Genomic DNA, 66,577 nt, shown 5'->3' with positions numbered 1-66,577 from the left:
GGGGTTTACTTGTTTAACCTCTGTAACTTCACCTTTCTTATCTGAATGAAAAACTGCAATACAATGGCAACCTTGTGGGGACTCGTGAGAACAAAATGAGCTAATACTGCTTACCTTATGCATCACTGGGGAGAGCGAGGGTGACACCCATGCTGGTCTAAAAATCACCAGAAAAAGGAGACTGGCTTGGAGGTTTTACGGTGCTTAGGAGGCGGGGCCGAGGCAAGGGCTCCCACACACATGTATGTGCAGGGGATTCCACGTTTGGACTTCTCACTCATGCCACAAAGGGGGAGCATCCTTATCTTTCTTATCGGGTTACCAGATGCGGGCAGAAAGGAAGGAGGTTAGGGTGAGGCTTAAAAGCTGTCAGCAACCAAGCATCAAACAGTGGAGTCAGATACTTAGAAAATGTTTCCCTAAATCTCCCTTAACTGGGCCCCAGAAATGCCCAAGTCACTCCAGCACCACCCATGCAAGAGTAAGTGTGATAGAAGGCGAGCCAGAGTAGAAAGAGACTTACGCAAATGGGGTCTAGATCCCTTAGCAAAAAGGTGAAATGCTGTGAATCCCCCGGCAGGGGCCCTGAGAGCGCGTATACCAGTAGGGAGCCCTGAAAATCGTGGTGAGTCCTTTGATGGGTGAGCATTGGAGTTGTTTTAAAATGTGTTGGGCTGGGTTTATGCCGATCTACTTAAGTTCTGGTTTTCCTTGTGATGAGTATATGACGGAACAACGAGTCAAGGTTAGGAATGCTGTTGATCATGGAACAAGTGTCTCACAGGAACACGTTCAATCCCTGCTGAAGCCAATCATGTCTCCTCCCTCTGCTCTAAACCTATAAGTCACCTTCTTCTTCCCTGTCCTTGGGCATAGTTGCTCTACTTCCTGATGTCCTCACCCGGCAATCATCCCTCACTTCACCGTATCTAACTACTACATCATGCTTCCCAATGAGCCTGTTTTCCGTGACTCTCTCTCCCTGTGGTTTGTTTCTATTGGGCCCACAATTCCTACGTAATTACACAAGCTGTCCACATACAGACTTCCCTATTGTCGCTCTGCTCCCACGGAATACTTACCCATGGATGACCCTCCCTTCCAGTCCTGCCTTTCTCCTGGGCTCATTTGAACAAGTAGCCCAGCCTCTCTCAATAACATTTGTGGCATAGCACCCCACACATAACAGGAGACTGGGTTGGACCTACGACAGTAGTAATTATTGTTGCAGCTTCCCTTTATCGTTTACTGCACGCCTCGTGTGGGCATGAGGAGCATTTGAGTTGAGGCACGTGTGCCTCTTTGTGAACATGTGCTCAGTTCATCTTCCCAAGAACACCCTGATATCCCTTGATGATGGTAGTTATTCCACAATGCATGTATGGCAAACCATCACATTGTGCACTTTATATACAATTTAATTTGTCACTTGCACCTCGATAAACCTGGGCAGGGAGGGAAGGACAGAAACGAAGAGTTGGATAGAGGAGAAAAGGCAAACTTGCAAACATTCAAAACACAATCAGTGCCTGGAAGATAAGGGCACTTACCTATTTAACCAATGTGCACAGGGGATCTGAGACTCAGGGAGGTTAAGTTACCAACGATCGCACAGCTAAAGAGGTCCTGCCAGGCCGTGAACCCAGATCCAGCTCAGAAGTCCAGGCTCCAAATCCCCATGCTATATTGCTTCAGTGAGAGCCTGCTTCTAGAATTTAGATCTTTTCAAACTGTGTTGCAGTCTCACGCATCATCTGTCACTATGAATCCTCCTAACCTCTCCTTCCCTTGCGATTGCCTCTTTGCCACTGATGTTTTCCTAGATGTTCCCAATTCTTTGCTGAATGTGGGAAAGTTGAAATTAATTTTTCAAGGTGTAATTTTAATACACATTCCAATATAGTAAATTACTATTATGAAAAGTGTACTACTTGGAAACTTCAAGAAGCCCTCTAGAGTAACTTGTAATTATAATGAGTCGTGTTGATGCAGTATACGTTTTTACTCTGTATAATTTAACAAGTGTGTGATGACTATCTAATTATAGCCTATAGTTCACAAAGTAATAGTTTACAATCATATTTCCTTGGTAGAGGTTATACTTCCACATGAGATTCTTGCTTTATGTCTGCCTACAAGAGGCGTATTACTACCAAATGTGCATACAAATAAAGCCTTATCACAAAGATTGACTTTAGAAGCATAATCTGTTTCAGAAATACATTTCTAAAAATTTGCACAAAACTTACATTCCTTAAACCAACCAAGCCAAACAAATTCATCAAAATACTCTTGTCCTTTCAAATGTTGTAAGAACTGTTCTGACAATACTCATGAGCGAAAATCTGTTATTCAAGAATGAAACAGGAAAAAAAAAGTAAGCAGATTTTTCTACCTCTGCAAAACACACTGAGGACTTTCTTTTTTTTTTTTTTTTTTTAATTTTTTTAACGTTTATTTATTTTTGAGACAGAGAGAGACAGAGCATGAACAGGGGAGGGGCAGAGAGAGAGGGAGACACAGAATCCGAAACAGGCTCCAGGCTCTGAGCTGTCAGCACAGAGCCCGACGTGGGGCTCGAACTCACGGACCGTGAGATCATGACCTGAGCCGAAGTCGGATGCTTAACCGACTGAGCCACCCAGGCACCCCACTGAGGACTTTCTTGTATCATTGCATCCTTCAAGAGCTGAGTTGAAGAACAGAGATAGAAAGGAAACCTAATGGCTCTACCTTCAAACTATATCCTGAGTCAGTCCGCTTCCCTCCACCTCTATGGACAACCTCTTAGTCCAAACCACCATCATCTCTCACCTGGATTACTGAAATAGCCTCCTAGCTGGCCTTCCTGCTTCTGCCCTTGCCCCACTTCTGTCTCTTGACAACAGACAGCCGGAACGACCGTTACAGCCACAATCGGCCCAGGTCTCCTCTGCTCAGAGCCCTCCAACAGCTAGCTCTCTTTTCCCTGAGAAGAAAAGCTGAAGTTGCCACAAATGACCAATAAAGCCTTGCCCACTCTGGCCCCAAGTGCCTCCGTGACTCATCCCCTACTCCTCTTCCTCTGCTCCTGCCAGATTGGCCTTTTGCACTTTCTCAAAGACAGGAAGCACACTACTGTCTCAGGACCTGGGACCACCTGCCCCTCTCCCTGGAGAATCACGTAGTTAACTCCCTCACCTCCTCCAAGTTCTTTGCTCATACATCACCTTCTCAAGGAGGCCTTTCTGGACCATCCAAACTTAATAGCAACCCTCTCCTCCAGTCAAATCTCAAATTCTCCAACCTGCTTCACTCTGTTTTATTTTTTTGCCAATTACTTGAACCACCTTTCCCTGTCCTCTAGAGTTTTACTTGTTTCCTGTGTTTATTGGCTGTCTCCCCCATTGTGGAATTCAAGGAGCAGGGTCCTTATTGTCTTTTATTCATTGATGTATCAGTAGAAACTAGAATTGTACCGAGCATGAGGTAGCCAGTCAAATATTTGGTGAATGAATGAATGAGTGCTAAAATTACTCAGGTTTTTGTCACTGTATTTCACTCTTTTTAAAAAAAAAAATTAATGTTTATTTATTTTTGAGAGAGACAGAGACAGAATGCGAGTGGGTTAGGGGCAGAGAGAGAGAGGGAGACACAGAATCCAAAGCAGAGTCCAGGCTCTGAGCTGTCAACACAGAGCCTGACGCGAGGCTCAAACCCATGAGCTGTGAGATCATGACCTGAGCCGAAGTCAGACGCTCAACCGACTGAGCCACCCAGGCACCCCTGTATGTCACTCTTTCTCTGCTTCACCAAAATGGCCACGATGCCAGCCTCCTTGAAATCTTGGATAATTTAAAATGCCATGCATTAAGAAATAGCCTAAAAGTGCTTTTTAAAATTACAGCCATATTCTTCAGGGTTCTGACATTAATACTGAAATATTCATCATGACATCTTTAAAGGTTCTCTGCCTTACTAAATCCTAAACATAATTTATCATATTAGGGACAAAATTAATTGAATTATTCTCTATTCTTGAATCAAGAATACAACTGATTTGCTGTTTTTCCTCATTTTGACGTGCTGTCATATGTAAGCAGAGCTTTGATTTTGTGATGAACTTTTAAAAGCTATTGTTAAACTGCTCTGTGTGACATTTTTTCAGGCAGAACTACCATGAATTCAGCAAGCAGCCATGTCGTCATCAGTATCTGATCCTCGTTAAATATAATTGTTAAAGTATAATGAGTCTTCCACTCTCAGAATGATAATCCGTCTAGAATAAGAATTTCCTCAAATGATATGAGATCAATGAAAATTAAGGCTACTGGGTTTTTTTTTTCTATCAACAAATATTGACCATGTGTCTGCTGTGATAGATCTATTGCTAGACCCTGGGGGCCCAGAGATGAACAAAAACTAGTCCTTGTCTCAGAACAGTTCAGTCTAGGGGAAGAAACTAACAGATAAATGCCTAGCAATTCCATGACATGCTAAGAGCTATAGCAGAGTCATTGAACAGTGCTATGAAAACATGGAAGAGAGCGTGGCTTGAAAAAAATTCCTGTATTATCACTATAGATCTTTGGTTTTTGTTTTTTTTTTTCATATAAAAATGTTCATTAAGCACCTGCTAGATTCCAGGCATTGTGCTTGTCCCTGGGGATGGAGACGCGAATAAGAGGCTGTCTTCTGAGAGGTGCTATTGATGATGATGCTATTTATGCTGATCCTGCATGCGTGGCTAAAAACATTGATTCCTGGAAAAATGAACTATTTCCTGGAACTGGTAGCAGCCATGTCTGAATGCCATGGTGGACTGGCCAAATAAAGCACCCAAGACTTGTAACTACCCTTGGTCTTAACCTCTTCTTTGTCTGATCCTTGCATAATGTAACAAGGTTTGTATGAAAGGGCTGAATGCTTCATAAATGCTTCAATATCGTCATGTTATTATGGTAAGAGGGAAAAAGGAAAGAAACGCCAAGAAATATTTTCAGCCATCTTCTATGAGCATTTAGAAATTGAGAATTTGACTGAGCATATCTGTGAACTGCATCACTTTAAGTCAACGCAGCAGCCAAAAAGGTAGGTTCGCATCACATTAGAGTTGGTTACGCGGCCCAGGTGCCATGATGTAACGCTGTATTTTATGTGGACATAAATTTGTTCTTATAACCATTAACATAGTTGAAAAATCACTAATAAAATTAACTCCACTACAGTACTATACACGAGATACTATTTATATAATAAGTAATTCCGTCACCAAATGACCCTGTGGGTTGGGAACCATGATTATCCCCATTTTACAAGTGAAGAAAGGTGCAGTGAGGCTTGCTAGTGTGAGGTCACTGCTAATAAGTGGCAGAGCCAGAATTTGGATCCAGGTGGTTGGGCTCCAGATGATGGCAGCTGCAACGTTGTATTGCCACACAAGATGTGCAGATTAGCCATTATTAGCCACGTTCATTATTTAACTCCTAACATGTTTCAGGAGGGTCTGCTTGTTTGCCCTTCGACATGTGTGAGGGGAAGAATACTCCAAGTTATGGTCCTGGTTTGGAAAAACTGTGCCTTTTCGATGTTTGTTATCTACCCTCCCAAAGCCTTAAAATAACTTTCAAGAGTGACTCAGATTGTGTGTAACCAAAATCTTGCTAATGATGAAACATCAAAACCTCGGAGGTTTTAACTACCAATCACCTAATGGAAGGCACACCTTGCTAATTATATCTCTTAATGTGGAGCCAGTAGTCTAGGCTAGGGCACATTACTTTGCAGGGCATCGGGATTGAAGGTCGTGTGAACTCCACACTCTTCTGGACCTAGAACTTAAATGTTGGGTGATAACGTTTTGAAGAAAATTGCTTAATATTTTATAGTGAGGGGACTTTGTGAGCAAAAATCTTCAAGAAAGGTTGATGTGATTTTCAAAAGCAACTTCGATGTTTGGAATTTGGATTGCTGCTCTCTTCTTCTTTCGCACATCAGTGGGTAAGACTTAATTAGTTCCTTGAAAATAAGGAGTATAGTCACATCCAGAATGTGATTGATACGGGTTTCGGAATATTGGCTCTGTTTATATTTTGATTTATTTGTCATAGAAATATCTAAGGGAAATGAATCAATTTAGTAATACTAAATCTGATAAGTATATAGGAAGTATCTACTTCCAATAAAATAAAAGTTGCTGGATGGCTTGTACTGGGCTCCCAGCTCTATACTTACTAGCCTATGGCCTTGGTGAAGCAACTTATCTGTTAAAGTCTTGATTCCTTCACTTCTAAGATAAGTGTGTAGCAATAAATGAGAAAATACATTCATATTTCTGGTTTCAGTATCTGAATCACTGTAGATCCTCAATGAATGTATGAATGAATGAATGAATGAATGACTAATGGTGATTGGAACTTCCATGTTGATTTTTTCTATTTGGGTCATGCTTTTGTGAAGAGATTTTGGCCTGTGAACATTTCTTACACATTAACTCAATATTCATGGACTTGTGCTCTTTATATTGTGGACTCTTCAGGCATCTCCTATGTAGTAGCTGTTGTTTATCTCTGTTTTTACATCCCTGGTTCAGTGTTCTTCCTATAAGCACAACAAAAGTTAGTTGAGATGTTTTAACCAAAATAGAATCAAAGAATTTCGGTGTTTTTACTCCCTGCCCTCCAGATCTTTTCTGTGGGATAAAAGTGGATGGATCTATTGTTGGTTTTAGTATATTCCTGGAACTGTGCTCTATTTTCTGTAATGTTCCTGCCCCCGACAGTCCTTACTGAATACTGAAAGCAGCTAGACTGATCAGTTCCAGAACAGAATCGAGTGAAGTCTTGCCTGGTCTATTGTTCTTATACCGTCACCTTTTTTTTTCTCAGGTGGTCTCTCCTCCTTCCAGACTTCAGGCCTCTTTGTCCTCTCTCAAAGTCCTCTCTGAACAAGGATGCTAATATGTTTTATTTTAATCAACAAATACAATCACCTACTATGTGCCAGGCACTGTGTTGAACCCTGGAGACACAGTTGTGATTAATAAGACTTCCCTATACCCATCGGAAATACTTACTTTTCAGTAGGGAGTGATTTCTGTTTGAAGGTTTATTGAATTAAACACAAATTCCCTGGCAGGTACCAGAGAACTAAATGCAAATGGACTCTGTTACAAATTTAATAGATGCCAGTGCAGGTAATAATACAAATGTGATGGAGACTCAAATTTTTAATGATAGCGGCTCTATAATGAATATAAGTGTGCAGTAGAAATATATATATATATATATATATATATATATACACACACATATATACTACTCCACACATATATATATAACTATGCATAACTATTATATATATATAATCTAATTTTAATATAACCATGATTTTATTTTTTTAAGTTTTTTGGCAGCCAGCCAACTCTCTCCTCAGTTTAATGCCATGGCCAATCATAATCACTCCTTGGTATACACATTGGACTTCTTGGCTACTTTTGCTTCACTTGGCTTAACCACAACACTGGTTAAATCCAACACATCACCTCTGTGCAGCTGACTGTGCCTGGAGAAGAACACACACCATGCTGACTGCCTCACTGCAAAGTCATGGTTATCAGACAGAAGGTGACCCTAAGGCTGCCAAGCCATCCTGCTGTTCTTCCCTCATCCATTCATTTGCCTGGGCTCCTGGGTTCTTTCATTTTTCTCCCCTCTTCTCAAATCTCCAACACCTCCCTGCTTACCAACACTCAGCTGATGGCCTGGTTTCCCATTTCAATAAGAAAATGGAAACAAAGAGAAGAGACCTTTGCGGAGCTCCCAGTACCACATTTATCCAACTTACCTGCATACACCTGCCTGTAGGTTCTGCCTTCTCTCTTTCACAAGAGATGAGCTGTTCTTGCTGCAACAAAGGCCAACCCTTCCTCCTGTATATTAGACACTCTCTCCTCTCACCTGCCCAAGGAGTGCACTCAACCACACTCTCTTCTATGTCTCCTGCTTTACCAATTTTCTTCCTGTCTTCTGGAACATTCCCAGCAGCACAAACATGTGTTATTTCATCCATCTTTTTGTTTTTTTAATTAAAATGTATTTTTAAATGTTTATTCAATTTTGAGAGAGAGAGAGACAGAGACAGAGCGCAAGCAAGGGAGGAGCAGAGAGAGAGGGAGACACAGAATCTGAAGCAGGTTCCAGGCTCTGAGCTGTCAGCACAGAGCCTGATGCAGGGCTTGAACCCATAAACTGTGAGATCATGACCTGGGCCAAAGTCAGACACTTAACCAACTGAGCCACCCAGGTACCCCATCCATCTTTAAAACTCCACTTCTGAGTTGTGTGTATGGGGTTTCTTTTTCTCCTCCCCTACTTTCTTGAATTCAGTCCAATCAGGCTTTCACCCCAGAAACTACCCTTGTCACTGTCACCAGTTACTCCTATGTTGACAAGCCAGTGGTCAATTCTCCATCCTCATCTACTTAGACTTTGCAGTATTTGGTACTCTTGATTGCTCTCTCCCCTGGAAGTACATTTTTAAGTTGGCATCTAGGATTCCACGTTCTTCTGGGTTTCCTCCTACTTCTTGTAGGCCTTTTTGTCAGTGTTCTGTGCTTATCCCCACTCGTCTTCCTGATGTTTCAATGATGGAGTGTCCTAGGACTCTGTCCTTAGGTCATCCCTCTTCTTTACCTACCATCACTCCCTTGGTGATCTCCTCCATATTCATGACGTCAAACACCAACTTTATGTTTATGACTGCCAAGTTCCTATGTGCAACTGAACTTCTCCCTGGAATTGCAGTCTCATATATCTACCTACTTCTGTGGCATCTCCACTTATGTATCTAATTCGTATAAAAGCTGCATATCCAGAGCTGAGCTCTTTTTTTTTTAAGTTTTTTTACATTCGTTTATTTTTTTTGAGAAAGGCAGAGGGAGAGAGAGAATCCCAACCAGGCCCTGAACTTCAGTGCAGAGCCTGACATGGGGTTCAAACTCCCGAACCGTGAGATTATGACCTGAGCCAAAATCAACAGTAGGCCACTGAACCTACTGAGCCACCCAGGTGTCCCCAGAGCTGAGCTCTTGATTCTACTCCCAAATCTGTCTAGAATTCTAGCGTCTCCCCAAGTAATGGCAACTCCAGCCTTCCAGGAACTTCGCCTGGACATCATCCTCTACTTTTCTATTACACCTTCCTGCCAATTAATCAGTAAATTGATCCTCCTTCACAATTTATCCAAAACCTGACAACTTCTCACCACTTCCCCTGCTGCCACCTTGACTTTGGACACCATTGTCTCTTGTCTAATTTGCTACAGTCGCCTCCCAGATGATCTCTGTGCCTCCCCCCTTGTCCTGCTTCAGTATATTCCTAAAACAAAATAAACCTAAGTCAGTCTGCATCACTTTTCTGCTCATGGCCCTCCGATGGCTATGCCCCTCACCTTGGAGTAAATGCCAGAGTCCTTCCAATGATCTGCCAAGCGCTGCATGCTTTAGCCCTCTGTTACCTTCCTAATACCATCCCTTGTCCATCATCCCTTGTTCAACCTCCTGGGGCCAGATATGTCCCAGAACTCAGACTTTTTTTTTTTCTAACTTTAAGTATACTGTAAAATACAAAACCCTGAGAGGAATCTTGGGTAGCACAACCACATGGATATTTTTGTAGTAAAATCTATGAACATTCATATTAATTAGGATGACGAATATGTATAGCCTCAGGTCAGTTTTTGCTACCAAATGAGTTTTCTGCAAACTGAAAAACGAATGAAAAAATCAAAATCCCACTTCTTTCCCCCAGAGGATTTTAGATTTTGCAATTGCAGAGTAAGGTGTTACGGACCTGTCACTTCCCACTCTTCCGTCAGCTCTGATCAGGGTGGCCGTGTCATAAGTCCTCTGTCACACTAAGCCATGCTCCTTCCCCCAGAGGCTTGTGTGTTCTCTTCCCTCAGCCCTCTTCCAGAAATCCCCACAGTTTGCTCCTCACCCCCTTCAGCTATAGATTCAAATGCCACCTGTTTTAGTGAGATCCTCCCTGGCCACCCTATTTGAATAGCAACCCCTTCCTCACCTGAACACACACACATCTTCATTTTATTTACTTATTCTTATTCATTGTCCCCACACACCCACTGGGCTATACTCCACCAGGGCTAGGCTTATTTTTTCCACGGTTGATTCCCTAATGCTGAGAACTATATCTGGCACATAATAGACACTCAAATAAATATTTCTTGAATAAATTAATGAGTCCATTTTCAAGATATTTCTTGTCATTGGGAAAGGCTGCTCACGGTATGAAAAATTACTCATTTAGAAAGTGAAAGTTAAGAAAACATGAACTAATATACCAACTTATATGATTTCTTAACCAATTAAACCTAATGTGCTGTAGTAAAGAACGTTGAAGTCAAAGAGTAAATAAAACACTTCAGTTGCAGAATATATCAAAATACAATGACCCAAGAACTGAAAGCACTAGAAAAAGAACAAGTAACATTGAAGGAAGAATTTCATGAATAAAAATAAAAGTAAAGGTTAACACATTAGAAGAACGGGAGTAAAGCAATACAATTGATAAATGTATATTGTGATTGCCTAATAAAACTAAAAAATAGAAAACTGTGATGACAGATTTAAATAAAGAGAAATAACCACAGGTGTGGAAGACATTGAAATGATTATACTTTGTATAAATTCAGGCCAAGAGAATTGAACTTCTAGATGGAAAACTTCTCTTTACACCAGAATAAACCCCAGATCAATGAACATTTAAAGTAAAAGAGTGAAACAAGAAAAATATAAACGAAAACAAAGTGAAATTGTCAATGATCTTGAAGTAAGGAAGGCTTTTCTAAACAAGATGAAACCCCAAAGCCATAAAGAAAAAGACTGATTATTTTGTTGAGTAAAATGTGAAATTTCTATAAAACAAAAACAAAAACAGCAAACTAGAATATTTTTTCTCAATGTCTGATTGAAAAGGACCAAATCTCTCTACTATTTGAAGAGTTTTTACAAATAAATAAGAAAAAAGCAAACTTTAGAAAAATGTACATCAGAAACAAAGATGTCACCCACAGAACATGTGCAAAGGGCCAGAAATGCACAAGATATTCAGGTATTTAGGTAATTCAAGGAATACAAATGAAAATGACAAAAGGTTTTCCTTCCGGTGGCACCTATAAAAATGTAAACCTGCATACCCTTCTGTTGCAGATGGTAGTGTTGTTCCCCACTCTTTACTCCCCCTCCCCGGAAGAGGATGCTACAGCCTCACCTTTGGCTACATGACCTGCAGAGAGCAGTGCCAAGCTCGAATGCCTGTATGAAGAGCCTTTGCATGGTTCAACCATGGTTCTGCCCTTTCCCTCTGCCCCAAGAGCAACATGTTCCAGACAGGGTCTCTTTTGGCTTAGATCCTGGAAGGAAGAAGACTGGCAAATCAGAGCCACAGCCAACCGGAAACTACTGCAGCCAAAATAGAACATGAACGAGAACTAAACCTTCATGTTGGGAAGCCGAGGAGATTTGGAGGCTATTTGTTACAACATAACCTAACAGAAGCTAATTAATGCACCTCCCAATTCTACTTAGTGATAGAGTGAGCTGCATCATGGTTCTTCCCACCCCCCCCCCCACCACCAACTTAATAACAATGACGCATTGGTTAGGGTGGTCACTTTTTGTAAGTCTTCATTTCCTCACATATGTGACACTTAGGGCTCAGTCTGTTTTTGCCCTTTTAATTATTATTAATTAAATTATTATTAATTAAACATAATTTGGAGTAGTCTTTTTTCTTTTGTGACTTAGAGTTACCATTATTAATTATTAAAAATTTAAGACCATAGATAAGGGTAAACAAGAAAATAAAAACCACGCATCCTCAGGGCGCCTGGGTGGCTCAGTCAGTTAAGTGTCCGACTCACGTATCTCATGGTACGTGAGTTCAAGCCCTGCGTTGGGCTCTGTGGTGACAGTTCAGAGCCTGGAGCCTGTTTTGGATTCTGTGTCTCCCTCTCCTTCTGCCCCTCACCCACTTGCGCTGTCTCTCTCTCTCTCTCTCTCTCTCTCTCTCTCTCTCAAAAAATAAATAAAACCCATGCTTTCTCACCATTATTAATATTTTGATGCACTTCCTTTAAATTTTCTTTTTCCCCATGCATTTTAAATAAAACCATGCATAGTTCTGCAGCCTGCCTTTTCAGCACAACACACTAACATAATCACTGTCATTACAAATTTCATTACAAATCTCTGTAAGCATTTTCAATGGCTGCATAATACCGTTAACACTACCATTCTAAAACTATATTCTTTGTCATATGGGCCATTTAAGTTATTGGCCCAGTATCAACTTACTGATTTTGGAGCAAACATGTTATTTTTAAAGAACTATTAATCTTTCCATTTTTTCCCTAAATGGCTTTGATACTTTATAATCTTGATCAGTCTCCTTCATCATATCTAGTTTCTTCTAACTTTATATTCTTTTTATGGGTATTTCCTTATGGAAAAAGGCATAGTGACCAATAACCCTGGTAAGTTACAAACATAAGAAACATACAGTTTTTACGAGTCTTTATTTCAAAATCCAAACTCCTTTCCATAGACTGAATAATGTAGTGGAGAATTTGGGTGTATGGGGGAGGGGGAGACATGGCGTGCAAAAAGCAAGGGCAGCTGGACATTCTAGAAAAAAACAGAAGGTTGTATTAGAAAGGCACGATCCAAATGTGAACTCATTGATCCAAATTAGAACTGGACATATGTGTGCTTCAACAGAAAAAAAACAGAATGGATTCCAGGCATGAGAAATATTGACTGAGGAGCTATAGTAGAGATATATTGAAGAAGGCACATGTTTACACTTACAACAAGAGAAAACAAAGGCAACCAGAGAATCCAGGAAAATGAAAATGCTACCAGAAAAGCATGATCCAAATATGAAGCAAACCAAAATGACACTGATCTCGAGCAATTCATGTCTAAGAAAAGATAATTCATGTGAATATTCCCCTTTTGAAGCAAATGGGTAACCATACAACAAAGTGCAGATAAGCAAATGTAATTATAGCATGCTAGCTGGCTCTGAAAGGAAAAATATTTATCCAGTCATAATCGTATAAATTCTGTTTATTGGCTTTCAATTTTTTGGAGCCAGCCTACCCACAAAACATAAAAGACTTAATTATGATCATAGAACAAAGTCTGAATGTTATCAACTTTGACAATATGAAGTCAAAGTGCTGCTGGCGGACCTTGGAAGATGGAAGGGAAGAGAGGTAACATGGCTTAAAACTTCGTCTTGCAAAGGTAGAGAGTCAGGTTATAAGGAGTATGAGGTATCGATCAAGAAATAGAAGATTACTGGGGCACCTGGGTGGCTCAGTTAAGCTTCCAACTCTTAATTTCGGCTCAGGTCATGATCTCACTCTTCGTGAGTTCAAGTCCACGTTGGGCTCTGCGCTGACAGCAGACTGTCAGTGCCTGAGTGACAGCAGACTGAGACTGCCTGAGATTCTCTGTCTCCCTCTCTCTCTGCTCCTCCCCCACTCGTTCGCTCTGTCTCGCAAAAATAAACATTAAAAAAAAGAAATAGATTATTACTATTTCAGTTCACAGTGGAAGCCAGTTAATGAGCTAAAAACAGTGTTATTGACTATAGAGGAGGAGGAGTTGAGACAGCGTGGAGAGCAGGACTTGTAGGAGCTGTTGTCCCCCAGCAGTTTCAGGCCAGCCCTTGCTTGATCAGCGCTGGGACGTGCAACCACAGTTCAGCCTGTCTGGCCGCTCCCAGAGAAGCTCTGTCAATAGAGACACTAGAGGGACACTGAGGTTCCAGGAGGGAGGAAGATGGTGTTCCTTCTTCTCTGCTCCTGGTTCCTGTCTGTTTTTCCAGAAATGACAAATAATCATCCGGTAGCAGCAGGTGGCTCCAGCTGGCAGTTGTTCGGAAACACCCAGAAGCAGGCACACGGTGCCTACTCAAAGACGCCAGTGCTAGCCAGCCAGCACCCCTCTTCACGGGCCAAACCCCAGCTCTGGAGACAGCACCCCTCCCCGCCAGGGTCTAGCAGCCCTTCCTTCAAGCTTCTACATCTGAATGACTTTTTGGTTTGGTCCTTTTGGTTTGGTTCTTTTTGATTCTTCCACCAGCCTTCCACTCGCAGCTGCTCTCTGCAGTTGCCACCTGTGAGCAACTACATGGGCCCCTTTGTGCCTTCAGTTCTCCAACACTTGATTGATAGCAATTCATTGTATTAAACTCTCACAGTTAAAATAACCGGTATGATTTGTTTCTTGCCCTGATCCTGACTGATCCCAAGAATAGGTGGGTTAAATCCTCATTTATTATTGCAGCAAGTTAATAGATCATGTGTGACTAATGTTAATAAATCAAACCTTGGCAGTGTTAGCGCATTATATAGAGATGTGGGGGTAACCACGAGAATAACGGCAGACATGTTTAAAAGTAGCCACCTCTAGGGAGAGGGCTGCGTTTGGGAGTGAGCACGGATGTTACTCATCTGTACAATTTCTTTTTAATGTATAAACACTTGATTTAAAAAAAAAATTAATGCCTTATCCTCTCTCTTCATGTTTAGCGGGTAATCTCATTGTTAGGGAATGGAGAAAATGCAAAATCTCCTAAGATTTTAAAGTAAAATCTGGTGGACTTAAGAGTGAAAGAATTATTCAGCATTTTTTGGTGAGAAAAGGAAATGCTCAAATTCAAGACTTCAAACAGTTGTAGCCAATACTAATGAATAACCATATATTGAATAAATGCCAACCAATTTAATAAATCATAATAACACACTGAATGCATAATTCAATGCTAAATTGAATAAATAATTATTGTTATAATTGAACAAGTTAAACTATGCCTCCATAAAACAGTATGAAATAAAGTTATTTGCTTTGGGCTGTCAAAAGAAAACGAAAAAGAAAGGCCATGGTGAAAAGATCAATCAGAGTCGGTGGATGACAGAAACATTAAGACTCAGTTTGCCCAAAGCGTCTCATTTTAGACATGAGTGAGGCGAGCTCCAGAAAAGACTTGGTTAAAACTGAATGAAACTTTGCTGTTATCTATACTCCCAGAAGACCGACGTTGGACTCCTACAGTGTGTCAGGCATAGTGCTAGGTCCTGGGGACTCCAGGGTCCATTTCATCCAAAACTTTCAGTCTGATAAGAAAAGACAGAAATTCAGGGAACACACAGTATCCCTCTTATGTCCAGGCCCATTGACAAGGGCTGTCCCGTGTGATAGTTCGTTTAGGCTTCCCAACAAGGCTGTAAGGTAAGTGGTATTATCTCCACGTCACAGAGGAGGAAACTGAGACTCTAAAGAGGCAAAATAATTGCCCAAAGCCAGGAACGTCTGATCCCACAGCCCCTGTGCTCTCATCCGCAACATTGTGATCTACAAGGTCATGGTCATGATATTGGGAGGGTGGTGGGGGAAGGAGAGAGGAGAGCATTTTTTGAAGAGAATTTCCCCCTAAGTCAGACTTGTTTAACTTAAAGACCAGTTTCAATTAAGCCTCATGGTAGGAAACAACCTCTCTCTGGGCCTGGTTCCTACAATACTGACCCTCAATCTTTCTGCCGCAGGAAAAGAAGTTTGCTATGAAAGGGTGGGGTGCTTTAAAGATGGTTTCCCATGGACTGGGACTTTGTCAAGACAGTTGGCAGGTCTACCCTGGTCTCCAGAAGAGATAAACACTCGCTTTCTGCTCTACACGAGACATAATCCCAAAGCTTATCAGGTAAGATAACTTGCTGCCTTCACACATAGGTTATTCCAAGATATAAGATGTAGCTATAGGTTCAGTAGCCTACTCTGGGATAAACTATTGACTTAAAGGCAAATATTTCTTTTTAATATTGTAAGCTAGATTTTTTTTTCTCATCATACTTGCCCTAGTATTTAAGAATAAAGATTGGTCTGAGTATGTCGTTTCATAGGAGGTAAATTTGATATTTCATTTGATTCATATATTAATTGGGAGCTTTCCACATCTAAGACTGTAAATAGGCAACAGGCTCCTCATGTATTAAATTGAATAAATAAGACAGTGTCCTAAATTTATTATATTAGGGGAAAGGGGGTATATAAATAATTACCTCTGTTGCAGCACAAATTATGATCTGTTACATAAGATACAAACAAAGAATCTGGGAGCAGTGAGGAAAGGCTTACCTTCTTCCCCTTGAGGGTGGGACAAGAGCCAGAAGGGCTTTGAGGAAGACGTGTTTTGAGGTGTGTCCTGAAAGGTGGGAAGGGTTTGCATAAGCAGAGGCAGACAGAGAAATGGCAAAAAAAAAAAAAAAAAAAAAAAAAAAAAGGCGTGGACAAATACATAAAGGAGAGAACATCTGATGAATGACAATACGTTGAGTTAGACTGAAAGGAAGTCCTCAAAATATGGAGTTAGTTAGAAAAGTAGTTTAGAGACAAATTGTGTAACTCCTTCCTGGGTATTTTGGATTTCATCCTGTGAGTCAGGGGGTCCCACTGGTAGTTTCTGAAGAGTCATCTGGCTGCAGTGCACCATCTTGACTGGAGCCGGGCGAGCCTGCAGGTGATTTCCTGACTGTTTGGTACTATGCCCCCCAACATGGTAGCCGTGAGCTACGTGTGGCATTAAAACGGAATAAAATTAAAAATTCAGTTTTTCAGTTGCACCAGCCACATATCAAGTGCTAATAGTCCCATGTGGCTAGTGGCTACCATTTTGGACAGTGCAAACACAGGATATTTCCACCATCACAGAAAGCGCTATTCGCGATTAACTAGAAAACTACCGCGCGGTTCGGAATGGACTCGGGGAACTAGCCTGAGCCACGGAATGAACATGAGTATGATAATAGAAAATTGACATGATAAACATCATAAACTGCCTGGAGATTTTACACATGAGTTATGGGAAGAATAATGACCCTTTTAACAAGAAAACTTGATTGGGGATGCCAGAGAATTGAGTTACATGTTGGACGAGTGAGGTTCGTGTAGGCTACTGGAGATTTTCGTCTTGCAACTCTGTGGGAGTCTAGACCTGGAAAAATAGGATCCAAAGTCTTTTACCCAGTGGTGAGAGTGGAAACCCAAGAATGATGTTATCTTAGGGGCAGAGAAAAAACAAAGCATGATACTAGACCCAGGTGGAGCGCAAGCCAGAGAAAAAGCACTCCCCAGTGCGATGACATTTCCAGTTCTTACCTTCACCTATAAAACCTTGAGGCTTACTTTCCATCAGACCCAGCCAAGACAGCCTTCTGCTCTGCCTTCTTACAAACGGGATCTGATTTGTAGCTGTCTACGTACCAGACACATACACAGGGACACACGACTCTTCACTGACATGTGCCATTTGCGCTGTAGATGACGGCTCTATCTAAAACAAAGAAGAAAAATGCTTATTTTGGGTATGGAGAAACTTACAAAGCAACTGTACCTAAAAATTTGATTTTTATAACTATCAAGAAGCGAAGAGAGGAATATCGTTCAGCCTTTAAAAGAAATGAAATTATGGTAGATGCTACAACATGGATGAACCTTAGGAACATTTTGTTAAGTTAAATCAGCTAGACAGGAAAGGACAAACATGGTGTAATTCCAGTTATATGAAACACCTATTTGAATAGTCACATTCATAGAGATGGAAAGCAGAATAATAGTTACCAGGGGCTAGGGGAGGTGATAATGGAGAGTTACTGTTTAATGGGGGCAGGATTTCAGTTTAGGATGATAGATAATTCCTCGAGAGGGATGGTGTTGATGGTTGCACAACAGTGTGAGTGACTTCACGTTACTGAATTGTATACTTGAAAATGGTTAAAATGGTAATTTTTACATTACATATACTTTACCACAGTTTTTTTAATGTAAAGAGAATCTATGTTGAATAAAAATGTTTTGGAGCACCTTCACTGTTTAGGACTTCCAGGGTGTATGTGTGCATTCAGGACTAACTATACCCCTAGTCTTGACTTTCAGTCCTCATAGGACTCATGGGTCCTTTCACTTTCTGCACAGTGGCCATGCACCTGAACTTTTGTAGAGAACGGGCACTAAAACAGGTGATGAAGGTCAGTCTTTAGGACAGTCTGGGCCCTAAAGGCAATGAAGAGAATATCAGACACTGAGCACTTTCCTAATAAAGGGACCATAAAAACAATGTTACTCATATCTTTACCACTCCCTTCCATTTGGAAAAACCCATGTGACAAACCAGATCTGTACTTGAATTTTGCAATGGATGGAAGCCTAAGGGTTTGTTGTTAGAGTGTTTTATAACAACAGTGAGGATATAGGATGAGTCAGGATGCGGTACTAAAAACCAGAATTGACCCATATGCTACACTGTGCAAATCTGACTTCGTTTATGAGGAAGCAGAGGTAAACTGTGCAATGGTTTAATGTACTCTTTTCTCAGATAGAGGAATTGTTAAAGCTGAACATGGTGCAATAAACTTGACTCTTCTGAGAGTCATAGGTCTTCACAGCTACATTTCTGCAAGAATAAAACCAACTTACTGTTCCCCAGAGTGGCTCATGCAGTCGCTGCTGGTGATGCACATTTGACATAATCATGGTAGTTTCTGTGCCTGCAGCTTTTCTCCAGGCTAGAACATATCTAACCAGAGACTACTTTTGACGTACTAGAAACGAGATCATCCAGTCATGCTTTGTAGGATGGGTTGATCTCATTCCAGTTAGGTTCTAACTCCTCAAAGATAAGAACGTTCCAAGTAAAGGCCTGAGCACCCAGCTAAACACTGAGACTTTAACTAGCCCTTTCTCTGGATGACCTGTTCTGTCCCAACACCCTTTCAAGGTTCTGTCCTTGTGATGGCAGAATCTGAGTTGTCTTCTTTGAGTTGATTCCATGATGTTGTTTCAAGTTTCACATTTTCTAAGTTAGTATGCCACTTCATAGGGGTGTGCCAGATGGCATACAAAGTGAAAAATAGTGTTTTTTTCTACCTTTTCTATTTTATTAAATTATTCCAGGGCTTTTGTGACAGTGGAGGATGGTCGGACCTCACAATCCTTGTCAGATTGCTACCTTGAAGCTATCACAAGGTCCCGCTTCCCGCGAGTCTCGTGATGGGGAAAGATTAAACAAACTTTCTCTACCAAATCCCTTTTCCCAAATAAGACTCTTTTGAGGGGGAGCATAGAAGTAGAAACACAGTTGGTGTTTAAGGGACTTCAGCTGGAATTGGAATGAGCATTTGGATTCTTTTAGCTATATAGATGGACAAAGGTTTCTGCACTAGAATTCCATTATTTAGCAGAACAGTGTTTCTGGGAAGGCCCAGGTACACTTGATTTTATTATCTGCCGCAGCAAATCCCACATCTGCCCTGGGCCCTGTCAGTAAAGAACAGTAGGATCAGATCCTCACTGGAGAGCTCAGTGGTGAAGCACATGACTTCAGAGAAAGACCATGAGGGTTTCAGCCCCCACTCCAGGACTCAGCCCCCCCTCCAGGTGCTTCGGGACAAGTGACTTCTCATCATGTTCTTTCCTAATCTGTAAAGTTAGTGCCTACCTCACAGTGTTGTGAAAGCTAAATGAGCTACTCTACAAAGTACTTAGAACAATTCCCAGCATGTAGGCACATCTAAGTGTAGCTCTATTACAATTGCCATGTAAACTAATTTAGGATTCTCATAATTGTTTGCTCACCATCTTGGGAGATACTTTAGCCGGCAAGTTATATGATTAATTGCACGTTACTATTAATCACAGGTAGCTGGTAATAGGCTCTTTGTTTGAATTTCATAGGTATCTAAATGTGTTGCTTTCCAGTGTTAGGATTCACCATTGTCAAATTTGCAGTTTGCTGATTAGACTATTCACTTTTTCTCAAAATAGAATTTTGCGCATTTCTTCTATTGTGCCTTTTCATTTTTCTCTTAATAATGAAATTACTTAAATTCATCATATCACTTAAATTGAGTTTGGTTATAAAAAGAATCCAACAAAACACAAGAAGTACAAAAGAGCATTTAATGTAATTACATAAAATTATCGTTAGCTGTTATATTGCACATGGTGCGATCCTGACCCCTATTCCTCATTCTTAAAGTGGGTGAACAATCTGTTTTTGCCACCTTTTAACATGCTTTTAAGCCTCAAGTAACACGCTACTCATGAATCACGTCGGCAACAGAGAAGTGCTGTACAAAAGTAAGGCTGACAGAAGTCCTGACTGAAACTGACCCAACACAGTCCTAAAGCCCTGACCTAAACAGTGCCTTAAAACCACACACTTGCCCTTCCTGGTGATTAAGTTTGTATTTTGTATTTTATAACACATTAATAACTTCTTAGTATTTTGCAGTGTGTCACAGTAACTATTTCTTTGGTTAAAATGTTTTCAATAAGGTTGTTAACAATCCAATTTAGTGGAAGACTTTTGAGCAGACAGAATAATTCTACTAAATATCAAATAATTTTAAATTCTTTTTTTTTTAACCTTCATCTCTTTTCGCTTGAAATAGGAGATCAGTGCAGTTAATTATCGAACTATCGAAGCCTCACACTTTGGGACAGACAAGATGACCCATATCAACATACCCGGATGGAAATCAGATGGAAAATGGCAGCAAGACATGTGCAATGTATGATGTGAATAAACTCTTCCTTCTACTAGATAAAAGCTCTATGTTTAATGGGAATGTACTTCACATACATTAATGCCCATTCATGGAAATCCCTCCATTCAGTTACTCACATTGCCCTTGTCCCAAGGCCCCAAGTGAATTATCCATTTCCCATTTATGCTCACTTATTATGAATTGTGTAGATTATAAGGGGAGCATATTCTTTTAATAATTATTCTTTGATAAATTCTCACTTTTGACAAAAGATTAAATGATGCGATAAATTTCTCACTTAAGGGTGAAAATTTTCCAGGTTCACTCCAAGAAATTAATTTTCCTCTCTGATACTCAAGATTAATAGAGTGCTAACATAGTAAGCAATTATTTATAAGGCCATATAGTATAGTAGAGTCAGGCCGCCTGAATTCATACCATGGTTCTACTTACTATGATCCTGGGCAAGTTTAATTAATCTATTTGTGCTTCCGATTCCGTATCTGTAACTGGGGATGAAATCAGTTCATATATGTAAAAGGGTTAGGACAGGACCTAGCATGTAATAGGTTTTCAGTACCTGGTAGTGTTATTTCTTATTATGGAATCCCTTGTTCGGTCACTTTGGTTTTCTTCAATTCTTATCTCTCCGAGACGTATAATAAATCTTTGCCCCAGGTGCTGCTCAAAGTGGAAGATGTGAACTGCATTAACGTAGACTGGATTAACGGTTCACTGGAATATATCCATGCGGTAAACAACCTCCGCGTTGTCGGTGCCGAGGTGGCATATCTTACTGATGTTCTCATGGTAAGAAAAGTTGAGTGTTAAATTTTTTTTTAATATTTGTTTGTTTTTGAGAGAGAGAGAGAGAGTCAGAGCGTGAGTGGGGGAGGGGCAGAGAGAGGGGGAGACACAGAATCCGAAGCAGCCTCCAGGCTCTGAGCACAGAGCCCGATGCGGGACCCAGACTCACGTTAAGATCATGACCTGAGCCAAAGTTGGACGTTTAACCAACTGAGACACCCAGGTGCCCCAAAAGTTGATTTTTTCAAAAATTATGTGTAATTGGTTTCGCATCATAACACCAAGAATTTGGGTCAGTTGTATGGCTTTTATATTAGCTTACACGAATTCTGAACAGGTGGGATACTATAAGCATTCCTGTATGGTGACTGGAAAAGGGAAATTACTTCTTGGGAAAGAAGCGCCTGTGGTTCTACAAAGCGCCACTTGGTGGCAGTGTCCCTTCACAGGCTCCTCACCAAATGCTTCTCCACTCCCACCCCCAAGGTCGCCTCCTGGGTCAACTTGCAGGACCCTCTTATGCTGGGTAGTTTTCGTTGCATTGTAAACCTATCTTTGATGATTAGAAACTGTTCCCCTCTTATGAATGTTATTTGTTTAGAATGTGAAATACATTTTCCTACAGAAATTGGGTTCTACGGCAGTGAATTAGTTAGGTCTGTAGTCCAGTCCAGGCACAATGACCTATACGTTTTCTAAAAGAATCAAATAGACTTTGCTATTTATGAGGGATATACCCTGAGACATTTATAAATCTCCGAATGCCCTACCATAATGGAAAGTAATTTCCCACCATAAAATGCAGTGAAGGAAAATCTAAAGATTTATGACCCTTTCAGACTCTTAAGGAGGGTTCATTCATTCACTCAACAAAGATTTTTCTCTGCACTTGCTGTGGGCTGGGCACTGTTCTAGTCCCCAAAGGTACACGGCAAGCGAGACTGTGTTCCTGCTCTGACAAAGCATGGGGACGGTGCTGTGAATGAGTCCAAGGCAACGGGGTGGAGAGAGACTGGAGCCACAGCTAACCTAGATGGGAGGCCATGGGAGGTGATATTGGGACCCCGAGCGCAGTGAGGGGTCAGGGAGCCAAGTGCTCACCTGCACCCCCACACTGCTCGGCAGCTCTTCCTGCTGTCAAAGGAGACCAGGGCACAAAAAGGTACTTAGAATGGGTCCTTGTACCCAAAGGATGAAATCAGATTCATCTCCTCTTTGAGAAAAAGTCGTCCTAAACTTTCGTGAATTGTTTTGTTGACCCTGAGGCCTGAGCTGTGGACTTTTCTAGGGCCTGGACAAAAAGTAGGAGTGGCTCGTAGGAGAGGAAATGTTTGTTGGACTGAAGGGGAAAGCATTTGCTGAGCTAAATGTGCAGGAAATTGATGGAGACAGAGGAGGGAAAGACTGAGGGCGAGGAGGGCTGATCTCAGATACCAGAGCTGGAGAGGAGCCCAGGAAAGAAAGCAGAGATTTCAAAGGACGGCAGCAGTGGAAGGTAGGCTGCCTAAGGACCAGGAGACATCCTGGGCAGCCATTCACGTAGGAACCAGAGAGAAAATACTCTTTATAAAGCAGCACAGATTATTGTCATTACAGTCATTATTTTCCATCACTGCAAAAATAAAAAGTGGAACATTTGATCAAATGACACATTTATCCAAGTGAAGGCGATTGCTTGATATTCACTATTATCATGAAGTGAACTTGAAGCTTAGATAAAACTAAAAATGCGTGCTCCTTTGTTCCCCTTTGAGAGTGTGTGTGTGTGTGTGTAACTCTTAGGGACATAGCCATTTTGTGAATATTCTTAAAAACTCCTCTTTGAAGACCAAAGTCATCCCAGACATTTGATCAAGTCGCCTTCAACTGGAGGAGACAGACACAGGTAGGGTAGGTAACAGCCTGGGTCTGACTGCATTTGGCCTGTATTAGGAGGATGCTGGAAGGGTTGGGTCTCAGGAAGAAGGGACATGGGTTGAGAGCCACAGATGCCATTTCCGGGCTGTTCTTTTCCGGAGGGCCTTGAGGCTGCTTAGCACAGCGGGAGGAACCTGACAGAAGCCATTCCTCCAGGCCTGCCTGGTGCTTGCTCCTGCAGCCAGATGAGGCAGTGGGTGGATGTGGGGGGTCACGTTGTCACCTGACTGGTCCCCAGGCTGTGTGTGAGAAGGACAATTATGCCGAGCATATATGTCAAGAACACGTAAGCCGCTCCACGTGGTCTTTTAAAAATACTTGTTCTGTTTTCCTTTAAAATCCCTACCAGAAAAAGTTTGGATATTCTCCTTCAAAAGTGCACTTGATTGGCCACAGCGTGGGAGCACATCTGGCTGGGGAAGCTGGGTCAAGGGTACCAGGCCTTGGAAGAATAACTGGTAAGCTTGCGCTGGAGTTGGGCCTTGAATTTGTTTGCACACAAAATCAAGTATCTGACGCACCGAGTGAAGTAGCAGAAGCGAATGTAAGGTAGGAGAAAATGGGACGCAACTAAAGTAAAACAGAAAAGTGTTTTCAAAGTATGAGCGTGCAGATCCACGTTCAGGAGTGTTCACGGCAGCATTATCTGGGGCAGCAAAGTCATGGCAACTGTGACCGCCCAGCTGTGGAGGGTGGCTGACGCATTCTGACACACACACCATGCTTTGCAACGCTGCACCACTAGCTAATACAGAGGATGAGTTAGAGCCCGGCTGATGGTCCTGGAATGGCGTCTGTGACGCATCTGGGTCGCCGCTCACAATGGGTGCTGCCTCTGTGGGACTCGTTGAAGGCCTGTGCCCAGGCTGTTCCGGTTGCTAAAATGTTGGATTTTACTCCTGGATACACCGTTCAGTCTAAAAACAAATCGCAGAGGCAAGTGTGGATGATGAATTAGTATGAATTAGTTTATACTGTGGATTCGGTTTTTTGAGGATGATAATCAATCATATCCGTTCCCTGCACTCTGACTTCCAAGATGGATGGAGATGGAAATATCATCTCCGACATCAACGGGTTGGGCTGGCCTCTGTCTCCTCTGCCTTCCCAACCAACAACGCTCTGTGGGCACGCGCCATGTCTCCCTGTCTGCTTTTCACCTCTCCGTGCCCTGGCCCTGGACCCGGTTCAGGCTCTCTTCATCTCTTGCCTGGATTTGGCCGCTCGCGGCTGTCCCCCAGTCCAGTCCCCCACAAGTGCTGCCAAGTCATCATGTTTCCAAATACAGGCCGTGTCACTCACTGCTGGAACTTTCCATTGCCCAAAGCCTCTTAGCTGGTGATAGAAATAGTTCATGTTTCATTGGGGCCTTTCATAGTTCTGTGCCCTAGCGCATGCTATTGCCTAAACAGCCACTATTCATCCTTCAAGATTCATTTCAAAAGCACCTTCCTCAGGCTGAGCTAATTCTCTGTGCTTACCATACCCTTTGAAATATGCCTCTATTATATCTGGAAATGCAACTATTGTATTGCATGGTCTTACAATTATTCATGCACCTGTCATTTTTGATAGACTCTGAACTACCTAGAAAGTCTCCCTCACCCGCACCCTACCCGGGCACATACAAGGCGCACATTTCCTGTCGGTTAAAACAATATGCATACATACATACACACACATACATACATATGCTTTAAATTCAAATTTGAACATTACGTATTTTTTCCTAAAACTAGTTAAGAACTCCAAATTGGGTACAAAGGGTTTTGCCTCTGCAGCTCTTAGTACAGCAGGTTTTTTTCCCACTGAACGCTTCCTCTTACTCCTAGTTCCCAAATCCCAGCCCTAGCACCAGCCCACTGCCACCCTTCTTTCTGGGGATAATAAACTGTATTTTTATTCTGAAGTCATTGGGTAGCAAAAATCCCCCTTCGCTCTAAGTTTTCAAGCCTGGGGAAAGAAGAAATGGGCACAGTGTGTGAAGTCAGAAGTTCATGGGGCCTACCCAACCTTGGGCATGTCAGCCATAAATGAAAAGGAAGAATATTGCTGTTCATGTATTGAAAATCACACTGGGTTACAATAAATTTATGAAGATTTTGCCTTTCTCAATTTTGATTCCAAAAATCAGAAACTGTCTAACTCCAATTTTTTTCCTGCCAAGTGAATTACCCTGTTGAGTAAATAGAAAACACTACATTTTTTTAAATGTTTATTTCTTTTTGGGAGAGAGAGCACAAGTGGGGGAGGGCCAGAGAGAGGGGCGCACAGAGGATTGGGCTCCTTGCTGACAACAGCAAGCCTGATGTGGGGCTCAAACTCACACACCGTGAGATCATGACCTGAGCTAAAGTTGGACACACAACCAACTGAGCCCCCCAGGCACCCCAGGAAACGATGCATTTTTAAATGTCTCTAAAGTCCAAAGATTGCTATAATTTGGATGCTCCGATCTATATTCCTTCCGAGTGATTAATTTTTGAACAATCATGTTCCTTGAGTGACCAAAGAACTGAACTTCAAGAAAGATACTAGCTTATAATAAAACCAGTTAAAAGCAAAATTAAACGATAGATTTTTTTAAGAGAGAGTAAGCATGAGCAGGGGAGGGGCAGAGAGGGAGAGAGAGAACCTCAAGCAGGCTCCACGCTGTCAGCGCAGAGCCCGAAGCAGGGCTTGATCCCATGAACCGAGAGATCATGACCTGAGCCAAAATCAAGAGTCTGACGCGTAACCTACCAAGTCACCCGCGTGTCCCTAAATGATAGATTTTAAGACACCTGTAAGTTGAACCTTCTGTTGCCTTTCCTCCAGAGACACGCTAGAACCAAAAATCCAGGATCCCCTCTTCCCTGCTATTTGCCTGTCCTCCGATCGATAGAGTCTGAAGTGTGTCTGCTATATCTGGATACATCTCTACAGGGCTCTTGACTCCATCAGAAGTTTGTAACTAACCAGTAATTGTACACTAAACACACAGACAGCCAGACAGACTTCCTAAAGTTGAAGGGTGATTATGAGGCAGGTAAATGCTTTTGTGTCCCAGGAGTGTGGTATGCAAACATTCACTTCCCACTCATGCCACATGTCCACAGGGGGCTGTGCTCTGGGTCCTCTCCAATCTAGGATCCAGTCTCCACTTCACAGCAAAAAGATTTTGCTAAAATATAGATAGACCTCTCCTGTTGCAAACTTGTGAGAGCTTCCCATTGCCAACCAGATCACGTCCAAACCCGTTCCCATGGTTCAGGTTACATCCGGCTCCTGCTTATAATGCTGTCTTCATCTTTCACCCACTTCTAAAGCTCTGCACACCAGCCTCAAAATCCGGTTCACTATACAGTTTCCCAAATGTGCTTAACTGCCTCACCTGGAGGCCATGGAGAGTCTCTTTCTTACCCCCGGAGGTCTGCTGACCCCTCTTTACCCTGGCAGGCTCTTCTGGGCCCTCAGACCTCTGCTTGTATTTCCCATCTCCAGCAGAAGCATGCCCCAATTTCCCAAGACTGGTTTACATGTCACTTCCCTGTGCTTGCAAAAGACCAATGCTCACCTCTGTCTCTGCACTGAGCGGATTGGGGTGCCTTCCTCACCAGATGGAAAAATCCTTGAGGACAAGGCTAGGCCTTATTCCTTGCATCCAAGTGCTAAACCTGGCACGTATTAAGTGCTCGATAAATAATTGTCAGATGTGTAAATGAGTAGGTATGTGAATGGCCATAACATCTTAGGGACCTCTAGATATCTTTCCTTTATCTTTATTAGACATTTGACCAGGAGATGGTGGGCTGAGGGTATAGACACCTGGGCTCTTAGTCTATTTTGCCTCCAGTGTATGGTGACCTTGTCAAGTCACTGCACTTTCCTGGACGTCAAGCTTTTCATTTGTGATATAATGAAGTGAAACTAAGTGAGCCATAGCTGAAAACTAGGATTCTGTTACTTTAAGTGTGTGGCTTTGTAGATTCGTGTTTACACATTGAAGAGCTCTTATCTTTTATTTTTGTTTTTACGTACAGATGTTGCTTTTGAGATCATCCGCAATCCATAAGTTTAATTATGAATATGGCAGTCTGTGTACAGACCCAGAATAGCCTCTTTGATTTTTCTGACTTTATTGGCTATTTTGCCATTGACTAGATACAGCCCTTCTTGTATATAGGGATCTGATATTGTAATATATAGACACCTGCATTTATATACTCAATTTGTATGTCTATACTTAGCCTTGGGTGGTGTTTGACCTATATAAATCTTATAGGAATGACTACCTTGCCTTTATCATCTGTACTTCCAAAATAACACTATCAGTATCCTCTTGTATAGAACATGTTTTGGCTTAAAAGACATTATGCTTTTTCCCAGGGTTGGACCCAGCTGGGCCATATTTCCACAACACTCCGAATGAAGTTAGGCTGGACCCTTCAGATGCCAACTTTGTTGATGTTATTCATACAAATGCAGTTCGCTTACTCTTTGAGTTTGGTAAGTTTTTAACACAAACAGAAACTACACTGAAGCGTGGAAGAGAATTTTAGAAGCACTTATCCTGCTTTTAACGATTTCAGGTGCTGGGACTATTAATGCTTGTGGTCACCTTGACTTTTACCCAAATGGAGGGAAGCACATGCCAGGATGTGAAGACTTAATTACACCTTTGTTTAGTTTTGATTTCAATGCTTATAAGGAAGGTAAATACTTTCTAAACTATGAAGCTGGCTATTATATATTCAGCTCCCTCGTTGGACAGGATCCACACCCTTTTGCACATAATATACTATAAAAATACACTTTCGTGCAAAACACAGTCACATGTATGAAGCTCCCACCGGTTGTGAGATCTGCAAGATCGGTGTCTGTGTCTTAGTTATCTTCACATCCCCAGGTCCTATCAGAATATCGCACATATTGTAGGCACTCAGTATAAACAAGGAGGATGTGCTCATTCATTCAACAACTATGTATTGAGAGTGTGCCTACTATGTGCCAGGCATTATTCCAGGAGCAGCAGATGTAGGAGTGAATACAAAAGACAAAAACCCCTCCCTGATGGAGCTAATATTCTAATTTGCTAGAAAAACAAATAACAGAGTAAGGAGACAAAGCAAAGCATAGAATAGAATATGAGGTGTGGGTGATGGTAGAGGTTGAGTGGGGAGAAGAGATTCTTGATAGGGTGGCCAGGGAGTCCTTACTGACAAGATGGCCTAAAGGAGTTAGCCATGTGGATACCCAGGAGAAAGGCATTCGAGGCCAATGGGTAGGAGGCAGCAAGTGCAAAGGGCCTGCGGTAGGGGCCTGCCTGGGAAGTTCATGGCAGTGAGGAGCCTACTATGATTGGCGTAAATTGAAAGAGGAGAATAGCAGGCATGAGGTTAGAAAAGGAACAGGGGCAGAGGGAGATAATGCAGGGCTTTATAAACCGTTGTAAAGGTTTCAGCTTTTACTCAATTGAGTTGGGAGCCATGGGAGGATTTTGAGCAGAGGAGAGATACGGTTTGACTTACTTTTTAACAGAATCACTATAGATCCACAATTTAAATTAACCACAAATTAAACAAATAGTATTTAGCCCTTTATAATAATTTCCAATAACAATAATACCTATAGAGCTCTTGGTAATAAGGCACCAAAAATTATTATTTGGGAATTCCATTATTCTCTATATCTACATATTACCATCACGTAAATAATGAAACATATCACACAATAATATATAAAATACACAATAGTAGAATGTATGATGATGTGATAATAAATGGATTACCCTAAATCTCACTATCTGATTCCATGTGGTCAGAATATCTAGATGATTTAATTATTTCAACTTCCAGTTGGCTGGTGTAGTGGAAAGAGACACAGACATGACACTGAGAGTAGCTTGAATTTCCTCTTCTCTAGAGACAACTTTCAAAGTTTTAATATCTGTTCAGAAAAATAAACGTGATTAGAAGTCTGTTTGCAATGCCTTCTGAAGGAAAGAAACAAGTAGTGAATTACAGATACTCAAAATGAGAAAGCCAATTCCATCTAGAAGAGAGAAGCAAAATTCATTGAAATAAGGCCTATTATAAAAATTATTTGTCTTCTTATTTTCCATATTATGACTTAAAACCCTTTCTATTAGGATAAAATATAGATCATAATATTTCTTTATGTAAGTGTATACATACACAGGACATTTGAAATTCTGTAAAGAATTCATTCAAGTAAAATACATTGATCACAAGCTATCATTTTAAGACATCATAAAATTCCCTACAACTTTAAGTATGTGTATCATTCATGTTATGATTTAGAAAAGTTTGAAGATATTAAGATATTCTATTTTACATTTGTTACTAAGAAATCATTTACTTTTAAAATTTGTATTTTCCTGTATGCTGGTGAACCATCTTGTCTAAATCACAATTATGAACATAAATCTGAACACAAAAAGGCCTGATGTAAGAGAAGTCCTTGTTAAAAAATATATGTATATAATGCCAATTATTGATCCCTGCTTTCTGAAATTACCCTGTCTCAATTATCTATTGCATGATAAACCATAATGGCTTCAAAGAACAATGGTTTTATTGCCCATTGTTCTGAGGGTCAAGATTCAGGCAGAGCTCTGCAGAGACTTTGCTTTGTGATGCAAGTCATGTGATTGCATCCAGTTGGGGGCTGCACTAGGTGGGAAGGTCCAACATGGTCTTCCATTATCTGGGGTCTTTGTACGGGTTTGTCTCAAGTGGTCCTCTTATCCTTCAGGGCCTTTCTTCCCAGCCAATTAACCAGGATTGCTTAACATAAAAACTGGGTTCTAAGAAAGCAAAAGTGGATTCTAGAAAGCCTCTTAAGACTGAGAACCTGAACTTGCACAGGTCAATTTCTCCATGTTTCTGTTGGTCAAAGCAAATCACAAGATTAGCTAGTAATCCAGGGTGGGGAGAGTGTGTGAAAAAAAAAAAATGGCTCCTTGTTCTTGAAAGGAAGAATGGTAACCTGATACTGCAAAGGGGTGAGGACCTAAAAAAAGAGTGACTCATTGGAGGCCTCTATTGTAGTATAATGATCTACCACACATACTAAAACAAAATCTAACTTCTCAAAGGTCAGCCAAGCTGTGTAGAAGAATGGTCCATGCCAGACATGTTGCTGTACAAGATAAAGAGCATAAATGACTAGAATACTATGATAACTTCAGAATGCACAAATGTATTTAGGTATGCCTCACTATTGCAACAATCTTAACTATTAGTGGCGATAATGTCATGCCTGACAATGACAAAACTAATTTGTCCTTAGCATTCTTTATAATACCTCTTACCTGTCATACCTGGAAGGTCAGCTGAAGCTGTGCACTGGTTAATGTTGCTGTTGCTGGCTGTTTTGTGATTGAACAGGAGGGAGTTCAGCCTTCCTGCAGAAACAGAGAGAGAGAGGCAGAGAAGTAATGGGTCTAAGGTAGAGACGCTGTGTGCGCAAGAATACTTAAAGCTCTAAGTCAAAGATCCGGGAGGCATTGAAGATATTAGTATCCAAACACAGAGTCATCTGTGGTTGCATTTGTTTATCTACCCTGCTTGAATGTCCCTTGAGATTCACACAAAGAATTCTTTGATACAAAGAAAATGATACGTAACATTGATAAATATTGTGCAATATACAAGCCTGCATACAAGATCTGGCTCTCTAGACTTCCCAAGTCAATAATCTGGTTTTTTAAAGTTACTTTTCTAAGAAATGGTTCACACGATCAGCTATCAGTTCATCAGTTTACTGCTATCTATTAATTGGAAATTGTCTTCACAGAAGTGGCTTCCTTCTTTGATTGCAACCATGCCCGAAGTCATCGCTTTTATATTGAAAGCATCCTCAATCCTGATGCATTTATTGCTTATCCTTGTAGATCCTACAGATCTTTTAAAGCGGTAAGTAAAGCATTTTATAGTGCAACTTAATTAGCAAGTCAGTTTTTGAAGCACGATCAGCCAACTAAAAATTAGTGCTTTGAGTATGTGGCAAAAAATGCATCCACCATTTGGGGAAATAATAGGTTCTTTCTCTGTGCAGAGTACTGAACAGTAGCTGGGTTGCTAAAGGGCTTAAATAACTAAACCAACCATTTGTATTCTGGTTGTTTCAGCTCTTTTGAAGATTATATCCAGTTTTGCGTTTGGGGCCATTTGTTATGCGGTAATTAGATGCTACTGCGTAACAGACATAAGTTCAGGGCAAAAATTTTTCTGTGTATATATTTTAAATGTCATCTTCAAAGATGCCCTGAGAAGGCTGAACCAATCAATAGCTACAACGAAATATGTTACTATTTACTTGGAACGTGAAAATTATTTTATTAAAATTTAATTATTTATACAGAGCAGAACTAAGGCACAGATAGCTCACAGGAGCTCCACACAGATCAATAAGGGGACAAAATACCAAATCTGATTTTGCTCGAGTCATAAAGTGCACAGTGCCAGATCTGAGCTAAATGTATTTTTCATTTGGTTATCACTATGAGAAGGAGAAAGAAAATCTATTTTGTAGTGAAAAGTGGAAAAGATTTTCCTTCTGATGCTTTAGAGACCTAAACTCCCTGTTTTATCAGGGTAGAAAAATGTGGGGTTTCCAGCTGAAGTTTATGGTAAGTAATAGCACTTTGTGAATAAGTGCGGTGTTTAGACAGGAATAAGCATTTCCCTGCTCTTACCGAGCGAGGTGACTGGATGCCCTCAGGCCACCTTCTCTGTCTCCCCAGCCGGTTCTTGCTCATGGCATGCCCATGAACTGCCATGCTCAGGAAGCTTGCCAGCCAAACACTGGCATTTCCCCAGGAACCTCGTTCCACCCCACCTCCTCAACCTTCCGGCCCCAGATGCTGCTCTGAGTGGCTGAAGGGATCTTGGCATTGACTATATGAAGGCAGGTGGAAGAGGCCCTCGGCGTCACAGTATATTCAGAGATAATGGCGTGCAATCTGTGGGATTGGAGAAATTTAGGCTCTTGTGCCACATGGGTGCTAATTATGGCTACAAACTAGAGAACAGGGAGTCAATGTCCTTGACCTGTTTTATTGTGCTTCTAACCAGTCATAAAAAGGAAGTGAAATGAAATGAAATAAAATAAATAGAACAGAATAAAATAGAGTAAAATAAAATAGAATAAAACGAAAGAAATTAAAATAAAATTGAATAAAATAAATAGAATAGAATAGAATAGAATAGAATAGAATAGAATAGAATAGAATAAATAGGAATTCTAGTACAAGGCTATGTGGTTCACAGTCTTGCTCCATCACTTATTAGACACACAACATTGGATGAATTAAATTTAACTTCTGTGCACTTCAGTTTCTTCATCTGTTAAACAGGGAGACAAAAAGCACCATAATAATAAAGGGAACTTGTAAGGATTAATTGAGTTAAATGCACATAAAGTGCTTAAAAAAGTGCCTGACACGTGGTAAGCTCTTAATAAATAGGAGCTCATTTATTATTGTTAGAATGTTTCTTCATTAAAATAGAGTTTTACATGGGATATTTTACTATCATCTTAACCTAAATGTCCATGGTTTATAAATCTGAACGTTCGAATCCTAAAATAACAAATAAAAAATTTGAAACACCGCTATGCAGATTTTTTTCAAGTTAACATTTTGTCAGTTTTGCTTTAGATTTCAAAATGTACAGATAAAATTGAACTACCTAACATTCCCTTCACGCCGTGTCTCAAGTGTTTGAAGTGAATCCGATATTATATCAAATAAATAGTATTATACTGTATCTTTCTGGATTTGCTTTTTTTGTTAAATTTTATAAATTTGAGATCGAGGGTCACCTGGGTGGCTCAGTCGATTGGGCACCTGGCTTCAGATCAGGCCGTGATCTCATGGTTCATGAGTTGGAGCCCTGCACTGGGCTCACTGTTGTCAGCACAGAGCCCACCTGGGATCCTCTGTCCCCTTGTCTCTCTGCCCCTCACCCTTGTGTACATGATGCCTGTGTGCGCTCTCTCTCTCTCTCTCTCTGTCTCAAAAATAAATAAACATTAAAAATTGTTTAAAATAAAATAAAATAAATTTGAGATCTACACTGATATATGTAGATCTAATGTATTTATTTCAGAGAAATCAACCACAGTTTGTTTATTCATTCCCCTACTAAGGGGCATTTTGGTTGTTTTCAGTTTTTGTTATTAAAAGCAACTTGTAGGGGCGCCTGGGTGGCGCAGTCGGTTAAGCGTCCGACTTCAGCCAGGTCACGATCTCGCGGTCTGTGAGTTCGAGCCCCGCGTCAGGCTCTGGGCTCATGGCTCAGAGCCTGGAGCCTGTTTCCGATTCTGTGTCTCCCTCTCTCTCTCTGCCCCTCCCCCGTTCATGCTCTGTCTCTCTCTGTCCCAAAAATAAATAAACATTGAAAAAAAATAAAAAATAAAAAAATAAAAGCAACTTGTAGTAAGCACTTCTGTATGTCTGCTAGTGTGTGTGTGTAGAAGTCTCTTTACGGAAGGTAACACAAGTGAAATTGTCAAAGCATATGTGCATTCCTGTCTTTATTAGACATTGTCTGTCAATTTATATTCCCCACAGGAGCAAATGAGAATCCCACACTCCATGTCTTCACCATACTTCATATCGCCAATTTTTTTTAATTTTTGCAAATCTGCTGAGTATGAGATTGTATGTTGATTTCATTAGCACGTCCCTGACACCTAGTAAGACTGAGCATAGTTATTGACTATTTGACTTCCCTCTTCTATGGCTTGTCTGTTCATATCACTTATTTATGTTTCTAATAGGCCATTTTTTTTCCCTCTGTTACTTTTGTTTTCCTTGGTTTTGTTTTTGCAAACGGGATGGCCTATTAGGCAACTTAGTCATTTTTTTTCAGATGTTTATTTTTGAGAGAGAAAGGGCATGTGCGTGAGGGGGAGGAGCAGAGAGAGGGGGACAGAGGATCTGAAGCAGGCTCCGTGCTGACAGCAGAGAGCCCCGTGTGGGGCTCGAACTCACAAACTGTGAGATCATGACTTAAGCTGAAGTTTGACGCTTAATCGACTGAGCCACCCTGGCATCCCAACAGCTCATTTTGAAATGCATATGCTTTATTTAAGTTTCAAAGATTTATCATAGTTTAATAATATATTAGGAGTTTATTGAAGGTCAACATTTCTAATTACATTTCTAACTACCTCTTATTTTCTGTCACCAGGGAAATTGCTTCCATTGTCCCAAAGAAGGCTGCCCAACAATGGGTCATTTTGCTGATAGATTTCACCTCAAAAATATGCAGCCTAATAGATCGTATTATTTTTTAAACACAGGCACTCTTTCCCCATTTGCCCGTAAGTATTGTAGCTCAGTTTTATTGTAATGCTTCAAGGTACTTATCTTTAAAAATTCAACAGTTTTTACTGAGTGTCTACTAAATAACTGGGCGCTGGGCCAGACTCCGAGGATGCAGTGAGGAGACCAGTGGGGAGTTTCAATCCCGAATAATAAACACGGTGGGAGACACTCAAGGGAGGAACTTCCACAACCACGTCAAGGGAGCTTTCTGAGGGAAGGTGATTTCTAAGCTGACTCCTGAAAGATGAGTAAGAGAGAGAAGGAAATGGGAGCGTTCCAGTAGGAAGGAAGTACACATTTCAGTGCCATGAGGTGAGAGAGAACTAAATCAGAAAGAAGATTCCCCCAACAGGACTGGAGAGACCAGGAGGACAGTAATATGAGATGAGGCAAGAGAAATAAATTAAGTCAGGTAATGAAATCGTGTGCCATGTGGGGAGTTTGGGTTTCATCTACGAACTAATGGAAAGCCACCGAAGGTGTTAAGATGATTGGATTGGTTTCTTAAAAGATGATTCTCGTTGCTGCATGGATTAGAGGGACACAAGATGGAAGCAGAATGACCTGTTAGAACGAGTGTTGCCTCACCACCGTGTGAAGGGATGGATGTGTTCACTAACCGGAGAGTGGTGATCATTTCACACGATATGTATTTCATTCTATGTATATCACACTGGACACTTACACAGTGCTATATGTCAGTTACGTCTCCGTAAAGCTGGACAGAAAGGTAGGAGAAGCCGAGAGAGTACAGAGATAGTTGGGAGGCAGAAGCAAAATGGAACTTGGTGAATGGATTTGAGGGTTGCAGAAAGTCAAGAAGTCAAGGATGATTCTGACTAGCTGGATGAAGGTTTTGAGAGGCCCCGGGATGTGGGAGCGTGTGCGCCCGGCAGGCAGTCAGAGGTATGGGACACGGAAGATGCATCACCAAAAAGGCTAAAAGGTCAGATGAGAGGGGGGCCCAAAGGGCTCATGGGGTGAAGCCCCACTGCTGTCACTGGGAACATGGGGCGAGTGGTCTCAGTGGAGACGTGACAGTGAGATGGGCTGAGGAGGGAAGGACAACTCTGGCAACCGTGAACGCAGGAACTGAAAGTTCTCTCTTGTAGGTTTTTTTCCCCTTTCAGACATTTTCAAACAATTTTTGGAAGAATTGCATTTTTTTCAACGTGTTGTTAAACATACAACCATTTCAGGATTCACAATGAAAGATCTGTTTCGTTCTAGATTTTTTAAAAAGTCACCCTTGGCCACTTGCAAGGGATTTATTCTGCTGGCCGGCTTTGTACTGCCCCAGACCTGCGTTAACCCGGCATTCTGAGCGCAGAGCCCTGCAGGAGAGGAAGGGAGGCTCACTTTGCTTCTCAATATAAAAGCACAGACCCTCTTGCCCAATAGGCATTCTAGATTTGTTCTGGAGCAGTTGCCAGACCATGGCCAATAAAAACCTGGCTGTGCAAAGCATACATGCTGCAGAATACAAATGTAATAGACGAAAGGAAACACCCATATCCGTTTTAAAAAGACATAAAAATGCCTCGAAAATTAAAGAATTTTCTTGAAAGAATGTCATTCCACTATTTACTTTTGTAAAATGAAAATATGCACATTTATATGTATTTTAAAGGCAGTGTTTCACCCAATTCACTCAAGTTATATAAAGTTGTCTTTTTTTCGTGAACATGAACAGCCTCATTCAAGGCTGAGAGTTGAGTTCACATCCATGTGCTCTGAAGGTCATGCTTTTCTCATGTTTTCACCTCTCCATTTTCTCTCTCTCTTTTTTAAATCTCCAGGTTGGAGTCACAAATTATCTGTCAGACTCGACGGAAACAATGTCACCCAAGGGAGCGTGTTTCTCCGTGTAGGTGGAACCACTGGGAAAACAGGGGCATTGGTGATAGCCAGGTAGGCCACGGCCAAGGGCAAGGAAGCGGCAGGTGGCACAGCACTGAGCATTTGGTCAGACTGGCTCGTTCGGCAGCTCGGTCTTTTCCTAGAGCAGAACACCACATGGCTGGCAGGACACATTTGCCTTTTCTCTCCACTTCATGTTTTCCAGGCATAGAATAGAAATCATGGTATCCATGGCTCCAACTACAAACAGAAAATATTAGAAAATGATGGCAGATGCAGACAATAAAGCAAGTGGATTATAAACAAGATATATTGTTAATTCAGTCCACTAATATCATATAGATTTGAGCATATGTTTTTGCTTGAGTAGATTCAACTTACTTTTGGAATAAGACATTTATACATAAATTGCCAGATTGCTAAGCTGAGTAGTACCCACAGATATAGGACATGTGTTGGAATAGTCAAAGGCGGGACTAATTCGGTAGAGACGTTCACTGTGTACCTTTGGCTGAAGTCCCCTTTTACCCGGAGTTTTCCTAAATCTTCCCTTTGGTCAGCCTTAGCATTTTTGCGTAACATATTTCACGTTTGTCGTTTAATTCTGTAATCCATTTCTGAATTAACATTATGCACGCTAATTAGATGCTACCTTTTGGTAAACCAATCAGTGGATTCGATTTTTGCCTCTACGCTTTCCATCATCTTCAAATAGTGGGCAGAGGTATGAAGAACACGGATTTTGTGGTTACTTGTCAGTCGAAGGATGCAACAGATTAATCGCTCTGGCAATCTGTGCACGTCATCTTGCTTCAGTGCTGCTGCTTGTACATATGGGTTCGGTTGGTGGTCGTCTGGATCCTGGCCAATGCACAGGCTCCAGCCCACCCTTCGAACCCTGTCTCCCACCATTTGACTTTGTGCATCTTCAGCTCAGCCACATTACCCTGATTGCACTCCCCAGCATTGACTAGATCCCACCCTTTCTTCCCTTCCTGACTTCACCCATGCTGTTCCTTTCTTCCAAATACCCTTCCCTGTCTTAGCGTATCTCATTTCTGCCTGTTCTTCATGTCTGCATTAAGCAGTCCTCTGAGAGCAGTTCAATACAATCACGTGCCTGTGGCTCTGAGGCCCAACGAATATTGCCTAACACTGGACAGTTTGAGCTCTGCAGAGAGGCACCTGACCCGGGGCAGGTAGGGACAGATAGGTGTTCTTGCCCCCTTAAAAACGCATAAGAATATTTGGACATCTCTGCATTTCTTTTGCAAAAATCTAAAGAAACTACTTGTCATCTTGTGGCATAGCCACCCGATCCTCTTTTAAGGATAATTCAGCATTTCTGATTCACAGTAGATGTCTCACCTTGAAACGCAGTCAGTTAAATGCATTTGCATGCTACCTATTCCTATGTTTCAGTCAAGTGCCAAGAGTCTGGCCCCTCCCTGTGGATTATATTTTAGTCATTGGGGCTTCTAATGACACTGTTATGAAGGAATGGATGGTAGGTTCACACTGAGTGAAGGTAGTTCAGGGGACAACAGGAAGATTATCCTTAAGAATTCGGAAGAAAAGCTGCCTCCTGATAATTAAAGCAATTAATTTTACGTGAAATGGAGTAAGACAGGCCCTAGGAATAGCACCATTCATTCATTTACTCAACAAACAAACATTTGAATGCCCACTGTGTGCCAGGAATTGTTCTGATTGCTAAGGAAAGAGCCATAGGTCCTATTCTTGTGGAACCTACCTTCCAGTTAGAGGAGATAGGCATTACGATGAAATTAACAAAGGAAGAGGGAAACAACAGGAATGAGGAAATCTCATCTGGTCTAATTTGGGCTTGGATTAGGTATGCCCTATGCCTCAAAATAATCCACCTCTCTCTCTTTTATTGCCGTGTTCACCAAAACATCTTTTGATGACTAGTTTGGTTACCTGATTCTTTTTATCCAGATAAAGAAGTTACCAGGGAAAGAGTTGGAATACTAGTAAAGAGAAAGCACTTCCCCACTGTGAACTGGATAGATCAGTTTTCTGTGAATTTAGCTCCTCCTTGACAGTTTGATCATTTCCTGGGGTCAATAAAATCTGGTTCCTGATACTGTAAAGCCAAGACCAGACCTTTCATTGTAGAGACCCCATCAGGATAATGCTTCTCCAGGCATCCCCCAACATGAACTAGTCAAGCCTCCCTTTTACCTCACCCTTGTTTCAAGCTTCATAACCATGCTATTCTACGATGCTTATCAATATGAACGAAAAGAATAAATCTCCTACAAGCAAATGCCAGCAAATGCAACTTTCTCTTTCATGGTACCACAAATGTTCTTTCACTGCACCGTCAAGAATACCCAAGGCAAGCTTTTGAGTCTAATTTTTCTGTTTACAGTGGAACACTTAAGCCAGGCATGACTTACACAAAATTAATTGACGCAGACGTTAATGTTGGAAATGTTACCAATATCGAGTTCTTTTGGAAGGAACTTTTGTTTGGACACTCTCAGAATAAGTTGGGAGCAGAAATGGTGATAGATATATCTGGAAAATATGGATATGAGTAAGTATTACTTTTTCCTTTTTTAAAATTTTTAATGGTATCGAAAACCTACATATAATTTGCAACCAGCCTACAAATTTGTATATCTTGAAATTTTATAATTAAAAAAAGTAAATTATTTAAGAAACCAATATTGTATTTGCAAAAGTGTTTACAAAATAATAATTGCTCATTAAATTAGATCTCCCATGTCTCTCTTTCCCACTAGAATCATATTAATATCCTTTTTTTCCTCGTAAAATTTTTCAGATCTACCTTCTGTAGCCAGGACATTATGGGACCCAATATTGCTCAGATCCTGAAGCCATGCCAATCTCAGATACAGTCTTGATGGATTTACTTAATGGGAGCAGTGAAAGAAAGAATCTCCTTCTAGCTGGTATCCAAACCAAACTTGGCCTTTGTGAATGAGATAGACAAGTACAGTGTTGTTGCTTTTTATATAGAATTTTTTTCTCACTGATAAACTTTGTAAGTGCCTTAAAAACAGACTGAGTCCTAGGACAGGGTATGGTAAGGTAATCTGAAGGAATCTGAGTATCAGTGACAAAATAAAGCTGTGTGGGAATTTCCCTGAATGAGAAGAGGAGAGGCCCAAGTGTGCTGGAATAAATTCACTGGGCAAAAGCGAGACTCTGGTTGAGTATTTGAAGTACGTTTTGAGTATTTCCAGGTCAAACAATCATTGTTCTAAAATGATTTAAAGAATATTTATTCTGTTGTTAAATCTTGCTAAGACAAATTATGACTATAGTTCATGATATATAGTGATGATAACCCTGTGGGTTAATATGCTTATGTATTAATAATGAAAACCGATGAGAGTACATTAGTATTTCCAAGTTGTTCCTTGGTCTTCAGGTGTATGTAAAGTAAACGAGATTTGGAGGGCCTATCTGTGACGTGTACACCAGTTAGCAATAGGCCCTGAGGATCATCAGCCCCTTCTCTAGAAGCTCCCCTGCCAGGGGAGAATTACTGCTCTCTGGGCCTTGTAAGTTCCATAGCAAACTTGCATTTAACCTAAAGGCAGCATTTCACTTGTAAAGCACTTGACTATCCCTTGGTGTTTGCAATAAAGTACTGTAATATTTAAATGTACCAATTTTTTTAAAAAATTCCTTCCATCTTTTGTAATTCAGTTGTCCTTATCCATGGCAAATGACAGATGAACGTTTTTATTTGCTCTGTTTTCTAATGGGTTCAGTGGTTAGCCCGCAGCACTCTACTGTAAGTGTTGTTAAAAAGAAATGATGACAGGGGCGCCTGGGTGGCGCAGTCGGTTAAGCGTCCGACTTCAGCCAGGTCACGATCTCGCGATCCGTGAGTTCGAGCCCCGCGTCGGGCTCTGTGCTGACTGCTCAGAGCCTGGAGCCTGTTTCCGATTCTGTGTCTCCCTCTCTCTCTGCCCCTCCCCCGTTCATGCTCTGTCTCTCTCTGTCCCAAAAAATAAATAAACGTTGAAAAAAAAAATTAATAAAAAAAAAAAAAAGAAATGATGACAGATCCTCTGCAGAAGTTTTCTTGATTCTCCTTGATGCCTTAATGCCAAGTCAACCTCAAGAAGAGACCCCCGGATGTACTTAAACTTGTGTTGGGGCAGACAGTAGAGAACAAAATGGGGTGGCTCTTTCCCACTGTGCAAATAGGAGCTAGCCGACTGATGGGAGCCCAAGACTCACTGGAAGGAGGGAAGGAGCTGCAGACACATTTGGCAGGGTCTGGGGTCTGGTTGATCAAATGCTCTCTGGTGGGCGTGTCAGCCCCAGGCCTTGGCCAGTGCAGGAGCAGGACGGCCATGAGCAGCCCCATGGGAGAGTCCGAGCCCTCCTAACACTGTGGCAGACCCAGCATACCTTGGCAACCTGGCGGTAGAGTCTGCCCCCTGGCTCTGGGGACAAGAAACCTTCCTGTGAAAGCAGCTGTCCTGAGCCTGCGCTGTCTCCCCGCTCAGCCTTTCTTTCTTTCAAAAACGGCTTGGCCACCAGCAGGAAGAGTTCTGGATCAAGTCACAGCATGAGGCTCCGTGAGTCCTGGCCTGCCTCCTTGCCCAAGAGGCTTCTTGGCTGCTTCTTTCTAAGCTTGAAAAGATGAATGGGAACCAATTAACTTCTGGAAACCCTATTTTAATAAAGTACAAACTTTCCATTCCATAGATCTTACTATCTGTCCTTTTTTGTCCCCCCTGCATATTAGAATGTTGTGAGGATGAAAAACTGTGCATGAACTATGTAGGCAAAGGGATTCTGAAAGTTTAGAGTGACAGCATTATTTTCTGTGTGTATTGTTCCCTAGGAAAACACAAAAAAATGACTCCCTTTCTCTCTGAGTGCCCTGCGTTATGGTAACTTAGCATTTTGAGCCAGCAGATGTTGGCGCAAGGAGTTTTAAGAAATTCTTCTGGGGGCGCCTGGGTGGCGCAGTCGGTTAAGCGTCCGACTTCAGCCAGGTCACGATCTCGCGGTCCGTGAGTTCGAGCCCCGCGTCGGGCTCTGGGCTGACTGCTCAGAGCCTGGAGCCTGTTTCCGATTCTGTGTCTCCCTCTCTCTCTGCCCCTCCCCCGTTCATGCTCTGTCTCTCTCTGTCCCAAAAATAAATAAACGTTGAAAAAAAAAAAAATTAAAAAAAAAAAAAGAAATTCTTCTGCTCCTTGAATGACCTACCGTTAATGCTGAAGACTGATTTCCAATCCAGTGAGCCATTTCCTTCCTCCACACTCATTGCCATTGACTCACTCAGACCTTGTCATCATGTCACCCCAAATGCCCACTTCCGAAATTGTTAATGTGAGCGTCCCCCTCTCTGACCACAACTGTGTCCCTTCAGGCTCACTGACATGATCCATTTCCATTACCCATCTACTTTCTCGAAATCCACCAACCAAACCTTTTCCTTTCCATCCCAGCGTAAAGTGCATGATAATTTAGTTCAGTAATAATACCTATAATGCCCTAAACCCCATCTCTTTTTTTCTGTATCCTGTTAAGCAAAACTTCTACCTAAATGCACCAGGGTTCCCTTTCTGTAGGCAGCACCCGAACCATTGAGTCCTACAGAGACGGTCACATCACGGGAGGGCTGATATAACTATAAATCAGCCATCAACACTGTCTTAAATTCTACCTATTTTTGTTGTTGTTGTTTAATGTCCACGTTATGCCTCCTACCCTGAACTCTCCCCCTACTTTGTACAGAAAACAGAAGTCATGAGAGAATAAATCTCCCCTCTTTATTTACTTATTTAATTAATTGATGTATTTATTTACTTGTTTGTTTTTAGAGAGAGGACGAGTGGGGGAAAGGGGCAAAGGGAGAGACAAAACCCCAAGCAGGCTCCGTGCTCAGCACTGAGCCTGATGCAGGGCTCAATCCCATGACCCTGGGATCATCACTTGAGCCAAAATCAAGAGTCAGATGCTCCCCTGAGCCACCCAGGCGCCCCTCCCTTCTTTTGATCCAAATCTATCAACTACCTACATCGGCCATCCATCCCATCCTTTTTCACTCTAGTAAGGAAGAGCCCCCCCTTCTCCCATCCAAGGTCAATGTCTGCCCCATGCATTGACTCTCACCCTCCCCTGCTTTCCTGGGTATTGATTACATCTCCTTCTTTTGTATACGCAACCTCTCATTGCATCAGATTTTTAAAAGCCTAGGTCTCTCCCATGGGGGAAAAATTGTGTTCAACCCTAAATTGCCCTCTACTCCCATCTGACCTCAGAACGACTCTCCCCAACATTCCCGGCAACTGCCGATCACTAAGTTGAATAGGAAATCTTACTCATTTATTCCATCCTTCGGCAGAATTCAGTCCTGTTGTCAACTACCCCCTGCTCTCTTGCTTCTCAAAATTAAAAAAAAATTATTTTTGCTTTTTACTTTTCATTGTAGAAATTTTCAGATATTCATAGCAACAGAGAAGTCGGTTAAATAGAACCCCCAGGTTCTTGTCAAATAGTTTAACGATTTTCAAATTTTGCCAATTTATGAGTGTGTGCACACATACTCCCTGTTTTTGTTGTGTTTGTTTTTTGTTGGAATAATTTAAACCAAATTCTAGGCATAATACTATTTCTTCCATTTATATTTCAAATTGCTTAACATTACTGCAATATCCGTTTTATAAAGATTTAACAATAATCATTTCTAAATGAACTTCAGATTAACTGGAAAAAAATGAACAGTAATTCCTTAATATCATCTTAGACTGAGATTGTTTTTAAATTTCCAAGATTTCCTGAAAAATGTCTTTGGGCCGTGAGTTTGTTTAAACTGGGAACCAAGCAAAATCCAAACACTGCCTCCGATTGACTTGTCCCAAGTCTCTCTTTTTTTTTTACCTATAACAATTCCTCCTTCCCCTTCCTGCACACTAGTTATTAAATAAACCAGGTCACTCGTCCTGTACATTTTCTCACATTTAACCGATGGAACCCTCTTGGTATCGTTTCCCACATTTCTTTCCTGTAAATTAATTCTTAGGCTGAGAGACGTGACGAGGTTCAGGTTCTTCCATGCTGGGCAGTGGGGACTGAGCACCTGCCTACCGGCCTGTGAGACGGGCAGTTTCTGCACCTGACCTGCAGCTCTGTCTTGCTCACTCATGCTTTCTCTCTTTCTCTTTTTATTTCAAGGATAATGTATATGCTAGCACTTTATATATTGGAAAGGGCAATACCAATTAGAGTCATGGGTAGAACAGAATATCGGATGGCAGGGAACCTGGTTGCTAAAACATCAGGCTAAGAGGAGAAAGTGCCTGGAAGAAGGTCCGCAAGAGTTTGTGCTCTGGGAAGAGTGGAGGAAAGGACATATGGCCTTGTGAAGATCCAGTGACCGCAAGAGGCACTGAACTCTGCCCTCTGACCGGGGCCGGAGGAAGCAGATACTAAAGGGTCCTGCAGAAGCTGAGGAAAATTCAGATATCCAGTGGCGTTGTGTGACTATGTCCCCCGGGGTTCCTCAGATCAGAGTGAACAGTAGGAATTACCCTGCTGAATAGAGCCCTCCGGTTTTGTTGACTCTGCAACTCTCCAGAACGAGCCCAGGGCATCAGGAACAGGGATGTCTGCCAAGTTATTGTTTCCCAACCTCTTAAAACCTCGGCTCTTGCTAGATAAACAGAAAAATCCCCTGTCCCTCCTGGGGTCTTTACTCCTCCACTTGGGAAAAATCAATCTTTTTTCATATACCTTCTGACTGAAAAGATTTTGTAAATCTTCACTTTCTGTAACTCGTGTAATAAAAATGATAGGTATGCCTTGCCTGTGTTACGTTTTTTGTTCCCCAAATACATACTTATAACACAAGATGGGCTTCTTTATTTTACGCACGCTTCTCTAAAAGTTCTGCTGTACGTGATTTAAGTCTCAGACTCAGGAGAGTGGAGCTTCTATTAGATTTCATTCCAATATGAGAGAGGCTAAATGTCCACGTAGACTGAGCCAAAGATGCGGGGCAAATGTTTACTTCTTTGCGAAGCCTATTTGTTTATGTTTGTGTGTTGCAAACGTTTAGCCTTTACATAGTCACATATTTTTCCTTTCTGTCCATAGGCTTTTTTTTTATTCATTTAACAAACATTTACTGAGTTCTCCTTCTTTTGTCTTCACGTGCCTGGCACTGTGCTCAGTAGCAAGTGATCTGTGAAACAAGAGCTGGGCCCTGCTCTCACGGTGTGCGCAGCACGGACAGGGACACAGGAAAGGAGATCCTCGATTAGAATTCATCATGACAAGCTCTTGTGATAGAAGCGGGCACAGAAGTGAGAGAAGCAAAGAAAAGACTGCTCTTCTCATCGTCACCCTCTGCTCCATGATCTCTTGTGGAAGCCAAAACAGACACAAATCAGTAAGGTTTCATCTCCGAATTCTGTCGTCACCACATATATTATTCTACATGATTCCAGTTGGGAATTCGGTGTACTTTATTTTTGCAATAGCTAAGATCCCGGAGAAATAGAACTGGAATTTCGCTGACCCATACACGTGCGCACACACACACATCCGGGTCTGTTGACTGGGAACTGTGGCCAGAGAAGCAATCATTTCCTTGAGGGTCTCAGGCACAGGAAGCAGAGGCCACGCTCAGTAGATTCAGGATGACACCCCCCAGAGCAGGACAACATACTCCAGCAAACGCCCCTCAGGCTCACTTCTGACAGTTCAGGGACCCCAACTGAGTCGACGGCCGAATGATGCCCACGGATCATGAAAACAGATGGTATTACCAAGCTTCTGTCCACCATTTTGCCACGACTACAGGAAACCTCACGCTGAAAAGAAATGAAGAAACGTGTGATTGTGTGGCGGCGGAGAATGCTACTTGAACACTCTTGTCTCAAAGAGGAGTAGGCTACCCTTCTGGACACCGTTCATCGATGTAAGACTCTCTTCGTTAATTAAGAGCTCCCACTAAGTCATCATTCCACATGCCAGTGTGAGAAAAGGAAAGGTTAGTGCTTCCCTTCTGGCTTAAAAATGAAAATGAAAAGGCACGCGTATGTAGAGCCTCTGGAGAACAGGAAGAAATTGAAATTTTATTTCCACAACAAAATGTATTTAAGTCAACAGACCAGAATTAGACCTTTAACAGGACAAGGGTTATGTTCACAGGATATAGCACCATTACCTAACTCTAGGTGTTTTATTAAAGCTTTTATTACCCACAATGCCGTTCGCTTTTTCTCTGAGGCTGAAGGGGAAAATGCAACATTACCACTGTCTTATTTACAGAGTTTTCTCTCACCAGCACAGACAGAGGCCCACAGGTTTTCAAAACCAGAAACTGTAATTTTATTTTTTATCACAAAAGAAGGAGACAGGCCCAAGGAGTCCAAAACACACAATTCGGAAGAAGGAAAATGCAGAAGACAAATGAAACACAGGACACATACTACTTTATACCAACAGTGTGGGTGATGTTTTCTGAAGCCTCGGGAAGTGTATTCCTTTCTGAACTTCCACAATACTGCAAAATTTCATGTAGAGGAAAGAGCATAAAATTGTGACTTAGAGGGTCTCAAGTCTTGTCCTGACCACAGAGTCAGTTAATGAAGAGGACTGAAGCAAATGCTGTTTTTCTTTGGGCCTCGGGGTGCGTATCTGCAAACCAAAGATAATATTTATGATTTCTGCGGTTGCTTTCTCATTCTGAAACTCTTTGGTTAATTAGGTGATAGTGTGCCTACATAAATGAATGGATAAAAATAAATAAATAAATAAATGGATAGATGGGTGAGTCAATCAATAAAAAATAACATTTGGGTTTTCATGTGTGGTCATAATTCTTCCTAACCATATAAAACCCTTAGGTATTTATACATTTTTATGATGTATACTTATTGTACCCAATAAATTCATGTCTTCCCGATGTTTGAGTTGTCTTTTTTATTGTGGAAAGCCTTGCTTGCTTGGTTTAATATATTTGTTAAGGCGCCCTCTAGTGGAAAAATGAGCATATTGTGGCATCCAGTGTCAGTAATCCTCAAACCGCAGCATTGTAGGCATTTTTTTAATGTTTATTGATTTTTGAGAGAGACAGAGACAGTGTGAGCGGGGGAGGGTCAGAGAGAGGGGGACAGAAGATCTGAAGCAGGCTCTGTGCTGACAGCAGAGAGCCCGATGCGGGGCTCGAACTCACAAACCGTGAGATCGTGACATCATCTGGAAGTCGGACGCTTAACCGACTGAGCCACCCAGGCGCCCCACATTATATGCATTTTTAATTAATCAAAAACCTCTATGGGATGTGCAGTGAAACGTTCAGTGCTCTAGATCTTAATATCTTACTCTGCTTAAAATTCTGGTTTGGAACCAATCTTGAAATTTAAGAATAACAGTGTGTAGAGTAGGCTGAATATCATTTAAAAAACAAAACAAAGCACTTTCAATCATCGATTGCTGCTCTGTGAGTAATAACAGTGTGTATTGAGCTATAGAAACATGGAGCCCATTTCAGTGTGTTCACCAAATGCATGAATCACAACCAGGAAAGAAAGTGAAGCTCGAGGTCTTGTACTCGGCTGGTTTTCTGGGAATTTTCCCCAGCACGTGTTTCAGGGAAGACAAAGGCTGTACCTGTGGAGCAGGGTGAACAGTAACTATAATCAAGATATATTAGAGATATATTAGGTATACTATAGACATAATAGAGATATATTATAATAGGTGAACTCTAACGATAATAGCGATACCCGGACTTGGACTTCACAGAATGCCTAGGGCATGGCAGCAGAAAGGGCACAAGCTGTGGTGGTTCTTCCCCATCTGTCATGAGGTTAAATAAGAACTTACGGGTCTTACTCACTAGCCTCTGTTTCGATATAATTGCTGTTGGTGTAGTAATCAATAAAGTATTTCTCTCCAGAGACTGAACTTTCCCCTTGATTGAACAGCAACCAACAGAGTGTGAGAATAGCATTTAAGCTGTGTCGACAAACCAATTTAACACAATTAACTGGTGGGCTTTGTTTTTTAAAAAGTGACAAGAGCATTTCAGTCAAGTGACAAAGTTTGCTTTTTTAGCAGAATTCCACCAGTTACGGATTTCAACGTAATACTATATCAATACACCAATGCATCCAAAATATCACATTTGGTATGGATGTAGTGTCATGGAGTAAATAAGAAAGTAGAAAAAGATAGAAAAAGATATGGCAACTTGAATTTCACAGGGTTAAATAAATACCTCGATTAGTATTTTATAAGGCAACATTTGCTGGAAGCTTCTGTAACTATTCTTCATATTAAATTGAGGTCATTCCTCATAGCAAAAGGACAATCGGTAGCCCCGTGGCAGCTGACTTAACGTTAGGCAATGTTTCCATTTTTATGTAACTACAGAAAAATTCTATGACTAACGAATCTTTGGGGTGCTGATGCTTCTTGCACTGAATGGGGCAAAAGCCTGCCATTTCTTCGTAGCTCTCTGATCTGAGCAACTCATGTTTACAGAGTTACGGCCTTAATTCTGACACCCACGTCCTCTCCTTCAGTTGTTTGGTCCATTGACAACGGGCTGAGCTCCCACACAGCCGAGGAGGTTTAGGGGGGGTAAATGAGGCCAGTGGTGAATTCCAAGTGTGTAAAAAGGGCTAACACTAGAAACCGATCCTAAATATACAAGGTGTAGCTCAGGCCTCCAGATAGGAAGGAAGCCCCTAGGACAGGACTGCCACATTTTGCTTTCATTTAAAGTTCTTTTTATTGAAGTAACAATGTATACAAGAAAGCGCATAAATCATAAAGGCGCAGCTCAATGTATTTTTTCAAAGTAAACACCCATGTAACTTCTTTTTAAAAGAATGCTAATGGCCATCATAGAAGTCTCCTTTGTCACCCCTCCCAATCAATACTCACCCAAACGAACCACTGTTATGATTTCTATTACCATAAGTTGTTTTTGCTTATTGTTTAAAGTTGACACAAATACAGTGTTTATTCATTCCTGGCTTGTCCAACATCATGTCTATAAAATTGTTGCAAATAATGCTCGTTTGATCTTTTTCGGTGCTGTATAGAACACTTGTGTGTCAATTTATTTATGCATTTTAGAGCTGATGGACCCTTAAGTTGTTTCTGGTTTCAGGCTATTACAAATAACGCTTCTATGAATATTTTGGCGTGTATGAATATTTTTTTTTTTAATTTTTTTTTTCAATGTTTATTTATTTTTGGGACAGAGAGAGACAGAGCATGAATGGGGGAGGGGCAGAGTGAGAGGGAGACACAGAATCGGAAACAGGCTCCAGGCTCCGAGCCATCAGCCCGAAGCCTGACGCGGGGCTCGAACTCACGGACCGCGAGATCGTGACCTGGCTGAAGTCGGACGCTTAACCGACTGCGCCACCCAGGCGCCCCTGAATATTTTTGAACATATCGTTTGTATGCATGTATTTTGCGTATAAACTGAGGAGTGGAATTACAGATTGATAGTGCATGCACATATTCAGTTTTAACGAATGCGGATTTCCAAGGTCTGGACTTTGGTTCCTTTGGATATCTACACAGATTATATGCTCGACTGTATGGTAGCTCTATTTGTAGTTTTTTGAGGAAACTGCATCCTGTTTACTATAGCAGCTGCATCAGTTTACATTCCCAATGACAGCACACGAGTGTTCTCTTTTCGCCACATCCTCACCAGCATGGGTTCCCTCTTATCCCTTTGATAACAGCCATTCTAACAGGTGTGAGGTATCTCATTGTAGTCTCATTTTGTATTTCCATGAAGATTAATGACGTTGAACACCATCGTCATACACCTATTGGCTATTTGTTAGCCTTTGAAAATGTCTGTTCAGGTCCTTTGCCCACCTTTTAATCAGACTATTTGGGGGTGCGGGGAGGTGGGTTGCTTTGTTTTGTTTTGGTTTGGTTTTGTTATTGAGTTGTATGAGCTCCTTACATATGTTGGATATTAACCCCTTATCAGAAATAAGATTTGGGGTGGCCTGGGTGGCTCAGTCAGTTAGCATCTGACTCATGAGTTTGGCTCAGATCAAGATCTCATGGTCTGTGAGATCGACCCCCGTGTCGGGCTCCGTGCTGACAGTGCGGAGCCTACTTGGGATTCTCTCTCACCTCTCTCTTTCTGCCCCTTCCCCCCACCTGTGCTCGCTCTCTCTCTCTCTCTCTCTCTCTCTCAAAATAAATAAATAAACATTAAAAAAAAGAAATAAGATTTGCAAATATCTTCCTCTAATCCGTAGGTTGCCTTTTCATTGTGTTGATAGCTTCCTTTGCTATGCAAAATCTCGTTGGTTTGATGTGGTCCCATTTATTCTGCTTTCCTTTCCTGAGTTTTCTGTGTCATATCCAAATACTCATCACCAAGACCAATGCTGAGGCACTCACTGCCTATATTTTCTTCTAGGAGTTTTATAGTTTTGTGTCTTTCAGTCTTTCATCCATTTTGAGTTGATTTTTGCATATGGCATAACCTAAGAGTCCAACTTCATTCTTCTGCATGTGGATATCCAGTTTTCCCAGCATCATCTATTGAAAAGACCGTCCTTGCCCCTCATATATTCTTGGCACCCTTGTCAAAATTCATCGGTCATTTATGCATGCGCTTATTTCTGGGCTCTCTGTTCTGTTCCTTTGATCTATATGTCTGTTTTTATGCCACTGCCATACTGTTTTGATTGCTATCTTTTATAATTTGAGACCATGAAGGGTGATGACTCTTCTCTCTCAAGATCACTTTGGCCATTTAGGGTCTTTTTTGGCTTTATCGGTTTTGAAAAATTGTCAGCCAGTACCTTTTCTGAGATTGTTTTTTTCCCATTCTTTCTTTCCTCTCCACTGGGAAGTCATGCACACATGCATTAGATTTTGTCTTTGTGTAGTGTATGCTGTTTTTGCCCTTCCTATATTTATCAGGTTTTTCCCTGTCCTTTCACCTGGATACTTTTTACTGGCCTATCTTCCACTATGCTAATTTTCTCTTCTGTGGTTTCTGATATACTAGCAAACCCATCTATTAGACCCAATTTTAATTATTGCATCTTTCATTCTACATGTTTCTACATGGTTCCTCTTTATAATTTCCAGATTTCTGGTGAAATAGTCCATCTCCAGGAAATTTTAAACATAACTACTATAAACTCTTATCTAGTCACCCAATGTGCTCAAAATATGTTGTTATATGACTAGAATTAGCCTATTTTAGGCAAACTTCTCTTTTAAACTAAAGTAACCTGGGGAGCCTGGGTGTTTCAATGGGTTAAGCATCCAACTTCAGCTCAGGTCATGATCTCATGGCTTGTGAGTTCAAGCCCCATGTCAGGCTCTGTGCTAACAGATCAGAGCCTGGAGCCTGCTTCAGATTCTGTCTCTGTCTCTCTCTGCCTGCCCTCCCCCCTTCCACTCATGTGCACTCTCTCTCACTCTCTCTCTCTCTCTCAAATATAAAATAAACAGGAGCACCTGGGTGGCTCAGTCAGTTGAGTGCCCAACTTTGGCTCAGGTCATGATCTCGTGGTCCATGAGTTCAAGCCCCATGTCGGGCTCTGTGCTGACAGTTTGGAGCCTGGAGCCTGCTTCAGATCCTGTGTCTCCCTCTCTCTCTGCCCCTCCCACACTCATGTTCTGTCTCTCTCTCTGTCAACATAAATAAACATTAAAAAAAATTTAATTATCTTTAGATAAATAAAGTAACCTGAAAAAAGTTTTATCTAAAGTTTCTATAAACCTGCATGATTGGAGACATAATTGTAGTAACTGTATAAGTAAAAACATATAATCAGTTCATATCTAGAATAGAATCCTGAAATTTAATATTTAAAAGAAAATATTAATCACATATTTTTCAGTATCTTTTAAACTCAAGCTTGACAATATAGTCATATCAGAAACAATTACTGGGTTATTTAAGTAGGAGATATTGATCAGATCATCTGCATTGTAGAAGGGAAAATTATTAGGCCTAATTAGTAGAAGCAAAATAAATAAATTTAGAGAATTTAAGGAAAATTAAACAGGTTAACATGACCTTATACAGAAACAATCTAAATCCTGAAGTGGTCAGCAGAATAATAAAAACTAAAATCCACAGAGCACACGCTGTATGCCAGCTATCATCCCAAGGGCTTTGCATATTTTCTGATTCAGTTTTCAGAACAACCCTATAAGACAGGTACTTAGGCAGCTGATGCATATAGGCACAGAGAGGTTAAGTAACTGGGCAAAGATCACACAGCCAGTCAATGGCAGAGACAGGAGCTGGACTTGGGAGGTCTGACTCCAAAGTCAGTCAGCAGTATTGTAAAAAAGGTGAATGCTTTACAGATTTTGGACCTCAGGAGTGACAGGAACCAAAATGACATTGGGAACATAACCAAACAGGGCATATAGTCCCACTGAGCCTGAAATGAGGGCTCACCACTTGTAGTCGCCTTCGCCACGAACCCCTTTGGCGGCTACGAAAGCAACACGAGAAAAGAAAATGAAATTTTGTTTCATAATTTTGCAAATTACTTAATTACTTAATAGTCGAAGCGGCAGAGAAACAGGGGAAGCAGACATCTCTACTGGAGAAGAAGATGTACGGAGGCATTTGGCACGGCTTATAGGAAAGAATGTGGGTTCCAAAAACTGGGGCTCAATAAACTGTTATGCTCCAAAGCATACAAGCATATCTGTCGTTTCTCTCACTGATCTGATCAACAAAGAGCCAGTAAATCAAAAAGTAAAAATCTAGTGTCTCCTTTTTACCACGTGTCATCATTGCTGAAGGAGAGGGTTGCAAAACTCATCCTCCAGGCCGTCCGTGCAAACTGACCGGAGATTGGAGCCTCGAGCATGCTGTTTGGGTGACTCTCCCCGCATGGTGCTGTGTGCCTTCTGCCAATGGCAATGTACTGGGGGGAAAAAAAAGCACTTATTCATTATATACATATTTTGCCTAAAGAAATGCCTTTTACATTTCAATTTATGGGTTCACATATCTAAAACATTATTTTTCAAAAGGGGGCTACATATATACATCTACTCGGCTGCATGCAAACAAATGGACCAGCTTGTAAACAAAATTAAATCGTTACCAGTGGCAAGGAGGGAATATAGTGACGACAGAGACAAAACTTGACTTTTCTGAAGGAACTTGGTTTTGTAGATTTGACTTTGGAATCATGTAAGTGTTTTTCCACGCTTACATAAAAAAATAAACTAATAGAAAAGCAATCTCTAAATATTGAATGCAAAAACGAAATAAATGAGCCTTAGAGTGCATGCAGTTGATCTTCATAATCACACAAATAAAAACTACTCCAAGTGATTTTACATCAGTTATTTGATTTATATCCCAGTGGAATAACCCTAAGGACAAACAAGAACTTAAAAAAACAAACATGTAGACTGTTTTCAGTGTTCATACTGTTATCTGTAATGTTGTTATTTTGAGGCAAATGTGTGACTACTGTGGGGTAAAATGAAGGAAAAATGAGGTTCGTGTCACTGAGAACAAGTAGTTTGGGCATGGGGCAGAAATATATGCAGATGCAAGATGAATGAGATTGAGTAAAATCCTAAAGTACTGAATTTAAATAGGAAGTTCCCTGGTGAACTCACAGTCTAGTTTATCTTTAAAAGAAAGCCTTTCTCGGGGTGCCCGTATGGCTCAGTTGGTTAAGCATCGGACTTTGGCTCAGGTCACGATCTCACAGTTCACAAGTTCAAGCCCCACGTCGGGCTCTGTGCTGACAGCTCAGAGCCTGGAGCCTGCTTCAGATTCTGTGTCTCCCTCTCGCTCTCTGCCCCTCCCCCACTTGCGCTCTCTCTCTCTGTCTCTGTTCTCTCTCTCTCTCTCAAAAATAATAAACATTTAGGGGCGCCTGGGTGGCGCAGTTGGTTAAGCGTCCGACTTCAGCCAGGTCACGATCTCGCGGTCCGTGAGTTCGAGCCCCGCGTCGGGCTCTGGGCTGATGGCCCAGAGCCTGGAGCCTGTTTCCCATTCTGTGTCTCCCTCTCTCTCTGCCCCTCCCCCGTTCATGCTCTGTCTCTCTCTGTCCCAAAAATAAATAAACGTTGAAAAAAAAAATTAAAAAAAAATAATAAACATTTAAAAAATTAAATAAAAAATGAAGAAAGCCTTTTTCAAATCAGTTTTCAAAAGATCGAGAAACAATGACCAACCCAGTAGTGATGAACACCCCTGGCATCCAGACTCGGGTCTCTAAATGCCATTTGCTACTAAAAAGAAACAAGGATCCAGGAAGCAATGGTTGATTCTAGGTAAAATATGAAGCTGCCAGACCTAAAAGCAGGACCTAATTGTTAAGGCTGACAAGAATCATGTCAAGATGAAGGAGTCTTTGACTGAAAGAGGCTCCTACCGGTTGCAGATGGAAGAGTATGATGAGCATCAGTGGACAATAGTTATGTGGCAATGCACTGAACCATAAGCCTGAAATAATACTGAAAAAACAAGGCAAGGGGAGCCTGGGTGGCTCAGTTGGTTAAGCATCCGACTTCGACTCAGGTCATGATCTCACAGTTCATGGGCTCAAGCCCCACATCAGGCTCTGTGCTGACAGCTCGGAACCTGGAGCCTGCTTCGGATTCTGTGTCTCCTCTCTCTCTGCCCTTCCCCTGCTCATGCTCTGTCTCTCTCTGTCTCTCAAAAATAAAGAAACGCTAAGAAAAAAAGCAAAAATTCCATTGATCACCTTTGGAGGCTGCTAAACTCATTACTTTGAAAACTGACAAGTAAATGGGAAATCAATCATTTATCTTACCTTTCCTATGAACTATAACTCGGAGTAATTAAGTGGTTACTAAAGAGGCAAGTAACAGAAACAAAGAAATAAAGATGTCTTTATAGAAATATTCCAGCTAAAATATGAAAAAGGAATGATATAATTAGAACACTATTATTTTCAGATCCTAATAAATGAAAGGATCTAAGCAGTGATTTTCAATGGCTGCTAACATCACAAAAAAAGAGACCACCGGATACCTAGACATCAAAGTCTAGAAATACACCACCTCGCCTCGTGTTTCTACGTGAAATCTCCAAGCAGCAGCTTTGACAAATAGCTTCGTAGGCATCGTGCTGGGAAGAAGTCAGATTTCAGTTCCCCCTAGCAGATTTTAACACTGTTTCCCAAACTTCCACAGGTATTTCTGGCGTTCAGGCAAGTATGGGAACCATTGATTTGCATCACTTATTGTCCCCAACACCTCACCTACAACCTGCATGGAGCAGGTTGCAGGCAGGTGAAGCATTGGGATTTTTGGAGAATTCATCGAAAGGCTAATATCCTCAATCCCTCCTTCAGCTCATGGCTGGCACCTTAAATTCCGCCATCAGCACCCAATGCATTTAAGTTGCCTGCTGTCAAAATAAGGGCTAGACGTTCCAAGAAAACGATCAAGATCCCAGCGAGGAATCTTGGTAACCCTGTCGTTCAAGCTAGGTTCAAAGCACTTTGATGTCTTCCCTGATACAACATTCTTGATTTCTGGAAGTGGGAGTCCTAGGGCGATCTTTGCAGCAATGAAGGCCAATGGGTAGCTACCAAGGAGGAGATTTTATTTATTTATTTATTTATTTATTTATTTATTTATTTTTTTCAGCAATAAGTGTTAAAGACAGCCCCAAACACAAATTGGCCTTTCTTAGAAATTCGGGAAGTAAAGAAGGGAATGGAAAATACATGGCCAATGTGATTCCATTTTTCACTCCCAGCCCATTACCCCACTTCTAACTGATCACCATCCCCTTTCCCACCGAAATCAGATGTGACTCCAGAATCCTTTCTACTCCAATGTTCCAGGCAGTCACTACCCGTTAACTCTTTGCTGACAGACACATCAGAAACAATGTGTCATCCTCGGCTTCATGTGTGACGGAGGTCCCTTGTGCACTTTAAGTAGACAGAAAAATAGACTCTGTTTGCAGCTACATCTTACCACGCATGAGGGTCTAAGAGTAGAGACGCTGAAGAGGGAGAGATCACGAACGCTTCACGAGGCTGGGGCTGGTAGCTGAAGATATGCCCACTCCTTCAGCGAGTATCTGCAGAACTGACCGGGCCCAGGTCCCAGGCTGGGCAGCAGGGCTTGAAAGGGGGACACCCAGCCTCGGTGGCATCCCCATGGACCTTCCTCTCCCACACTTCTCAGAAGTTTCTTGTCAAGGAGGGAGCACTCGGCCTGGCAGTTTCAGAGAAAGAAGGAGTTGGAACAATTTTGTTCACGTAACCTGACGAACAGGATACAGAACGTGGGCTATTATTTCCACAACATCTTGCTCTCTTGTGCTGTCTCATGTGCTGTGAGGACAGAGCCTGTCCTTTGGCCTCAGCGAGCAATTCACGTACAGGAGCGATCTCCTCATATTCTCCCAGCATCTGTGGGTTTACTCTTCAACTGAACGTGTTAATTTGCATAATTTGTTGTTGCTCCTGTGTTTGTGATGACCAGGTTCACTATAAAGGATCAATGGCTCGAAGGTTGTTCATCGAGATGGAAAATTAGAGATGACAACGGTCTCAAACACCATAGCACAGAATAATATAATAAACTTAAAAACCAGCTCCGGGTCAAATGACTCTGGAAGGATGAGAGGAATACAAGGAACAACACAACGTTTTCCATTTTCCTTCTGGTCCCTGATATACAAATGATCCTCCAAAAGTGGCATCCATTTTTGACATTCTCATGACATTTTTTTTTTTTAGCAAAAGATAGCGACCTCTTTGTTAAGAGTATTCCTTAAAACAAGCAGAAAATAATACTCTCCTCAGTAGAGGGTTTATTAATAGCGGGATGAGCTCAGGAGCAGGAAGGTGGCCTTCAGTGTTGTGTTCCTTGGGGCAAAAACAGGTGCAAATGACAGCTTCACAGAGGAGCTTATAAAACCAGCCTCAAAGACAGTGACAAGTATTTTTGAGAGGTCACAGAATAAGCTATTGGTGCAATCGCTTCATCGGATGAAATTGTTGGACGTGCAGAGGAGAAACGATATCTTTTTCTTTACCCCTTCAAGTTCTCAAGTGGGACCTCCAAAACTAAAGACAGGTCAACAAGAGAAAAGTGTACAGATTTGTTTAATATAAAGTTTATGTGATGCTGGAGTCTTCATAAGGAGAAGACCTAAAGAAACAGTTAAACCTGAGTGCTTCATGCTAGGTTTGATGAAGAATTGCAAGCTGTGGAAAGATCCGGAAGGGCAGACTATGTAGCGAGTGTCGTAAACTGGGGGAAATTGATCAAGACCTGTTCTTTCAGATTCTCCTCTGAGTCCCTTCATCTTCAGGGGTAAAGATGCCCCTTCCCTCAGACCCCTCACACGAAGTTCTTATTACCTGCTTTAGGGGAAGATCAAAGAGTCCTTCCTGTGTCTGCCATTTCTCAAATTCCCTCAGCTTAAAAGAGTCAGTATGGGGCGCCTGGGTGGCTCAGTCGTTGAAGCGTCCGACTTCGGCTCAGGTCATGATCTCACGACTTGAAGACTCATGAGTTCGAGCCCCATGTCAGGCTCTGTGCTGACAGCTCAGAGTCTGGAGTTTGCTTCCAATTCTGTGTCTCCCTCTCTCTTTCTGCCCCTCCCCTGCTCGCGCTCTCTCCCTCTCTCTCTCAAAAATAAACATTAAAAGAGTCAGTATGCCACAAAATGCCATATTTTGGGAATAGCATGTCCTGAACCGGTGGGATTGCTATGACTTGTGTGATAGCAATTCAACATGGAATGCAGTTCGAGGGAAGCATTTGATGACCTGTGGTCCTCTTTATTGCTGAAAGCCCATGCGGCAGGAGGAACGACTTCCATCCAGCTAAACGATTGGTGTGTGAGCCATCAGATAAGCTGGAGGAGGAGTACTGGGACCACCACAGACAGCACCAGCTCTGTTTGCAGCAGGGAGGCTGCGACCACACAACTGGAAAACGTGGCACCAGAATGACAGTTGCCGCATGGCTGAGTTTGCGAAGAACGGTTGGTCAGCTTTCAAGTGCCCTCTGATCCTGACACAGCGCTGAAAAAATGGTGGCATTTTGACTCTAACAGTGTCGAGACCATGGAATATTCCGAGTGTGCTACATGAAGAAGAGAGCTTAAGTTCTGGGGGGAATTGTGTTCACTTGAAGGAGACAAAAGCCTTTTCTTTTTTAACGTTTATTTATTTTTGAGACAGAGAGAGACAGCATGAACGGGGAAGGGTCAGAGAGAGAGGGAGACACAGAATCCGAAACAGGCTCCAGATTCTGAGCCATCAGCACAGAGCCTGACGCGGGGCTTGAACTCACGGACCGTGAAATTGTGACCTGAGCCGAAGTCGGAGGCTTAACCGACTGAGCCACCCAGGTGCCCCGACAAAAGCCTTTTCGATACCCGCCTCCAATACCCCTGATGATATCTATTCCATGGTTTCAAGGGGCGGGGGCGCCTTGGTAATATATTCATTTTCTGCAATAGCCTGAACCTCTCACTTCTTGGACGAAGTACAAATTTTAATGATGACAATAAAATTGTAGAATTTTTGAGAAGAGCAAATTGTGGTGGGTGAAAAGCTGCTTGCTCTCCCAGATTTTATTCTTTCCCATCACTTGCTAACCCCCTCCACCTCCTATGCCTTTACTCCTGCCACCAAATAGGCACATTTCCGAGAATAAAGAAGGATCTTCTTTTTAATGTCTTCTACTTAACGATATTAAGAATGGCTGGATTCTCAGATACTCTTCATTCTCTGTGTAAAACATACCAAGTGATGTCTACAGCATAGTGACCCAATACGTCCCTGTAGTTCTGTGTGATCTCGAAAATATTTGCCAATTGTATTTGTTAATAGAGGTAAGCTTTTTCTTTTTTTTTTTTTTTTTTAATTTTTTTTTTCAACATTTATTTATTTTTGGGACAGAGAGAGACAGAGCATGAACGGGGGAGGCGCAGAGAGAGAGGGAGACACAGAATCGGAAGCAGGCTCCAGGCTCTGAGCCATCAGCCCAGAGCCCGACGCGGGGCTCGAACTCCCGGACCGCGAGATCGTGACCTGGCTGAAGTCGGACGCTTAACCGACTGCGCCACCCAGGCGCCCCAAGGTAAGCTTTTTCATTAAACATTATGCCAAAGTCATTATAAATGATTATAACATATCGTTTTAATTGCTGATATCAAAGTACACACCAGAATCTCAATGGGGAGCTTTAAAAATCCCAACATCCAGGCCACCCTCCAGCCCAATTATATCAGCATCATTGGGGGTGGCCCTCAGGCATCTGTATTTTCTTTAAAGGTCTCCAAGTGATTCCAACACGTGGCGAAAGTTGGGAAACAAAGATTGATCACAAAGCTATCTTAGGTGGGGAACAAAATAAACAGTTTGGCACAAATTATTACCTAGTTAAGATTTCTCCTTTCTCCTTTCCTCCTCCTCCTCCTCCTCCTCCCCCTCTTCTTTTTCTTCTTCCTCTTTCTTCTCCTTTTTCTCCTTCTCCTTCTTCTCCTTCTTCTTCCCTCTTCCGTGTCTTTCTCCTTCTTCTTCTCCTTCTTCCTCTCCCGCCCTCCCCCCTTTCTCCTTCTTCTTCTTTTAAGCACAGCTCATAACAACCAAGCTACCTTCACTGGATCTGCAGAATGTTGCCTCTTTCCTTTTGGATCCTTTTTACTACCTTGTGGCATTTGGAAAGTCTCATGACCACCATTTTCAGGTGCTAGGACATAGCCTAGCTTCATGTAACTGCAGCTGATTTTTGAGATATTGTGAAAGATGACCCTTTCCCCTTGCCCACTGCCTGCCCCCCCCCCCCGTCCCCGCCACCAGCCCCATTGAGTACTGAATGTGTCAGGATATTAGCCAGCTAAACATTCAGAGGATACTTTAAAGAGGTTTGAGGGGAAAAGTAGCATAGGTGGGGTGGGGAGGCTGGGCTATAGGAGCATCTGGGCAAGATTTTGTGCCCAGAATAATTTACTGTGCAGACACTGGCTTCCTGCCCCATGAAGCACTGGGGCAGGAGCCTCCGGGGTGCTACCAGGCCCATGGGGGGCAGGAGGCGATGCCTCTGCTGGAGCAATGTGGAGGTGAGAGGAGAGCTGTGTCCCCAGGAAAGCCAGTGCCGTGTCCCCAGGGCCGTAGGAAGATTCCATGGCGCAGCTGAGCACATTCTGGAAACATCCTCACCTCACCTCCCTATGGGCCACAGGGGAAGATACGGGAATGGCTGTTGGTTTTTCTTCAAGACCTTGTTTGTTAGATTTTTAAACTCATGCTCGTTTATTCATTCAACAAATATTTGCCTGAGGCAGGGGCCTGTATGGCCTGTTTGAAGAACAGTAAAGGGCCCAGTGTGGTCAGCGCCAGAGCGGAGGCAGAAGGTAACAGGAAATGACGTTAGGGGGCAAAGAGATCTGCCTTGTAAGACATGGTAAGGAACTTGGAATTCATTCCAAGGAGGTCGGGAAACCAGTGGAAGATTCTGAGCATCTCCTGTAAGTTAGTTCCCTAACAGAATAACTTAAGCCTTCATGTTTGCAGAGCTGTTGGCTAAGACGTCCCAATTTTTTGTGAATAAGCTCGCCACTAACAGACTGGTGTGAGTTTTGGTAATCGTGTGTGTTTTCTTTTTCCTTTAAATTCCTATAGGGTATCTTATTTATTCTTCTTCTGATGAATGGCTTCCTGCAACTTCTTTACGAGTAAACATCTTCTTTTTTTTCCTAAATGCTTTGCTTCTGACTCATTCTTTCACGCCACCCACAGGCCTCAGCAGGATCCCTGTGATCAGAAAAGAGAACAGATTCATGAGAATTGCGTCCCCCACTGTCAGCAGTTGTGACTTGTGGGCACCTGAGCTAGGCAAGGGTGACCGTGGTTGGGCCCTCCCCAGATGTGATGTGCCACTGGAGGACAGGTTTTGGTGACAAGTCCAAACAGCCCCTCTGTGGTGTTTGAGTGACTGTGTAAGTGGCCCACTGGGCAGCTTAAGTCTCACAGAAATGGTGTCTGGGGATACACAGCACAGGGCAAATCTGCACTAGGGTTTCACTTGACCTCAGGCTGCCTGGGAATCAGAATTCCCTTAAGCGTGATAAATAACAACAGTCGTATTGGAGTGCTGTACCAAATCGTGAATTTCAGGTGAGTTAGGGACAGCAAATGGAAAGGAATTTTTTTTCTAATATAGAATAGCTCCTTTCAAGATACTAGGGTTATGTACAAATATTATTTCTTCAGAACTATTCTTAACTATTGCCCAAAACATTCAGGATGTTTGTACCCCATAGGAGATTTTTTTTTTTACTTGAACTTTTAATGGACTTTAAGGGGAAATCAGTGAATAATGAAATACAGAAACACTCTAAACTACTTTTCTACTGGGAAATAAATGGCACTCTAGAGACCTGAATAAATCATTACAGCTAATAAAATTTCCTGATATTGCCTCTAGTGGATTTGCACCAGGAATATTGAATTTGTACAGATTTATACAGTCAAATAAGGTCAGTCCATATAAAAGAGTGCTGTTTATCCAGCATTTGGGCAACATAAACTTAGACTATTCATTATGTAACCACATCTATGGTGAGTGCCCTCTGTAGCTTTCCGATGAGATCGGAGGATAGAAAACTTACATTGCAAGTAATGCTTATCACTGCCAGTAAGAGGGGGCACACTACACAATTCATCCCCTGGCAATGTGACTCAAATTCTGCCTTCAGTCACTGCAGACTTTTGTATTTTTTCTTGTCGAAATGATATCTCATTTGAATTTGCATTTTCCATGGCTATATTCTCTTATTACATTTTATATGTTTTACATTTATAAATAATTTTCATTGTAATTATATTTTATATATATTCTTTAATGTTTATTTATTTTTGAGAGATATAGATAGACATATTGCAAGCAGGGGAGGGGCAGAGAGAGGAGACACAGAACCTGAAGCAGGCTCCAGGATCTGAGCTGTCAGCACGGAGCCTGACGCGGGGCTTGAACTTGTGAACTGTGAGATCATGACCTGAGCCAAAGTCTGATGCTTAACCGACTGAGCCACTCAGGCACCCCAATTTTATGTATATTCTTAATTTCTGAATACCCTGTTTGTGCACTTTGCCTATTTTATCTATATGGTTGGTCTTTTCCTTATTGATTTATAACAACTCTTTGTATATCAGGAGTATTAATTTTTTTCCCTAAGAGATGTAGTGCAAATATTTTCCCCAGGCTGTGGGTTGTATTTTGGTTTTTTTTTTAATATGTATATATACAGTGGAGATGTTTTTCATGTTTATGCATTATCAGATTTGGGGTAAGAAATGAGGTTAGGATGAGCTTTACCTTTTTTTTCTCATATGGTTCATTAATTACCTAAAATCCTCATTTTCCACTGATTTACTGACACCTTTTTATTAGATTATATTTCAATAGATGCTCAGATCTAATGTTACATTCTCTACTCTGTTCTATTCATTGGTCTATTTTAGTTTCTCAGACTTGGGACTTTGACATTTTGGGGCCAGATTATTGTCATAAGTGGGAGTGAGAGAGTGTCCTGTACATTATAGGATATTTAACAGCATCCCTGACCTCTCTATCCACCAGACGCACATCTTCCCTCAGTTGTGACAATCAAAAATGTCTCCAGATATTGCCAAATATCTTTGAGAAGCGAAACTGCCCCAGGTAGAGATCCTTGGTCAATTTCTGTCCCAGTACCTCATTATCTTAATGACTAGAGCTTATAGTTGTAGCACATTATAGAATCAGCTAGGGTACGTTCCCCTCTTTTTTTCAGAATTTCCACATTTAGACTCCAGAACTTAGCATCCCTTAGTGCATTAACAGAAAAATCCTGCTATGAATAATTAATTATATATCAATAAATTTGTTGCATAAAAACAAAATTTGTCAGGACTTTATTGGGTTTGATTTTAACTCAAATGTAATCTGATAAGAATGGACACCCTTCATGATATGCAGCCCTCCTCTGCAAAACTTAACCTCCACTGAGTTGGGTGTTTTATGATCCCTTAGAACTGAGTTCCATGGTTTTCTCTGTAAAGGTAGAATCTTGCCTAATGGTGAATATCTTGATTCTGCTGTGTTCTGCCCATGACCTTGGGAAGGTACTGAACCTTTCTGAAGCTCGGGTTTTTCAATTACAAGATGCTGATAACAATAACAATGCCTACCCATATTTTGCTTTGAGGATTAAGTGATAATGCAAAAAGACCCTCCCCTCAGCTGGTATTTACTCTTAATTATCATTGGGATGCCTAGATATTTTGTGTCCCATTGGTTTTGTGAATAGAATCTCTTTTTTCATGATATTAATTATTCCTATAAAAGAGAATCTATTGATTTTGCATATAAACTGTATACCTGACCACCTTACAGAATTCTCTTACTTTGTTTTCAATGATTTTTTCATAAATATAGTGATAGCATCTGGAAATAAGGGAATATTGCCCCCTTGCTTCCCAGATGGTATACTGCTTGTTATTGCATTTTTTTTGCATTATTTAGCACTTTCGGAACAATATAAATCATAATAAATAATGAACATATGTGTCCCATCTAGTGCAAATGAAAATGCTTGTAGCCTTCACCATTAAGCATTGGCTCCTAAGATGTATCACTGTTCTGTTGAGAAAGTAGCTTTCTTTTTTTTTTTTTTAATTTTTAATTAATTTTTAAAATTTAAATCCAGGTAGTTAACATAGAGTGTAATAATGATTTCAGGAATAGAATCTAGTGATTCATCACTTACATAGAACACCCAGTGCTCATACTAACAAGTGCCCTCCTTAATGCCCATCACCCCTTTATCCCTTACCCCCACCCAACACTCCATCAGCAACCCTCAGTGGGTTCTCTGTATTTAACAGTCTCTTATGGTTTGTCTCCCTCTCTGTTTTTACATTTTTGCTTCCCTTCCCTTATATTCATCTGTTCTGTATCTTAAATTTCACATAAGTGAAATCATATATTTGTCATTCTCTGACTTATTTCGCTTAGCATAATACACTCTAGTTCCATCCACGTTGTTGCAAATGGCAGGATTTCATTCTTTTTGATCACTGAGTAATACCCCATTGTGTGTGTGTGTGTGTGTGTGTGTGTGTGTGTATACGACATCTTCTTTATCCATTCATCCATCGATGGACATTTGCACTCTTTCCATACTTCGGCTATTTTCAACAGCATTGCTATAAACATTGGGGTGCATGTTCCCCTTCAAGTCAGTACTCCTGTATCCTTTGGATAAATACTTAGTAGTGTAATTGTTGGGTTGTAGGGTAGTTCTGTTTTTAATTTTTTGAGGAAACTCCATACTGTTTTCCAGAGTGGCTGCACCAGTTGGCTCTCTCACCAAGAGGGCAGAAGGGTCCCTTTTTCTCTCCATCCTCACCACCATCTGTAGTTGCCTGAGTTGTTAACTTTAGTCATTCTGATAGGTGTGAAGTGCTATCTCATTGTGATTCTGATTTGTATTTCCCTGATGATGAGTGATGTTGAGCATTTTTTCATGTGTTGGTTGGTCATCTGGATATCTTCTTTGGAAAATTGTCTATTCATGTCTTTTGCCCATTTCTTCACTGGATTATTTGTTTTTTGGGTATTGAGTCTGATAAGTTCTTTATAGATTTTGGATGTTAACCCTTTCTCTGATATGTCACTTGCAAATATCTTCTCCCATTCTGTCGGTTGCCTTTTAGTTTTGCTGATTGTTTACTTCGCTGTGCAGAAGTTTTTTATCTTTAAGAGGTCCCAGTAGTTCATTTTTGCTTTTGTCTCCCTTGCCTCCGGAGACATGTCAAGTAAGAATTGCTGTGGCTGAGGTCAAAGAGATTGTTGCCTGTTTTCTCTTCTAGGATATTGATGGTTTCCTGTCTTACATCTTGAGTTTATTTTTTGTGTATGGTGTAGGAAAGTGGTCCAGGTTCAATCTTCTGCATGTCGCTGTCCAGTTTTTCCAACACCATTTGCTGAAAAGACTGTCTTTATTTCATTGGATATTGTTTCTTCTTTGTCAAAAATTAGTTGTTCATACATTTGTGGGTCCATTTCTGGGTTCTCTATTCTGTTCCATTGGTCTATGCATCTGTTTTTGTGCCAATACCATACTGTCTTGATGATTACAGCTTTGTAATACAGCTTGAAGTCCAGTACTGTGATACCTCCAGGTTTCATTTTTTTTGTTGTTTTTTGTTTTTCCAGTATTGCTTTGGCTATTTGGGGTCTTTTGTGGTTCCATACAAATTTCAGGATTACTTGTTCTAGCTATGCTGGGAAAATGCTAGGATATTTTGATGGGATTAGATTGAATATGTAGATTGTTTTGCGTAGTTCCACATTTTAACAATATTTGTTCTTCTAATTCATGAGCATGTAATGTTTTTTTTTCATTTTTTTATGTCTTCTTCAATTTCTTTCATACGCTTTCTATAGTTTTCATTGTATAGATATTCCATCTCTTTGGTTAGGTTTATGCGTAGGTATTTTATGGATTTTGGTGCCATTGTAAAAGAGATTGAATCTTTTATTTCTTTCTGCTGCTTCATTATTGGTGTATAGAAATGTGACCAATTTCTGTACATTGATTTTATATCCTGTGACTTTGCTGAATTCATGTATCAGTTCAGGAAGTTTTTTGGTGGAGTCTTTTGGTTTTTCCATATATAATATGTTGTCTCTGAAAAACGAAAGCTTGGCTTCCTCCTTGCTAATTTGTATGCCTTTCATTTCTTTTTGTTGTCTGATTTTAAGGCTAGGACTTCCAACACTATGGTGAAAAACTGTGATGAGAGTGGACATCCTTGTCATGTTCCTGAACCTAGGGGGAAAGCTCTCAGTTTTTCCCCATTGAAGATGTTAGTGGTGGGTCTTTAATATACGGTCTTTATGATCTTGAGGTATGACCCTTCTATCCCTAATTTCTTGAGGATTTTTATCAAGAAAGGATGCTGTATTTTGCCAAATCCTTTTCCAGCATCTATTGAGAGGATGTGGTTCTTATCCTTTCTTTCATTAATGTGATGTATCACATTGATTGCTTTGTGGATATTGAACCAGCCCTGCATCCCAGGAATAAATCCCACTTGATAGTGGCAGAGGTTCAGAGATTATGGCAAATCACAACACACAGCCAGCATCAGGTTTCACCATACTCTGGAGTCTTTGTCCCAGTACCAGCAAACTTGGCTGCTCTCTGGGGTCCACTGGGACCTTTGCCTCTGAGGAGGCTACATGGCCTCTACCAAATGCTCTCTAAGCAGGGGAACCACTTCTCCCTGTGTGGCACGTGGACCCCTCAGACGCCGATGCCTGCTCCTGGGGATTCGCCCTATTTCCATACCAGAGCACTGCCAGGCACTGAGCTCCAGAACTGCAGACTCTGTGCTCCATTGTTTATAGAATCCTGGTGGTATAGAAACCCTCTCCTTTCTTCTGGTCGATGGTTTTGGGAAACAGATTTCCTGTTCAGTTCCCTGTGAGTCTTTTCACTCTTTCTCCCTCTTTCTCTGCAGCTACCTTCAGGGGAATGCTTTTCTTGCACTCCAGATGCACTACACTCTCCCCCTTTCTCTGTCCTCTCTCCACAAAAACAGCTCCCTACCCTCCACAGCTTTTCTCTCTCCTCTAGTTCACCTCTCCACACCGTGTACCTGCCGAGTTCTGTGGCTCACGTTATGCAGACTGTTGTGTTGATCCTCAGATCATTTTCCTAGGTGTTCAGAACAGTTTGGTGCTGATCTAGCTTCATTTCAGGGATGAGACAAGCTCAGGGTCTCCATGCTGCCCCATCATCTTCCCAAATCCCCCAAGAAAGTAGCTTTCTAATCTTGCTTTCTAAAATATTTTTAACCAGGTGTTGTGAATCAAAAGGTATAACGTTTCACTTATGCAAAATGAGTAAGTTCTAGAGATCTGCTGTGTAATATTATGCCTATAACCATCTGCGTTGTAAACTTAGATCTCACGTAAAGTGCTCTTACCACAATAAAACAAAAATAAAGGTAAAACGTAAGT

The 66,577-nt window shown here is 41.5% G+C and overlaps 1 protein-coding gene across 1 annotated transcript; it reads left to right on the top strand.

Annotated features, from left to right (window-relative positions):
* Positions 1–5,930: 5,930 nt before the first annotated feature.
* PNLIPRP3 (pancreatic lipase related protein 3) lies at positions 5,931–39,429 on the top strand. The gene is made up of 12 exons (XM_030335384.1): positions 5,931–5,979; positions 15,616–15,770; positions 20,518–20,637; positions 21,292–21,423; positions 23,687–23,795; positions 27,706–27,825; positions 27,909–28,031; positions 31,138–31,256; positions 34,539–34,671; positions 36,475–36,586; positions 38,931–39,098; positions 39,348–39,429. Exons 1-12 carry the CDS (start codon positions 5,931–5,933, stop codon positions 39,427–39,429), a joined length of 1,422 nt encoding a protein of 473 aa, XP_030191244.1.
* The last annotated feature ends 27,148 nt before the right edge of the window (positions 39,430–66,577 follow it).

Source organism: Lynx canadensis, chromosome D2, assembly GCF_007474595.2.
Source record: "Lynx canadensis isolate LIC74 chromosome D2, mLynCan4.pri.v2, whole genome shotgun sequence".
NCBI classification, from domain to species: domain Eukaryota; kingdom Metazoa; phylum Chordata; class Mammalia; order Carnivora; family Felidae; genus Lynx; species Lynx canadensis.
Note: the sequence above shows the minus strand (reverse complement) of the source record. Positions and strands in the feature narration are given on the sequence as shown.

Excerpts from the sequence above, each read along its gene's own strand:
- PNLIPRP3 (XM_030335384.1), top strand. The coding sequence starts at position 5,931 with ATGTTTGGAATTTGGATTGCTGCTCTCTTCTTCTTTCGCACATCAGTG. Across the intron at positions 27,826-27,908 it reads TCGCTTACTCTTTGAGTTTG|GTGCTGGGACTATTAATGCT; the intron begins GTAAGTTTTTAA and ends TAACGATTTCAG. Across the intron at positions 36,587-38,930 it reads GGGGCATTGGTGATAGCCAG|TGGAACACTTAAGCCAGGCA; the intron begins GTAGGCCACGGC and ends TTCTGTTTACAG.